The sequence below is a fragment of the Nothobranchius furzeri genome, chromosome 1, assembly GCF_043380555.1.
Source record: "Nothobranchius furzeri strain GRZ-AD chromosome 1, NfurGRZ-RIMD1, whole genome shotgun sequence".
Classification (NCBI taxonomy): domain Eukaryota; kingdom Metazoa; phylum Chordata; class Actinopteri; order Cyprinodontiformes; family Nothobranchiidae; genus Nothobranchius; species Nothobranchius furzeri.
The window spans coordinates 63,974,756-64,035,703 of NC_091741.1; the positions used below are offsets into that span (position 1 = coordinate 63,974,756).

Here is a 60,948-nt window from a genome sequence, read left to right on the forward strand (position 1 = left end):
ACACTAACAATTATGTTGATGAGCTAATTAACCATCCTCCTCCAAAGTCGGTGTAGTCGGTGACTGAGCTGCAGGAAACTGATCTGATTGGAGGAAAATGAACGACTCCAAACACACAACAAGACAAAATCAGAGCCGTACCTTTGAACTTGTGGAAGACAGCCCAAAGTTCAGCGATGTCAGTGGCAAAAGTGATGTCCGTGTCCAGAACGATGACTCTCTGCAGGTCTGAAGGCAGCGTCTTGGTGAGCACCAGCTTCATCAGACCGTAGATCCCAGAGTAATGCTTGTTAGGGATCCAGGACACCTCTGACTGGAAGTCCACAGCAAGGAAGTAAAGCCAGTAAGAGTTTGTTTTATTTAGAGAGATATACTAAAACTCATGAAAGCCTGTCTGACTAAAGGCTTTTTGGTGTGTGTGTGTGTGTGTGTGTGTGTGTGTGTGTTGAGGAGGTTGTCTCTGACCTTTAGCTCATCGGCATCGTAGAAGTTCACCTTGACAGCAGGAACCATCCAGGTATGAAACAGAGACGACAGGATGTGCTGAGCGATGGAGTCAGTGATGACATGGAAATGAAGAGGGTTCCGTCTGCAGAGACACGCAAACACACACACACACACACGCCAGCGTGAACAAGACTTGTCCTCCTAAAGCACCACAAAGGTCTCCTAAAGTTGAACGTGAACACAGATCAGCCTCCCCTAAACAACCTGGGTGTAGGTGGATCTGATGGGTTTTGAAAGAACAAGAACCCACAAACGACAGATTTTTAGGAAATCTGAAGTCAAATCAAAGTCTAAAAATACTGAACTCTTGTGAAACATTTGATCTGTGACTATTAGAGAACACCAGAGCAGTTTTCCTCTTTTGTTTTCTATGATCCTTTGTTTACAATGTCAGAGCGAATCTATGGATGAACACTGGAACACCGCAGCAGTAGGGAACAGGAATCTCCAGGACTTCAAGGTCCGGTCCAGAGGACGTGACTCCAACCAGAGGATGTAGCTTGTGTCACCGGTTGAAACGTGTCACTCCTCTGAAACAGTTGCAGCAGTCTCTCCTCCAGACATCCAGATGGGATAAAAGTCTGCAAGACCATCCTGTCTGCATTTTCTACATGACCAATCTCATAGGAACAAATGAATGAACACACACACACACACACACACACACACACACCCCTAAGGCTTTTCTGATCTCTTCTAGGACTGTCAGTTAGGAGTCTGTTCTCTGGTGGCCCTGCTGTCCCTTTTTGGGTGACGCCAGTTTCTGATGAATCCAGCAGGGCTCATCATCCTGCTGCTGGTGGACAGGCTGGAGTGATGGCAGGCCAGAATCAGTCACGTGGTGAGAGCCTCACCGCAGCACTGTCCACCACCGCAGCAACGAGTAAAGGGGTGGCTTGGATTTGATTTACAGCGTTCCCTAAACATAATTCCATCCCCAGAAATAAACAACTGAACAGAAACTACCATATACAGAATAAAGGAGTAGTGTGTTTGTCTCCACAGAGAATTTAGAACATGTTGAATATTTCATAACAGATCAGCTGACAACACAGGGAGGACAGATATAGGAGATCCCAGGTTGGGTCCCAGCATCAGTCCAATATTCAGAAAGTGTTTAGTGTTGATAACAAGGTTGTACATAAAGGTAAAGTCACCTTTACTCTGAGATAAAACTAAATAATTCAGCTCAGATGGGAGATCTTTACAGGTTTTACCTCCATCCCATTCGCTCTGAAGGATAACGAACGTTCTAGCAGGGATGGAGGGGCTGTTCTGTACCTGTGAAACAGGACTGACTTGACCAGCGTCACTACGTCTCGACTCGCGTTGTAACCTGCACATACGATGGCCACGTGGATGGTCTGGGGACAAGAAGAAAAAAACATTTTTGACATGTTGGGTGATCTTGCTGAACCTTCTAGAAGAAGGCTCGAACAACATCCCTAATTAAAACGCCTCCTGAGTCTACGTCCACACGTTGTGTCTTACTTCACACTTGTCCACGACCGGCTGCTGCGCACAGTCAGAACCATTTCCTGCTGCAGCGTTCCTCTGGCCCTCGTTGTCCCCCGTGCCCTCTTCCGAGTGAGGCCGGCTCTGGTTTCCCCGTCGCGCGTCACTCGGGAGGCGTGCAGACAGGTTCCTGGGCGGCCGGCTGAGCTCGCGCCGTAGCGCCTTGTTCTCCTCCTCCACCGCTCGGACCCTCAGCTCTAAGGCCTGCCGTTCGCCAGCTCCGCCCACTGGAGCGGACGACTGGGCTTCCAGTGGAGACAGAGGGAGAGGCTTTACTGTGGAGACAGGAAGGGAAACATTCATCATAGGGACCAAACAAAACCTTAAAAAGCCTGCGAAACATCATAAATGAAGCCAGCAGCAGGTGGCTCTGATCACTGATGAGCTGGATGGTGACTCCTCTGTTCAATGTGACACTAAAACACAGAACGAACCAACCATCCACCATGTTTCTGTACAGCCCTCTGCCTAGGAGCACCCGACTGACCCATATCATAACAGAGTGGAATATCTTTACCTGCTGACCCAGAATCAATCATCAGGGTGTCATGGGCCCGGTTCTTCTTCCTGCCAGGTCAAATCATCTGTCTATCATCTAACCACAAACATCCCATAGCAAGGGAAGACTGTGGTGGACTGTAGATGTCCCCTCAGAACAAAGACAAACACTAACATCAACTCTTTAAACATCAGCAGAAACCATCTTAGTGTTTGACACGAGTCCTGTCTGCAGCATAATCTCACTAATCCAGTCTCAAAACAAACCTTCCCTTCACATGCTGTCCACAAAACTGCAAACCTACAAATCTACTTCAGGTACGCTGACCTGGTTACCATAGTGATCCTAATAAACCACTGGGAGCAGTGTCCGGGCTCTCGGTGATGTCTTTTTCTGCGTACATCATTAGATCTCACCAGTTTGTTTGCTGGGGCAGGTGAACACCCCAGGCCTGCACGCTGTCAGGCTGATTTAAACTAATCCTAATCATCTTACTGCTGTCCTGCTGGGAGAAGCAGCAGTTGGAGCTCAGCTGCCATATGTGCAACATTAGCTCTAACAGGACGAGAACCTAACAGACTACAGTCTCCCAGAGCTCACTACAAAATACAATCCAACATAGATTTATACAAGCAGCAAAACAACACCAGTAAACTAGTCACGTCTTGACACGGCTAACTACAAAGAGAGAATCTGAAGGTCAAATTTAATCATTTTTATTACATTTACAGTAGGCCTGGGCGATAAATCGATTTAATTAATTAATTTGAATTTTTTGTTGCGGGTGATTAAAAAAAGTAAATCGATTTTTTAATGTAATAGCGCCTTTTATGGCCACCCAGAGCTTCCGTAACGTTAGTTTCAAATTACCGTGACAACAACGAAACAGCAACAGCAAGCAACTCCATGGCCACAGGTGAGAGTGGGAAGTTTGTTCCTAAGAAAGGAATTAAACCATCCGTTGTTTGGAACTGGTTTGGGTTTGCTGTGACGGACATGGAGCAAGAGACGCCATGCTGCAACTTTTGCTTAAAGACCACTGCAGTCAAAGGAGATGGCACCACAAACCTGTCCCAACACCTGAAACAGAGGCATCCAGCCGAATATGAAAAAAGCCAATATCTCTGGGACAAACAAAACCGCGGTCACCAACAACAAACAATAGCTAAAAAAACAGCTAACTGTAGCCGCACGTGACTTAAAACATAGCTGGCCTTTTATTCCAAGAGGGTGTTCATTTATTCATTATTCATCTCAGAAATGAGGGTTACATTTGTCTCGCTTGTGATTAAATAAAAAACAAAATTGGCTTTAAGGTGCCTTCCATTTGTACTTATTGCTATTCTTAATAATTGAGAGGGAGAAAGAATCTGAAAAAATTTGTAAATCAAATAAAAAATAAAGAAAATTGGGGATTTTAATTTTAGGCTGTATCGCCCAGCCCTAATTTACAGTGGTCTCTAGTGGAAATCAATGCCTTGAAAGTTGTACTAGAGGGAAAAATGCTCCTGTTTGAGGATGTAGAATTCAGCCGGAGGAAAAAGTAGCTTCAGACGACAGGATTGGAGTCTTACTTCCTGATATTTGGACATCTGACCTCTGATTGGCTAAAAGCAACACAACTCCACTGACTCTGTTTTCTTTGCAATGTCGATGTTTTATCTCCACAAATATCACAAGCCTGGAGGAGTTCTGCTGTGTGGTGGAGTCGCTAATGCTAACAGTTAGCTTTTACTATTTGATACGTTCTCTGCTATTTCCTGGACGTTAAACCAACCACAGCTTTCCCCATCGAGAGTCAAGATGGGTGAGTCCGTGAATGTTAAGTGACAGTGTGACGTAGATCTGTCAGGATTTTCTCAGCTTCTGTCAGAAGCGAAGGCAGAAAATAGGCGTAGAAGACTATTTTCATGTCCAGCCTGCATGTTAAACTCAGAGTGACTGATCATTTTCAAAAATAATAATTCAGTGAACCTGCTCTTTAATGCTATCACACTTGACTTCTTCTGTCTCAGTGGTGCAGAGCTGATGGGGGTGGGGGATGGTAATAAGCTAAGTGTGTGCGAGTTAGCTGAGGACCAGTAGACTATATGGTTCAGACTGTTGCATTATGGGAGTGTTCATTCAACCCCAAAGTCAAAACTGTCATTTCCTCCTAATTAATAATGACATTACAGCAGGATTTTAATCCTAATAGTTTGGGGCATTAAGTGGCTTCAGGACTGTAATCAGCTTTGGATCGGCCTCAGTGACTCATTAATTCGCCCCTGCAATAGAAAGACAGCAGGAAAGGGTGACTTTGTCTGCAGGAAGGTTTTAGAAGGACTTCAGGTTTGACTCACACATGGTGGAGACTAAAAACCTGTCTCACACTCCATCAGCTGGACATCCAAGTCCTCCAGCATTACAGAAAATATAGAACTATCCTAGAAATGGTCTCACCAGACTACAGTTAGAACATGAATGCAGAAAACAACACTGGAGAGCTGCTAAGCTACACCTATTTGTGTTTGTGTTTCTTACCTTGAAAACTTCCAACCGACAGGTAAAGCCAGGTGAGTGCTGGGATAAAGAGTAAGGCGAGGGAGACCGCCAAGAACTTCCTGCGCCCACGACACATTCCCAGCATCCTCTGAAGTAAATGGGAAGAGAGGCGAGGCGACCTCTATGTGGGGAGCAGCTGTTGTCCGGGCCGATTCATGTTTCTGCAGTTTAGAAACAGACGGAGACTTTTAGTCTAGAAGAAGTAGATGTTTCACATCCTAGCAACAGAAGACGTTCCTGCTCACTTCTAACTTTAATCTTTTTGACTGTTTTGTCACAAATTTCCTACTTTTTTAGAGAATTACCAACATTATTCAAATTATGGAGATTTTACCCAACATTCAGCTCTTTAAAAAAAAATCTGGAATGCAGCATCTCACCTGGAATAAAGTAGGACATGGAACTAAAAACAGAAATGGGGTCATCATCATCTCCCCCGTGACAGGTGAGGACAGCCAGGATGGAAATTTAAGGTACCACACACCTGTTCCCATCTGTAAAGCTAAACATCTCTACCACCTCTGTAAAAGCAGCAGGACGTAGACTCATCCAAACATAAATACAGTCTCATCTGTTCATCTGATGTTGGTTGGTTTCCAGAGAACCAGTCCGGGTTTCTATATGGACCTAGTCAAAATCCTAACTTTACCTGTGACCCACAGCAGAGGAGGGGCCACGGTCATACTATCGTTACACATCCTTTCTACTCAAAGAGACAGGATTCGGGTCTGGTCGGGACCGAACAGCGGTCCATATATTGGATTAGGAAGGTTCAGGTATGATGAGAGGAGGTTTATGTGGTACTTCATCAAAATATGTAAAGGAAAGTGAGGTGGAGCATCATGTACGGTGTCCCTGTCCAGCTGGACACAACCAATATCAAAGACTGAAAGCTTCAGTCCTTCTGAACCAGATCTAGTTCCTCCATGTGAGGACCGGACCTCCTGAACCAAGGTTTAGGCAGCTCACTGAAGGCAGGGTAGGTTTCTGCACTGAAACTCAGGAATTAATTTTCTTTCATTTGTTTATTGTGTGAAAAAAGCACTTTGATGAGGTATGGACAGCTCTTAAAAGGGACATGAGACGGAATTATAGTTCTTTGGTCTAAAACATGTTCATGCAACTCTTTACACTAAACCCCTCTCACATGAAGCAATTTCAGCGGCTTTATTTTTGAGTTTCAGTACCTTCCAGAATGAGCCATTTCAGGGCTCTGTCACTAATACAAGCTGGAGGTGGCCACGCCCACCCGTCACCTTATTGGCTGCTATCACAGCTGATGTTAAAGTTCCCTTTGTATACGATGTTGAGCTTTGTAAGCCTGAAAGCTCGGGGTTAGTTCAAACCCAACCCTGAACCACTCCAAGGATGGACCTGAATGGTTCTGGTGTGGAGCACAGTGGATTAAGGTGGCACTAAGCCATTTCTCACCTGCTTAAGTTTGAGATCTTTTATCTCACCAGGTGTACTGGTAGATGTTAACATAGCCATGGTGGATGCCAGCAGCACCGCCTTTAACCACAGTTACTAAGAATGTAAATACACAATTTAACAATTATGCTGGGAACAGGTTTGTTTCTTTTTCTTTAATAATTTTTTAAAGCTTTGTGAAAACATCAAGAGTTTAAAAGGTCAAGCTCTTTTTGAAAAACAGACTGTTTACCCCTTCAGCACCCAACTCTTCTTCAGCTGCCATTCCTGCTTTTTATTTCCTGTTAGGGCAGCAGTAGATCAGGAGGTAGAGCGGGTTGTCCAGTAATCAGAAGGTTGCAGGTTCAATCTGCTGTTGTGTCCTTGGGCAAGACACACAACCCACCTTGCCTGCTGGTGGTGGTCGGAGAGGCCGGTGGCACCTGTGCTTGGAATGCCTCACCTCTGTCAGTGTGCCCCAGAGCAGCTGTGAGCGTCATTGTAGCTCATCACCAGCAGGGTGTAAATGTGTGTGTGAATGGATGAATGATAGTGTAAACAGCTTTGGAGTCCTCTGACTCAGAAAGGCACTGGAGACCCCTACTGTTTAAAATAGGAATGACAGTAGTATTGGTTAAATGTGGTAAACTGAAGTAATTCTTTGACCCTGATCATGTGGATCAGCAGATATTACAGACTAAATGAAGTTTATAGTGTTTAGAATAAAGAAAGAGTATTTGACAGGTTAAACATCTGCCTCCCGGAAGGTTTTTAAATTTTGAGCTAAACTTCATTTTTTTGTATTTGAATCAAATTAGAGTCTGGATTTAGTACCGTAGTTTTTTGTAATTTGTAGTTGTAATATATTATAATATCTTAGCTTATAATGCATTACATTATGTTGATGTGTGGTGTTGTTCAAGCAGTAGTAGTTGCAGTCATTATTCTGAATAAGATGATTGTAAGAATAATAATTACTACTGTTCTAACTCATCTTTTTGTCTGTATCCGTTTTCCTTTTTGCTGCCATCTTTGTGTCTTAATTGCTATAAAGTAATTTGTGTTGCATAAAGTTTGATTCATGCCAAACTGACCCCAGCATGACAAATGAGAAAAAGATTGAAGGTTTCGTTCCTAATACAAACATTCTACATATTCCTGAAGCTAACCACAAGCTAACTCCACAGAGGTCATAGGGGGTCATTGTTGTGTGTGTAAATCTGTTAGGGGTCACAGGTATGCACTCAGTACTACAAAATACTAAACAAAATTTTTCATCTCCAGTTTTTTAAACTATCTACCTCACAACCTCAGCACAAACTAAATTGAAGGGACCCCCTAAAATCTCAAAAAAAAAAAAAAAAAAACCTTGAGTGGTTACAGACCCCAGATTGGGAACCACTGATATATATATTCAATCTAAGGCTGTGTCCAAATTCAGTGGTTGCATGCTCATGTGTACCCGACCCGTCCTCATTGGTCTCAGGAGAACATGTTCTTCCGTGACCGGTTAGACCGGATGTCAACAGGTGCGAATTTGGACAGTCTAGCCTTAAATAATAGTCCCGCCCCTACTTCGGCGGATGTCCTCCTGTCACCTAGCAACTGCTACCACACTAAAGCTGCAGAAATGGAGCTTGCACATTTTAAACCTTCTTGTTTTGTTACTGTTTGAAGCTACAGCAGATGTAGCGCAGGCATATTTTGAATGTCAGGTCGAGACACAATGGCACGCTGGTTTAGTATTATTTACCTTTTTTTTTAAGTCTAACAGCTCTTACCAATTTCATGTCAACCTAAGATAGCTTCATGACACGAGTAAACTGGGGTACTGAAAAACATGAAAAGGTTATATCCATCTGTGTGATATCCCACAGTGCATCTCGGGATTTAGAGAGATGAGACTACACCGCGCCTGTTCTCAAAATCTGGGAAAAGAAGAACGGATTTCAAGACCGCATTCTCAGCACTCTTTGAATTTAGACAGTCTTCGCTGCGGTGCTGTGACGTCACTGGTCATAAAATCCCACCTCATGAGCATGCAACCCCTGAATTTGGACACGGCCCATGTCTTTCTTTAAGTGTTGATGTGGATGCCCTCTGCTGGATCCACTGGACCAAGTTACCTGATCTGGGTCCTGATGTTTGTACTGGACCCTGACGTCTGACTCTGGCCCTTACACCTGATCTGGACCATGACTTCTGTTAATGACGATGGTGGACGATGATGACAGAGGAGTACATGTCTGCCCTGTAACTGGAGGGTGTCTCAGTCACTCTACTTGGAGGAAGTGGTGGCGACGATTGTTTAGCAGCCTCACATCTGCCCGTTAGCCCCAAGGTAGTCATGGCTCATCACCACCGATGTGTGAATGGGTGAATGACTGTTTTGTTGTAAAGCACCTTGGAGGTGGGGTTCATCTTGAAGGTGCTTTTACGAACACGGTACACCCATGCTGTAAAGCTGTCCTCACCACAGACTGACTCTGTAGAGCATCCTGGGGAGCTGCCTGTATGCCGGTCTGGTATGTAAACAGAATCATATCGGATCACAAGGCCCACAGCAGATGGTGAGAACAGCTGAACAGATCACTGGAGTCCAAGTCTCACACAGGCCATACCACAGAGGCTCCAGGGCTTGGGTCCAGCAGGAAGGTCCTCATATTTCTGCTGAAGTAATGTGTCATGTGAAACTGACAGCAGTGTAAAGGTTTTTAAAAACATGTCATGTGAACTGCTGGGAAAATTAGGAGAACACCAGTGGAGCTGGTCAAACCGAAAGGAACATCAGAGGGACCAGAGAAATCAGACAAGACCCAGAGGAACATAAAAGAACCTGAAAGGAACATCAGTCACCAGTGAAACTTTCAGAAGGATAAAACCTGTGTGTACCTGCAGCAGCTTCTGCTGCTCCAAACTGGAGTTCTGCTTTCTGTCTGCTGCAGGTCAGACACTGACATGGCATCAGGAGGTCCAACCTCCTTAAGTCACCTCAGACGTCACGTGAACAAGACTCGTACTAGTGGGTCAAATCAGGTAACTGCTCCAACAGGTTTCTGTCATCTGGGAGCAGAACCGCTGCAGCCAACAGGCGGAACTTCTACCTATAGGTACCACACATCGACATTAGTGACGTCAGTAGGACGCGTCAGAGCATTTTTTGACGATGGGAGACTGGTCCAGTTCTGGTTCCGATAAAACCAGGCTCCCTTTGACCGGCGTGATACTAGGCTGCTTTATAAAAGTTTGGACCGGATGGTTCTTGTCTGCCCCGAATCTCTCTCTCTCTCTCTCTCTCTCTCTCTCTCTCTCTCTCTCTCTCTCTCTCTCTCTCTCTCTCTCTCTCTCTCTCTCTCTCTCTCACACACACACACACACACACACACACACACACACACACACACACACACACACACACACACACACACACACACACACACACACACACACACACACACACACCTCATAAATGTAAACACGATACTCAGACCAAACACAGTTAACTCCTCTGATCCAGGTTCTGGACGGGTCCATTGTCAGTTCTACTCACCTGATGCAGAGCGGTTCCGAACTGCAGGTCATAAAAAACAGTAGGTCCAAACAGCCGGTGACAAGCCCGTTCCGTTCGGTCCGCTGAGTGAGAGCATGTACCGGGATGCTAATCCGATCCGGTTACTCAGCTGTTGGCCCGGTTCACCAGAACCACCAGCGGACCTGTTGGGGGTTCTCCAGGCTGCAGAAAGACTTAACCCCGAACGTCTCACGTCGGCTCCGGGCTCAGGTACTGTAACCAGCAGCCAGCGCTCAGACGAAGCAGAACCAGAACAGAACCGGAGCAGAGCCTTACGAGCCGCCGACACGGTCCGTCAGCCTGTCCACCGAGACGTTCCGGTGTCGTCCAGGTCCTGGATGGGTCGCAGTTCTGGGCCTCAACACCCCCTCCTCTTCCTCTTGACGAAGACCCAACGTCCAATCACGGCTCCGGAACCGGGAGGGACGGGCTGGAAACAGGACTGGATCCTACTGGAGCGGAGTCGGTGCTGAGTTCGGACCCGAGGCGGGCTTAAGCCTTTGTTGGAGAATCACCTGAATATGACCAGAGTCATTAATGAGCTGCTGGTACAAGTGTGACCCATTCTTCTATTATAGTTCTCCAGCACAAGCCTGCAGATTCATCAGTGCTAACGTCATTAAGACGCCTTCATGCTGGTTTTAGTAGATCACAGTGTAGGGAGACAGTTTCTGTTTGTGAACAGCAGTGTGACTTTATTTATTTGTTTGTTTATTTATTGTGGTGGGGCACATTTTTGCAAGTTAGTTTTCAGATACGCTCTTATCTAGGGTACGCCAAATCTTATGCATTACACAACTTGAACCCAATAGACCAAAAACATGCTTAATATTCACCAATTCATGCAAAAGTGCACATTACTTAACAGGAAGAGGCTCGTCTAAATGATAGGGTCCATGTTTTCTACCTCAACAACACCCAGTGACAATAAGCCACTAAATGAAAAGGCCCTAAAAAGACGCTAAATACACATACAGAGAAAAATACAGAGTAGCAACAATGTTATATGATCCTATCTGCAGAAGCAGCTATTTAAATTAAAGCCCGGACTCTCGTCTTGCAAACAATATAAGTACCACTCTATCTGCAAAAGTCACGGAGCAAGTCACAAACGCAGTAGCACAACAGCTCATTTCATGAAGTCAAAAGTGTAAATTTAGTCTTACCTTTACTGTTTATGGTCATAACAATCCGTGTTATAGTAAAAAACATCCACCCAGTTTGTGTAATCAAATTTCCCAACGTCACACTGAGCTGGTTCCTGACTGCTTTGGGCTTTTTTTTACCTGCTGGTAACAAATCTCCAACGTGACGCCACATTCAATAATTTTCTTGTTTACAGTGTTCCTCTTCCTGTGATTGGTTAATACGAAAGCCAGTCAAAAAGACTCAACAAGCAATTCTATTGGCTCTGTGTGAGCATCCTGAACTGAGATTCCGTTCTTCTGCGCATGACTGGATCGCACACCTCTGCTACCAAAGGCTCTCTAATTATTTGCATTGGAGAGGGATCGAGCAAGCCCGAAAAGGAACAGGAAATACGTCACAAGATATTTTGGTTGTGGTAAAAATGTGAGAGGACATTTTAAACAACACTTAATGTAGATTATACAGAGAACTTACAGTATGTATGTTGTATAGATTGTTAATATTTCATGTTCTTCTTCTTCCTCTTCACGTGAGACTGCCCCAGCGCCCCCTACGGATGAGCCGCCGTCAGTGAACAGTCTCTTGATCCCTGACCGTCTGTCCAATTTAACCCGCTTTTTGGGTCAGGGGCCTCAGGTCTCCCCCTGTGGGATCCCAAGACGTTCCGTGGCCAATGTGGAGATACTGACCTGGTGCCTCCTGCCAACAGGACTATGACTGTTTGACTTTACAAATGACACCCCATACAGGACAAGCCCAAAACACCTCTCCTGTGAGGTGTTCAAGAGGAATTCTGACCAAATGCCCGGACCTCCACAGCTGGCTCGTTTCAACGTGGAGGAACAGTGGCTACACTCTAAGGCTGTGTCTCAATTCAGGGTCTGCATCCTTCGTCGGCCAGTTACGTCACAGCGCCGCGACCAGGCCTATCAATTCGAAGACTCCTTCAAATGCGGTCTACGAATTCGGCCTTCTTTTCGCCTGAATGAAGGATGGGTACGGTGTATCCTTCAATGGTTTACATTTCCCAAGATGCCTTGCGGGCCGGACGGTAGAACTTTTAAAAACAATGGCGGACAGTGAAGCGGGAGCTGTCGGAGAGGATTGCGCATATAAATGTCAGTATAAACTTGAAAACTGTTAGGTTAAGGACTTTTTGTGATACGTTAACGTTATTTTAGTTAGAAATGTTACAGTAAAAGTGCTTGTATTGCAGTCTCGGCTCGTATGTTCGGCCGCTCGGTGTCGTACATCTCCCGATACGTTTTCCCCCTGATTTTAATAGAAGTTTGTATTTTAGGGACAAAAGAGAAAACCAGGGAATGTATTAAGCTTAGGGCAAAGATGGACCACATGATCACTGGAGAAAAGTATTCGGCAGCTGTGGAATGGAGGTACAATAACATCTCATATTTTAAAAACTGTCGTTTGAGTTTAGTTTTTTCTGCGAAAACATGAAAGGAATAACCCATTGTCCTCTTTTCTCTTCCTGTTTTTTTTTCTTACATGTTTGTTCAGACTATTCTGGAGAAAATGGGCATCCAGGGGAAGGTGCCAGCGATGACCAGCTTCTGGAGCTGATCAGGGAGGACATGAGGCTGCAGAGGGAGGCAGAGCTGCAGAGGGCACAGAGAGAAGGGAGAACTTTGACAGCTTTTTACTTTGCTAGAAAAAAAATGGTTAAGAAAGATTAAACATGTACATATAAAAGAAATATCTAAATAAAATCAATTCTGTATTAAACACTTGAATTTTATTTTTGTTTACAAATGTGAATTGTTTAATATTACAGGGTATCTGCTGGGTCTTGAAAAGTCTTAAAAGGTGATAACTCGGTTTTGGTCAAATTAAGACCCTTAGAAAGTATTAAAGGCTATTATCACATCTTTGCTCAGGCTCAGCTTGTCGAAAGTATTTTCTCTGAATTAGCTCTCCAACAGTCAAGTAAATTATTAAAAAGCTAAATAAAACTTCCAGCTCCATCACAATCAATTTCCCTCTGGGATTAATAAAGTATTTTTGAATTTGAATTTGAATTTGAAGTTCCTCCTCCCTTCTGCTCAGCGGTTCCACGGTTGCTAGGCGATGGAACGTTCGCCGAGGGAGTGACGGGAATTCATGAAGGCTAGGCCTGTCCAAATTCACAGCCGTTAACATCCGGTCTACCCGGCCGACGGAGGACCCAGCCCACGTCGGCCGAGTAGTCTGGGTCCTTCGAAGGATGCAGACCCTGAATTGAGACACAGCATAAGTCTCTCCCTGGAGTCCAAGTTTCTAACTCTCCAGAGGAAATTCATTTTAAATGCTTGAGTTCATGATCTTGTTCTCTCTGTCATACCACCTTACAGTGGTGAAGGAGTTTCGGTGCCCTAATGACATCAGCAGCTATGTTGTCTGGAGGTATTTTGGCCCCTGGTTGGGTCTCCCAGGGCAAATTGGTCCAAAGTGAAGGGCGAGACAAAGGCGCAGCTCAAAAGACCTTTTATGAGTTTAACACAATTTAACCAAAGTGCCCAGCCTGGAGGGTTGCCAGACCCAACCCTGGAGCCAGACCTGGTATTGAGGCTCATGTGCCTGGTGTTTGGGCATTCACCCAAGGAGTCTGATTGGACTCAGCTCATACCAGTTACAGGGACTCATCCACGTGCAGGAGGAACATGAAAAGTTTGGTGCAATGTGGATCAAGTGGCAGAGGCTTTGGCGGGCCGATCCCCAGATTCATATTGGATATTTGATTGGTGTTTGCGAACACAGCTGGAGTCACACACAATCAAGAGCTTTGACTACATGACTAAAACACATAAACACCAGGAAGAGGAGAGCCAATCAGCAACAACAGATGGAACTGTGTGATGGGACCCTGATCTGCAACTTGAGATCAGGTGGAGACGTCTCTGGCTTTCAATAACATAAACAGCTTAAAATGTAAGTTACTGTGGAGGTTGGGGTTAATTATGGTCTCTGGAGTACCTTGTGCGTTGTCTTCATTGCAGATAAAGGCCTTTTTTAAGAAACGCTGATGATTAATTCACCAGACTGTTCTTCAGGTAGAACTGTAACCTTTAGTGTTCATCTGAGCGAGGGATGGGTCTGAAAGCAGCAGCTCGTCCAGCCTGAAGTGAAGCTCCGACACCCACAGATTGATGAGTAGGTGTGTGTGATGGATGAGGAGTCAGCTTTGTCCTTTCTGTTGGTGCCTGGGCAGCATCACGCTGCAGAGCCACTCAGCTCTCTGCTCATAGAACACTGCCACACAAGTCAGACACCAGGAAACACATCTCACAACGTGAAGTTTCATCAGGTCCAAGACAACTGAAGGTGAAATCCAAAATCTAAGGCAGATGTTATGCATTCTTCACACAAACCCATTTGTGGTGCATCAGTGTCCACACATGAGGAACAAAGATATAAACAGTGGCATGACAAAAACACTGAGACAACCAGTGCTGCTGTTATTCAGATGATTTTAAGGCAGTGATTCATGCGTGTTGATGACAAATGGAGACTGAGACGCTGATCAAGGTGGTCTGTTTCAAACTGATTCAGTGTAAACACTTTGATAGACTACAGACATTCTCAGTTCTCTGTCTCTTTGGTACGAAACAAAGCAAGAACCATCCTGGGTCAATTGTTTCAGGAACAATGCTTTTTATCATCCAAGATATGCTTTTAAAGTTTAAGATTTAGTTTCAAAATCCTATTCTGAGACAATATGTTATTACATATATGCTGTAGCGACTCCTGCAAGGACCTTTTTACAGGCCAGCTTAAATCAGCTGCAAAAGGACTACAGCTGAACACATCAGGTTTCAGCACCAGCACAGTCAGCAGACATGTTTGTCACGCTGAGGGAAGGAGGCTTGGATCCAAAATGCAGTAACACAGGCAGGAGTGGTTGCAAAATAAGAATTCTTTATTTAGGAGGAGTTGCTAAAATCCAAAGGGCTGGAGTCTAAGCCATGAATACAAAACACAGAAAGCCAAAACAAAAGCTCAAACTTATGAGCAAAAACTTAAAGAGCACAGGAAGAAAACCAGAAGAGCGCTGACAAAACAATAGACCAACAAACACTGACAGACAATACAGGGTTTTATACACATGGACTGGGTGATTAGGGAATTGTGCACAGGTGAGACTAATAAACAGAGAGGCGGAGCAGAACAGGGAAGGGGAGGAAACCAGACCTAAATGGTGAAGGAAACGAAATGAACTAAAGGGAGATAGAACCTAGATAATCTAAACATACAGAAAACTGATAAACCTGAAACCAGAAACACTCGGGGTTAGATATAGGAACTTGAGACCAGAACCAAAGGAAGAGGAGATATAATACAGGGGATCTTAATACTGAAAATGGGTAAACTAATAAGAAGTAAGTGCCTAGGGGGAACATGGAGGGAAACCTGGAGGGGGCTGGGGACCAAAAGGACACAGAACATGACAATGTTAAGTCATTCTACACCGGTCTTGATTCAGGTCTGCAGTCTCTGGAAACACCTCATACCTGCTCCAGATCACCTAAGCAGAGCTGAGGAGCCCCACCCTAATATTTCAAATAAAAATAATTAAAGTTTGCAGAAACATGTGATAAAGTATTTGGATTTATTGGTTAATGGATCTAAGCAACTGAAACCGCCTTCCTCCATGATCGGGTTCAGCCTTAGGCTTAAGGTGAGGAGCTGGGACCAAGTGCAATGCTCCTCCTCATCAAAAGTATTCTGATTTAGTTCTGATTAAGCTGTCACCTGGCCTTCCCCCTCTGGTGGTTTTCCCATCAGGAAACGCTGACTGGTCTGGAAATCTCTGGAGCGATTATACATCTTCTGTAGCTTTGAAACATTGTGGGATTCTGCATGGAGGAGCTGGAGAGTGTCTCTGGGGAAAGAGAGAGACCATGCATGTGCATGCATATACACACAGTCCTGCAGAATATTTCATTTTACATGCGAAATTCCCTGTGTATCAAAAGTGAACCGAGTGGTAAAAGGTTTGCAGCCTCATTAGCTTCATGTTTGGCATACAAAGTTCCTACAGATGGGCAAAGTGGGAAAATACCAGGGATGCTGCATTTGCAGTGATGTGTGCATTGTACTGGTCTGTCGTGGTGAAGAAAGACCTGAGTTGGAAGGTGAGGCTCTTGATTTACCGGTTGATTTACGTTCCTACCTTCACCTGTGGTCACGAGCTTTGGTTGTGACCGAAAGAATGAGATCTCCGATACAAGCTGATGAAATAAGTTTCCCCTGCAGGGTGGCTGGGCTCTCCCTTGGAGGCAGGGTGGGAAGCTCGGTCTTCTGGGAGGGGCTCGGAGTAGACCCGCTGCTCCTCCACACATCCTCCATGTGATGAACATTTAGTACGTCCATGTATTAAAGCAGGAGCAAAATGAAGAAGATCATCCCCTCAACAACAATTTTAGTATTTTTAAAGGATATTATAAATGAAGCAGAGAAAAAAGCCTAGATTTGGACACCCAGAGTGTTTTCTGAACATGATGCTGACTCTTCATTTCTACTGTAGAAATGACTCCAAAAAACAGATAAACCCCCCTGGTGGGCAGATAAGAAGATGGCTCAGGGTTAACAGGGCAGATTCCACAAATGTGTCTGTAATTGGAAAGAAATTTTAATATTAACCTAAGATGTGTTGTTGGCTCTGACCACAAACTACAGCTACCATGGTGGGGGGTTGTGTGTGTGTGTGTGTCTCCACTAGAATAATGTTAGATGAGAGGATCTGTAAATGTAAATGTGATGAGTGTGTTTATGTTGGAAAAAGTCTGATGTAATGGGCAGGAGCCTTAGGGAATCCTCCTCCTCCTTAATAAACCCAGAGAGAAGTGAGACTATCATGATGTCCTTCATGATGTCCAACAGCACAATCAGGACTTTGACTCATTAGCACAGAGTGCTCAGAATGGAACTGAAGCTGCTGATGAGGTGATAGAAAGTTAAAGTTAAAGTCCCATTAGTTGTCCCACACACACAGGTGTGTGTGCGAAATTTATTCTCTGCATTTGACCCATCCCCTGGGGGAGCGGTGAGCTGCAGACAAGCCATGCTCAGGAACCATTTGGTGGTTTAACCCCCCAATCCAACCCCTTAATACTTTGTGTCAAGCAGGGAGGCATTGAGTCCCATTTTTTCAAAGTGTTTGGTATGACCCGACCAGGAATCGAACCCCTGATCTCCCAGTCTCAGGGCGGACACTCTACCACTAGGCCACTGAGAAAGGTAGAAGCAGAGTGTGGGAGGTTTGAGTGGATATTGGGTCTGTGGGAGTGGGGTAAGGGGTCTCACATGTCTTGTCATGGTTTGGGGCAGGAGTCTAACCCAAAACATGCAGAATCAGTACAGGACAACGGTCGAAGGAAAAATAACAATCTTTTACTAAAGGAGAACGTTAACTAAGGGCAAACTGGAAGTCCAGCGGGTGAAGGAACGGAAAGGCAGCGTCTAGAGGGGAGAACAGAGGTGAGTCCTGGGAGATGTAGTCCAGAAGGGGAGTAATGAGTGGGGACTTACAGAGGCCGAGGAGACTAGGTGAGTAAAGGGAGGTAGTGAGCCAGGGGGTTGTCCAAGAGGGAGGTTCGGAGCTGGAGAGGGAGCGGAGGGTTGATGGAGAGCGAGCCGGTCCGGACGGGTGGATGGCTGAATGAAGAAGAGGAGCCGGTGTGGAGCCCTATGGATTCAGCGTGGGGTTTCCTGATGCGAAGCAAGACCTGAGGTAGGTTGTTCAAAAACATCCAAGAGTTACGAGAATTCCAAAAAGTCACAGAATACACTGGGAGACCTAGAGACGAGGACAAGTGGCTAGAAACTACCAGTCAGTAGCAATCATTCGGCGTCGAGCAGTGTTCACCATCCTCCTTAAGTATTGAACTCGCTGATTAGCTGACGAGATGCAGCTGCCGCTCCCTCTCCTGCAAACAGAACACTCAGAGATGATGAGGATGGGAAGAGGACTCACCCCGGCTCATGACACCTTTAGCTCCAATTAGCTCTTCTGGACTTTGTGTGATATTGTCTGTTAGCTTTGGTAATTCATGATGGCTGTGCGTGTATATTGTCTCTGTATATATGAAGGTGTCTGACATGCAGCTGAGGGTTACAGCATCAAGACAAGACCTTTTACTGTGTAAATTTCACAGTAATGCAGCAGCCAGAGTTCACCAGGAGATGACTCTTCTTGCAGAGGGGCATCCTCCCATCAATGCAGAGCAGAAACATCCCAAACACTCAGCTCTAGCAGCACTACACAAATCAAACATCAAACTTACTCAAAAGCAAAGATAAAAACACACATTCTTGTATATTTGTGTGTAATTCTAATAAACAGACACAAGCTAAATAATTGATGAGAAAAACTCACAATGGTCACTTAAATAACGTGAAACTGTCTAAAATTATTGCTTTATTAAAACTAGCTCAAGTCCACTAATGAAAAAACTTTTTTGAATTGTGGTTGTATTGAATACTTTTAGAGATAAAAGAAACTGGTCTGATTCTGGACTAACATGATGATTCTGCTTGTCTAAAGGATCTGTTTGGTATTCGGGTGTGTTCCAATGAACACACTGCTATTATGACTGAGTCGTCTCAGGAGATTAGAAAGGCCAGCTTGTTAAAGCTGAAGGTTAGGAGAGCATGTACCACTGAGAAGCTTAAAGCTGCAATAAAAAACATGGAAAACAAATAAGCTTAAAATATTTCTTTCATGACTCTTAACAACACTAACATAGTACAGCTAAAAATGGATTATGGAGGTGATAATAAAAGAAAAAACTAATAAAGTTGTTCTCTTGCGTTTGTCTCGGCCTCGGCCAATTACACGTTTTGGACCGAAAGCAACCATTGGATCGTCCGGTTGTCGGTCTGGCCGAACCACTGCATTTCTGCACTTCCCTGGGTCCTCCGTTCATTACTCATTTGTCTATTTAGCAACAGAACACCATGGTAAAGAAAGAAAGAAAGAAAGAAAGAAAGAAAGAAAGAAAGAAAGAAAACTATTTTTTCTATAGCGCCTCTCAAGATAAAAATCACAAGGTGCTTCACAAAAACTAAAAATTTAAAATATAAATAAGATTTTAAAAAATAATCAAAAACATGTTTGTGGATAAAGAAAGAAAGAAAGAAAGAAAGAAAGAAAGAGAGAGAGAGAATAGAAGAGAGGAAAAATTTGTTAATCCCGAGGAAGGCAGAATAGGTGTGGAGAACAGAATAAAGAGAGAGTGGTGATGAAGGTCATACAACAGCCAGCCTGAACAGCTGAGTTTTCAGCTGCTTTTTAATAGAGATCACTGAGTCCACTGATCTCAGGCTCAGGGGGAGAGAGCTCCAGAGTCTGGGGTACACAGCAGCAGATGATCTGTCATCTTTGGTCTTTATCCTGGTGCGCTGCACAACCAGTAGGCTTTGATCACTGGACAGGTGTGAGAGGTTCTCCGCTCAATATTATCAGAGAAGGAGAAACAGCCAACTGCCACCACTTCAACTTTAGGACAAACTACCAGAGTCCCAAAAAGAAAAACGCCATTTGAAGTCACGGACAACAAAAGACGTTTGGACCTAGGAAACAGCGACTAGTGTTTAGCACTATCTTGTTTTCTCTAGCAATGCAGTTTTCAGGTTTCTTGGGATGCAGTCCTGAGAAAATACCCGAGAGGAGGGGTGAGTGTTCCATGACCGTGTTTATGTTCAAAACCTAGCTTAATCTGTAGATTCATTAGCGGGTCCGCGTGGCCAGAGGCAACCTACCTGGGCATGGACACAACAGGTCAATGAGTAATAAATTGGAAAGAGAGGTGCTATGAATGGGAACCAAAAAGCACAGAATAACGTTAACATAGATTTTAATCCTCCATCAAAAATCCTTTTGATTCTGCTCATGTGCACATGCTCAAGGTTATGCAGTTCTAAATGTTACTCCAAAGCAAAGTGACTTGAGGTCTTCATCCAACCTGCAGATGGTGATCATGTCCTCATTAGTCAACTGATCACAATAACAATTGCTGTATAGTCACTGACACTAGTCACTGCCTCGATGCAATTTGCTGGGTTCCTTATATAGGAAACTTTTTTCTGATTGGCTTAATGAACTGACCTGTATTGGAATGTTTATTATGTGAAGTGCCTTGAGACGACGCGTGACGTGATTTGGCGCTATATAAATAAACTTGAATTGAACTGAATAAAAGAAGAAAAATAGAAAGTTCTCCTGCTCCAAATCACCTATTTATTTTGTCCCTGCTCTGTCTTCTTAAACCAGTGAGTTGTGATGAATGGCTGCTCATACTGACCGAGAATCGGTTGGAGGGTTCTTCCTGTTAAAGGGGAGTTTTCCTCACCACTGTCGCTACATGCTTGCTTAGTATGAGGATCACTGTAGAGTCAGTAACTCAGTGCAATCTGCTGGGTTTCCTCACATAGCATTTAGCTAATTGGCATAATGAAATGAACTCAATGCACTGGTTCAGTTAGAATGTCTGCTTTATAAAGTGCTTTGAGATGTCTCCTGAATTTAACTGAAAAATCTCTGTATTTACCAAGAAGTTCCTGTCTTTGTGGTTCCTGATTAATTATCCAAACGTGGGAATGAAAACTCATTAAAAGCTGTCCTTCTAACCTTTGCTAATTGTTTTTGTTATTGTCTGACAGGTGGCGATGATGGGATTGTTTCATGTTTGAACTGAAATGGCTGGTCTCCTCTTTGTCCTCTGTGGTGCTGATGAATGAAGGTGATCAGAGAGCTGAAAGCAAGTGATGCAAAGCGTCTGATATTTCAGCCTAAATGTGACGATAGAATAATGTGAAAGCCGAGAGAGTAACGAGGTGATGCCCAGGCTCCGGGCATCTTCATCTGTCTTTATTTGGAGCTTTCAAACAGGTAGCATCCTTCTCTTCTCGTGTCAGTTTGTTGCTTCCACTCGGGTGTCTGGTTCCAACCAGCCAGAAAAATAACTCAGATCAGATTCAGGCTTTGAGACCAGGCAGGGTTCATCTGGAGAAATAAATATGGAATCACAAGTAGAACCTTTAGAAAACCACAATGTTCAATATTTTTTACAAGTTCTCATATCTAATGATGTGAAAACAAATCCATGACTAATATACTGAAATAAAACAGGAAGGAGACATGAAATCTGACAACAGATCAAAACACTGATCTGGGACAGAAGTGAGCATCTCCCCTTGTCATTTAACCCAGGAGCTCGAGGGTCAGAGTTTAAGTGCAACCTGCCAAAATGATTTTTTCTCATTCCCAATGCTGTCAAAAAGCTGAATTTTTGAGGATGTTCATTGTTGAATTAAATAGATTGTGCATCACTGAGTTCTCCAGGAATGATCACACATTTAGAAACATTACAATGCATCCCTGATGAAATATCACATTCCTGATGATTCTCAAACCCCCGTTCCTCCTTTTTTTTTTTGTTTTTCTCTCGGTGTGAGAGACTCTGCAGAAACTCAGGCGTTGCTCTGGCTATTGACCTCGGAGCTCATCATTCACTAATATCAGCAAAGATCTGCAGAGAAAGTCCACGGCTGACAGAGACTTTCGTCCTGGCTGACTGCCTTTAATTAAATTAAGATTCACAGTGCCCCCCTTTCACCTCCTTTCACCAGCTGTCTGCAGAAGACAGAGCACAAACAGCCAGAGGCAGAAGAAGAAGCCGTTTAGCTCTGAAGAAGAAGCACAATGTGCTTGTCAGTCGGTTTAATCTATGGGAGTCTCTGCCCTCGCTCTCCCCACCAGAATGGCGATCTGCTGATTACCAGCCATTGGGAGGATCAATACATTCTTCAATGGGGAACAGGGGGTGTTCATTATGCATGCAAAGACGTCACAAAGAAGACATCTGAGAACAAATGCATGTATTGATCTCCGAGCCAAGTCTGTGCTTGGGAGGTTTTATCTGTTTGTGACATTTGAGCTGGACAAAATCACTCCACACACTCCCATCTAAAGCTAGCCTAACCATGTGCCACTCATTTGATTTTCACTGGCAACATAAACAGTCACAGGTATTGATTTCAAATCAGCTTTGAAGTCTAAAACAAATGCCTCTCTAAGCCACGGCCTCCCAGCTTCAGATCTTTGTCACGCGTGCTGATGCAGGTTTCTGGTCTCTAATGACCGATAAACATTTTACAGGTCCATCACAATAAATTATAATAATATTGACAGTTTATTGATGCCAGTATTTGAGTTTAAATTAATGAAACTCATATTTTATATAAATTTATTACACAGAATTATATACTTCAGTTTTAATTTGGATGAACTAACTTTTCAGCAGATAATTAAACTATTACAATAAATCAATAAAGCCGGACTTCTAACACATAAAGTATGTCCATATATATGCACTCAGTCCTTGGTTACTGTCTCCATGCATGGTGGGAAGATGACAACAGCTGTGGTTCTTGAGGTGTTTGTGGAGGCCAGTTGGCTTTAGCCTTCAGGTTTTCCTCTTGACCCAAACACACGGATGCTCGACTACGGAGGCGTAGGTTGGAAGAGTTGAAGTATCACCTCCAGTCTGGTCTAACTGAATGCCTCTTAAATTCTTCCTTCTGATTTTGATCCTTTTTCTACAAAACATTTATTTGGGACTTAAGATTTTTCATCAGTTGTCGGCCGTGTGTTGACTCAATCATGCAGAAACAAGCTGGCATTTCTTTCAATTCAGTTTTATTTTTTTCAGGCTCCTTGTTTACTTTTATGATTTTTAATCTTTATTTTTCTTCTTTTCCTCCAATTTTTATATAACCTTTATCTTTATCTTCATTTTTGTTGTTCTTGTGAAGTGCCTTGTGATATATCAGAATGCTTTCTTCTTCTTACTTCCTGAGTCATACCAGCAAAAATGAGCATTTACTTATGGCTGTTATTATTTCATACCTCCTCCAGTCACACACACGTTGTCACATTAGGAGTTGTTTTTTTTTATCTGTGGTGGAGAACCCACACATGCATGCAAAGAACATGCAACCATTGCACAGAAACACCACAACCAGGCGTTGAACCTGCAACCTTCATGCTCAAAAGCAACAGTGCGGCCAATTGCATCATCATGCAACCCTACCTGGAAAAGCATTTTTGAATTCCTTCCAGTAGCGCCCACGTCTGGCCTGCAACTCTTCCGCACTCACGAGAAATTGTAATAAGCATTTAATGATAATAATTAAAAAAAAAACTTTTCCGCATCACGAATGATCGCTCTGTCAGTTTTTACACCAGAGCAAAATGATGTTATTTACTCTACTTGCATTTATGCACGTTTGCATGAGCATGAAGTGATCCAGATCTCCTGTTTATTATATATTTATGATTATAAACTTTAAAATGTTGACAGGTGTTCAGACATCACAGGGCTGGATGCTGCCACCTTGTGGAGCATCACACAAACGACACGCTGCACACACTGACACTTTTCATGCACTTCTTTAATATATCAGTTTCTCATATTCACAACAAATACATTAAGCTTTCTCCTTATGATACAGCCATAAATATTTTTACACTAAACCAGTTCTGTCATCAAAACGCCTTTATTTTAAGCATCGTGGAATTTGTTACATTTGTAGTCTCCATGCCTCCGAGCAAGCTGACAAGATTTTATTTGTACAACTATTTACAGGTGAACAAAGAAAAATTAAGTCAAAAGGAACCATCGGGTTTAAGGTGCAGGCAAGGACGGGGGTTTGATCCTTGAAAACAAACACAAGGATGGACAGGATGGGATCGGAGGAGCGTGAAGCCTAAACGGTTACTCTCAGAAAATCAAAAGTTTTTAGAGAAATTATATCCAACACTCTGAAAGTCATTACCAGCTTCCTCTGTGAGCCGAAAACTGAGCCCAGTTCTGAAGACAACGGTCAACATCTGCATTTAAAGTGAGTCTGTCTGGATCCTGACCCAGCAAGCAGGAAATCAGAATTTTAGGGTCTTCATCATCAGACGCTGTTAAATAATGAAGACTGGAGCCTCTTTGGGACTCTGGACCAGAACAAATGGTACTGTTTATTCTTTGTATCAGACAGAGCACAGCAACGCCACATCCAGTGTGGGGAAAAGAATCAACGAGGATAAATATTGGTCAGATTTGAGGTCACAGCAGATGGATTTCTGTAATACTTAGTATCAGTTCAGCACCTTCTGCTCTCCTCAAAGCAGCTTAGTTCCTCACAGAGTCTAAATCTTCATCTAAAGTTTCCCTGATTCAGATGTGGCATGACAGAGTCACAGAGAAAGAAGCGTTTTTAATTAAGGCTGGTTCTGGATCAGCACAGGGCAGGAATCCGGGTTAGAGCCCAACCTGCACGTGGAACCTTCAGGAGTTCCACTGAGATCCTCGGGTCCCTTCGCGCCGAGTCTACCTCAGAGCAGACCGGTCCGAGTGTGAAACGACACCTTTCCTGATTTTAGTTCACTGGCCTAAGACTCGCATCGCTAGATGCAATCATCCACGAGACTCGCCAAAGGGAACAACCATGTTCAACAAGTTTGTCTGGTTTCTTAGACACCAAGTAATTGAATAGTTAATTAAAGACAGGCCAGACCTTCATTATTGTCTTCATTCTCAGAATGAAGCAGCTGATCTGAAACATTTCCTACACACCTGTGTGTGTTTTCCATTTTAATTTAAAACTCTTGCACATTAAAAGTTAAAGGGTTGTTGTTGCAGCTATGAGTGAAGCCTCCATCATGACGAGGCTCTATTTGGGTCTGGAAGGTGACAGAAATCTAACAGTTTAGACCGAAGCTGATGCTAGAAGCAAGTCCTAATGAATGAATGAATGAATGGACAAGTGATTTCCAGGTCTATGCTGTTAGCCATTTGTTAGGGCTGAATCCAGGTCCTTTACCCTATCTGCACCAGTTGGTTTGTGTTCATATGGGTTAGTAGTTAGAACCCCTCTATGAAATAGACCACCCCTTCATGAACACACCAACAACTGTCTCATGGTCTTTGAATTAGAACAGAGACAACATCTGCCAAGGGACTACTGACATAGTTAGCAACAGTCACATCAGCAGGCGGGAACCCGGGCCCTCGCTGGCATGTTGGTGACACAAAATTAGAAGAAAAGTTTGTTTCTCACTGAATCGGGTTTACAGCTGATCAGGTCAAAAGGAGTAATGATGCAACGTAGCGCTTTAACTTTGTCTCGATGTGTCATTCTCAGTTCGACTCCTCCGAAAGTCATCTCACGTTCCTCCACTTTCGGACTCCTAGAACCAAGACGGCCCACAAAGACACGGAGTCAGTTTTGCAGCTCTCATTTTAGAATATTTTTAAAACTTTTAGGGACATTAGCCAGGGATCCTAAACTCACCCAGTCTGTATTTTGATGCAAGATGTTTGGTGTAAATCTTTGAAAAGAATGCATAAAATTAACTAAAGGTGAAAAACTAATTATTTCACATCATTTATTAGACATGAAAAGAAACAAACGGATGGTTTATCAGCTTCTTGAAGAAGCAGGTGTGGGAGCAGAGGTAACACTGGTCAGCATCCAGAGACCATCGCCCATCTCAGTGTTAATATTGTGAGTGTTATATCTAACTTTAGGTCCTTAATTGTTTTTATAGTTCCCGCCTGGCTTCGCAGTAAAAAATAAATAAAATAAAAACTAAAAAAATTTCTATGATGAAAAAAAAAAACCTTCAAATTGAACTTGGAATTTGACTTGATTCTGACTAAACCTAAAAGTCCATTATTTGGTTCTGTAACAGCTGCTGTGATGCATTTCTCCTACAGAGATTTAAAACATTAAAATAAAACCAAACAGAACATTTGAAAGAAACAGTTAAGGTCCTTTGTTGGAGCTAGCCGATAAAGCCACAACATCCAATCAGATCGCTCCATCTGGGTCACTTCATCACTAAGCTCTGATCTCAGCTGGTCTTCATCACTTTACACCCATGACCAGTGGGGTCCTTTGGTCAGTAACAGCAGAAGTTCTGGTAACAAACCCAGCCCGTGTAGCTTGTGTAAAAGTCACGTTTGTTTAGGAGATCCGTCTGATGTGGTGAACCTCCTCGGTAACCAGGAGGCTGTTAGTGTAGAAGAACATGATGGGTGGTTAGAGGTATCCACCGGTCCACTATCGTCCAGAGCCATCACAGCAGGATGGGTACAGACGCAACCGGATCACCAACCAAACAAATAAAAATCACTTTGATCCTTCTCAACAAAGTGCAAGTACATGAGTCACTAAAACGAGTGTCAACAGAAAGAGTTTCCAATAAAGTACAAAATAAAACCAAATTATCACATAAATACAGATCTGCAGGCCTGCCTGTAGAAAAGAAGGCAAACAGTATGAAGACTAGCTGGTCCATTCAGCAGGTAACAGAGTGGTCCAGTAGGGTTCTGAACTAAACGGGCCCAACATCCACAGAAACAAACGGGAAGCTAAGGAAAAACTGTGGAACAACAGGGAAGCTCAGAATCTCCCACAGACACACTGCACACAAACTGTAGCTTAATGTGTCCAAAACGAAGAAATAAACTGCTCTCCGCTATCAAAACCAAAATAACCTGTCCTCTAAACTCTCCAAAACAACAGCAGAATGAGAGCTTTTAATGCATTTAGATAAAACTACCTGAATCCTCTCAGAAAACACAACTCCAAACACAAATCTCCAACAGCAAACCTACCAAAAGATCAACTTCTGGAATAGTCTGGGATCCATTAATCAGGCCTGAGTCTGGGATCCTTTCATCAGGCTTGAGTAGGAACACCACTGTGATTCTTTTAATGCTGGAGACAAAACAAACCAACAGACCTTCATAGAACCGAGTTCAAAGAGCCCAAACGAAGGTGTGAGCAGAAAGAAAACCTTCCTCAAAACGGGTCGTCAGAACACACTCGGGACAAAAAGATGACAAAAGTCTGAAAGGTGAGAAACAAAAACTAAACAAAATAATCCTTCAAGTCTTTGTCCTTCAGGAGGAAGTCCTGCTGAGTGACCTTCAGCTCATCTCAGGAGACCTCTTCCACAGGCCCGGTTCTGGCATTGCTCAAAGTGCAGTTCAGTGGCCCGGTTCAGAACCCAGCCTCTGGTTTTCCCTTCAGTGGATGGTCCAGTCCTTGAGATTCCCTCTCCACGCCGTTTTCATGCACATCCTTTTGTGTATTTTGTGTTTTTTGGTCCCGTTTCTGGTTCTGTTTTGGGTGTTGTGGTCATCGTTCTAGAGGACCGGACCTGATGAGGTGATGTTTTCTTCAGGGTGGCGAGGGAAGAAAACGACACACTCTTTCCCACCTTGTGGGAGTTCTTACCAGTAAAAATGTATTCCATGTTTGGGAAGTGAAGGGTCAGACGGGTTTGAGTTACTTAAACGCAGAAAATTCTCCTGGAAAAAGACAAAGAGGCAGAATGAGTGTCGGTTCTGAACAGCAGCATCAGCCTGTTCAGGTCGTGTTAGAAACATTCAGAGGAACCATCTAACACCTGAGCTTGAGCTTTATCAGGAGGTCCGAGGATTTGATTATTTTATAAATAAGGACTGGAGGAACTGGAGGGTAATACCGTTTTCCTAAACCACACAGTAAAAGTGGGTGATTACAACAGCAAAGGTGGCTTCTCTGGAGATATGAGAGGATCGCTATAGCAACCAGAGTCATGGTCACTCAGGCAGTTCACACACATCCTGTCAGACCCAGTCTCTGATTAGATCTTACCGTAGCCTCCAGCCTGGATGGGGGTTTTAGGTGAGGCGCAGGCATACAAACTGAAGTCCTCTGTCTGGAACCCGGCACGATTTAATGAAGGCTCCGAGGCGCTGCGGTGGATTTTAGGTAAAGAGCGAGCCAGCAGCTCAATGGAGGCCAAGATCTATGGAGATGATTGGACCAGACAAGAGTTAGACCTCAACTCCAACACCAAAACCAGACGAGAGTCACAGCTCCAGTTAGACTACTGGTATCAGACCTCTGTCGCCACCTGGTGGTAAAGCACCAGGAACTCTTACCTTGACCTCACTATACTCTCACGTGATTCTGGAGGAGTTCTGGTCCACTTTTCTTTCCAACATTGCTTCATTTCACTGAGGTTTGCAGACATTCAGCTCTCCGAAGGTCCAAATTATCTGGAGTTTGACTGGACCTTCGCAGCACATTGTTTCTGGTGTAGATCTGCTGCTGTGTTTGTATGATGGCTATGCTTTGTGACCTGGTTAAGTCCAAGTTCCAGCTGTCGGACAGACGTTCTCTCGTTAGACTCTGGAACACTGTGGGAGCTCATAGTGGACTCAGTGAAACCTGTGGCTGCAGAACCGGCCCAAACCATCAACCCTCCACCACTGTGCTGACAGCTGGGATCAGCTGTTTGGGCTGCTGTGCATTATGGGTAAACATCTCTATTTTGATCCAATTGTTCCAGAAGGACCAACCTAAGCTGAGGTGTCATGACCTTTAACCTGCTGACTGAGGCCTGTAGGGTCCGACGTTCAGCTCTTGCCATTTTGCCCAATGTTAATGAACAGTTTCAGCCTTGATGTCTCACCTGGGGGAAGAGAGGTCGCTCTTCTCGTTTCTTCTTCAGACAATCAGCCATCAGTCTCTTCATGGCCTTTGGACAGTTGCTGCGCACCTTGCTGAGGTCAGGAGATAGGTAACCTCGCCCCACCATAAATATAATCTGACAGAAAGGAAGGTTTGTGTCTCGGGTTAATGACGTCTGACAGGTGGCTTTGCACTGCGAATCACTCTGAGCCTAATAGGTCACCATTACATCACGTGATGTCAGATGGACCACAAAAGGTAAAGGCTTACCTGATCTCTGTTATTGATGTTAGAGTAGGGCAGAGCTCCTGACATCAGCTCGTAAAGAACAATCCCAAAAGCGTAGACATCTGACTGGAAGCTGTAGGGATTCTTGTCTTGCAACCGGATCACCTCTGGAGCCTGATGGACGCATGCGCGCACACACAAACACAAACGCACGCACACGATTAAGACTTCTCTAAACAGAGCCCTCTGACCTGCTGAACTGTAAGAGCTTAACGGGCCCCAGAAGAGTCGGCTCTACAGCATAATCAGGTCAGTTTTTGCCAAATCAAAGATATGAGATCACACGGGTTGTTTTTCAACAGTACTTACGTAATCGTCTAAATTTGTTACGATACCTTTTCAAGGATGGGCCAAGTACTGTTCCGATGCAAAGTACGCATCATGGCAAGTACTCTCAATAGCCCTTTATACAGGACAAGCCATGTCCGCCACGGTGCGTCTTATGAACGCGCCCTGGCTGCATGGTGATGCGGGAATTTTGCGGCATTCAAGCCACCACGCTTGGTAGTAACATTAACGCGACGCTGGACTTGTGAATGCATTTTGCGCCTTGGCGCAACAGAGGGAGGTGTCATGACCAAGTGGGGAGTTACTGCCGAGCTCCGGAAGGGAAATGTATTAAAAATAAAAGTAAACACGAGCCATAAGTTTTGCTTTTGTAATCCGAATCAGCTGAGATGGCAAACTGTAACAATACAGCCCTCCTAGAGCTCCTCTCCGTTATAGCTAGAGCTCAGATCACCAGAGACTGCACGGGGATCGTGGAGGATACACACTTTTAGGAGCGGCTTGTTAAAAAAACTTAACGGCGTGGCTTCAATCGCAATAAAAGGCAAGTTATGTCTAATATACACAGAAGTCTGCAGCAGCACATAGACCACCCCATACCCCCTTTATACCGCCATCCCCTAATCTTTTGTAAAAAGGACACGATTGAGCAACATGACCATCACAGCCTGGGCACTTATGAACGACCTAAGGCTCTCTGATGCCACCACGCTGTTGCAGCATTGTTTTCTAAAACAGGCTATAGTTCCCAGATGTGTTCTTGCCCTGTCCACTGCACTGAGGGTGCATCAATGCTTTCTTCTGTGGACTTGGGCCAGAAAGGTATCCCATAATGCACTGCATTGCAAACTGTTATACCCCGAATGGATAAAGGCAGAAGAGAAAGCTCATAAGTCTATTGTTTTTACACCAAAAACACAAAAGATTTAGTCTAAATAAATGAAAAAGAAATTGTCTGTTACTGTAGATAATGGTGTGTAACCTGTAAAAGTTGCTGTTTTATTTTTCACACTCTTCACAATCCCTCAAAACGTTAATTAGCTACACCACTATCAAAATAAAAGCAGTGTTGCCTTAAATAGCTGTTTTGATCAAAAAGAAGTTTTTCTTTAACATCGGAAAATGATTGTATTTTATCAATTTAGATTAAAAAAAAATGAACCAAATCTATGACAAATGAAGTGTATTCATTGTTGTTTTGGTATTTAAGGGATAAACTAGACTTTTATTTTGTATTTCAGATCCTTTTTTTTAATAGCATGAAGCAATGCTTGTTGCCTTGATGTAATGGAGTACGATTCTGTTCCAAATGCAATACTTGTTCTCTTGTACGGACTTTCTGCTGTACTTGCCAAGAATATACTTGAAAAGAATACAAGAATGCACTAACATAATTGGGTATTGAGAAACGGCCATAGTTTCTTTTAGAACAAGTATGAGGTACTCGAAGCTACAAGAGTGTGTCTCAGCAGAAGTACAAATGGACCTGGAGCCAAATAAACACTGACCATCCAAAGTATTGATCCAGACAGTTGTTCAAACTGGTGGGAGCCACTCCAGCGAGACTTGACTGTTGCCAGTCCAAAGTCACCAATCTTTACCGTCAGATCCTCATGGAGGAAAATATCTGGGAGAGGAGGTGAAGGAAAATCTCTCCTGCTGCTGAAGCAGTTAATGCACAACTCATGCACACTGGAATACGTTTGTTTTCACCACTGCTGTGTCAGCCCAGCTGTGAACAGCAGCTGATGGTTGGCCTGAGGCACGTTCCATAAGGATACTGTTGCTCTTCAGGTCTCTATGGATGATTGATTTGGCATGCAGGTAACTGAGGACAAACAAGAGAAAGGAAGTTAGACAAGAACAGCTGGTGTGTGTGTGTGTGTGTGTGTGTGGGAACTCACTCCATGCCCTGAGCGGTCTGCCGTGCGATGTCAATCAGCTTGATCATCTCAAACTTGGTCTCAATGATGTGCAGGTGGTGGTAAAGACTGGAGCCTTCACACCACTGGGTCACAATGGCCAGCTGGGGCTTGGTGGTGTAGCCCATAAACAGCAGGATATTGACGTGACGTGTTTTCCTGGTGAAAACACACATCCCTTAGTTCGACTGCAGCTGATTCAATATAACAGAGTAAACACTAGTAAAAATAAAATAAAAGTTAGGGCTTATAGTGAATACAAATGAAAAATTAACTACAGGGACTTGTTTTATCTCAGAAGATCGAGGTTTTTATTTTCCCACTTTGAGTCGCCAAAAGGTCTAACCCAGAGTAGCAGGCACTGAGAACCCCAGTGATGCGACCAAAATCAACATGAAGGGTAACTACAGACTGGAATTCACTCTGTGCCACATGGAGATGACATCATTCCTGCACTGAGTGTGTGTGTGTGTGTGACTGACTAAACTGTGTGGACAACACCATCTCCTCCAGAACAGTGAGGTGCTACCCCTCATAAAAAACACACCAAGAAAACCAGCTTGGAATCAAGATCCAGTAGAACAAAGTAAGAGGTGTGTGTTAAAGGATAAAGCATACTGGCTTCAAGCAGAAAAAGTTCATGAAAGTTCTCTAGAGATCATTAACTCCAGGAGCATATGCATCTAGCTCATTGTGGAGTTGAAGACATCCTCACACACCTGCTTCACCAAACCCTCAGTGAAACGGGACAAACCAGGCAGGTTCTCTCTAAAATGTAAGATACTCCAGAAGACACAGGTGGACGCCTCCACAAGCTCCTGGACTAACAACTACATGTGAAACAGGCTGAAAGGTTTTGTGCCTCACGTTAGAGACCAAGTCCAGAAAACCTGTGGACCAGTTTGTGGCATGAAGGAAAAATCTCTCCTCTTGAATGTGAACAAGCACAAACGAAGTGACTGTGGCTATTAGAAGAACCAGGAACGTGTCAAACTCTTGTTCCACCACAGGAGAAGAAACGGAGGTGGTGGAGAAATAAACACTTCAGCGTTGACCTGGACAGCAGACTGGACCAGAGACACAACAGTGAGGTTGTAGACAAGAAAGGACAGAGTACACTGGACTCTTAGAGGAAACTCTAATCTGCCATGTGCAAGATGTTACACATGCTCTGTTCTGTGATGGAGCGTGAAATCTGAGCTGCAGTCATCTGTTGGGGGCGCAGCATCAAGCCAGTGTGGTTTTAAAAAGCTGGTTCTGGTCTGAAGACGGATCTGGAGCCTCTAGGGCTGGTTGGACAAATTAGGACGATTCAGGAAATAAAGAAACGCAATGGAGAACCCTGATCATCATCTTCATAAGACTCAACAACACTATTCAGTCATGGGTTCCGTCGGATTTACAACACAACCTGCTACACAGAAGATCCTCCCTGCTCACAGCTAGAACCAGACCTGTCCTAGGCCCAGCCCCCTAACCAATGAATTCTGGGATAGATGCTGGTCCAGCTCTACTAACTTTGTGCTGTATTCATGTTAAATCTGTGATCTCAGGCTTGTGACGGAGGACGAGGGTGAAACGGATACCTGAGGACTCCCACTTCATTCTTGAAAGCCTGAAGCTGTTGTGGCGTGGGAGCAGTGACGTTCAGCATCTTCACGGCCACATCACCTGGGAGCAGAAAGGACACATCAGTCAGCTGTTTGGTGTTGGCGTCTTTAGAGTCCAGCTCAGACTCAAATAAGCTCTCAGAGTCTGAAAAGAAAGCGATCGTACCGTGCCACTTCCCTTTGAACACAGTTCCAAAGGACCCCGAGCCTATCCTCTGACCCAGGGTGATTTGGCCCTCAGGGATTTCCCAGTCATCACTGGAGTCTCTTCTCCCCAGTGTTTTCTGTTTCACAGGACAGGAAGTCAGCACCAGCACACCAGATGCTGCAGCACAGCTCAGAGTCTCCGATGGTCTCACCATTTTATTGCGGTCTTCGGACGATGAGGATGACTTGCGCTCCCTCTGCTGACACGGAGACTTCTGCGGGACTTTGACGTTGGTCAGGGAGCCGGGTAGAGAGGCGGGGGGTGTGGCCGACAGCCCTGTGGTGGATCCTGGAAAGGAGGACCAACAGTAAGAGGAAAGCTGGACACACAGATCAAATTAAATCAAGAGAGGACAGGAAAAATGGAGGATTGGGTGAAGACAGGAAGTGAAGCACTTGCATCACATGCAAAAGGGAGAGGGTGGGAAGCCTGGAGGCAGGTAATGGTTTCACAGAATGACCTATTCTGATCCTAGAGACAGTGGACCAACGAGACAAACTGAGTCCTAGCACAGGTTTTATTTTCAGCTTATTAATTACATCTCAGCATGAATCCATCCAATCAGGATACAACTAGTCAACATAATAATCCAATTTTAAAACGACTTCAATCAATTTACGATTTTACCGAATCCAATTAAAAACTTCTCACATCAGTCGGAGATGAGCTGCTTAGGTTTATTACATGAGATCTCCTCATTCAGTCACCTTCCTGAGGACTCACCGGCTGACTGGATCACAAGAACACAGTTAAGTTCTACTGATCAGGACTAAATAAACAGATCTGATCCTCACCAGGCTCTGAAGGGTTCTAATCTAATCCAACAGACAACATGGAAGAACTGAGGCCACCTGATGGTCCGGCAGAACTGCCTTCAGCACCAGGAACTAAGTGAATAATCTCTCTCTGCAGAATAACGGACTCGGAGTAGTTTGGAAATGACCTTCGACTCTCCTACATGGGTGGGCAGTAACCGTGGCTTCTAGATGTCTTTCCTTCTTGTGTTAACACACACACACATCTGTATGCTCCGGAGGAGCAAACTGACTAAACATCTGCTGATTATCAGTTAATGATTATTATCAGTTCATCAATAATCTGATCAGATGGGCTCAGTTTTACATGTTGTCTTTGTTTATATTTAATTAATAACGACTTGGTGGAAACTGTTGGGTGGTTTTCTACACTTCAGGTTAGATTAGAACCCAGCGCTTTAAATATATGTAGTGTCTATTCTGATGAAGAGAGGGAGGAAACACAGCGGAATAGACATGGTTGGTGGGTGTGTGTGTGTGTGTGTGTGTGTGTGTGTGTGGAGTCACTACTCCCTATGTGGTTCAGCTGGTTTCACATTTAAGACATAGCTGACTTTTTGATGAGAACAATTTAAGCGTTTCTAATAAACAAAAGCTTTTGTGTCCAAACTGATATCAAAGGTAAAAGCTGAACGATCACCTTCATAGAGCACTGACTCCACCAGAGGTCATGTGAGGTCATGGGTGAAGGACACAGGAACACAAAGAGGCCTAACTACCTCGGAAAAGGGGCTCAGGTTCAAAGTCAAACACTATTTCATTGGGGTATAGGAGGGGGCTTGAGGTCCGTGTTCGGTTCTTCCTCAAGCAGCAGGCAGGATGGGTCAGGGGGGCTGCAAGGGTAAAGACAGACAGACAGACCATCACTGCTACTCCCCCTGTCCCCCAGAATCCTCAGCTACAGCTCTGCTACCTGCAGACTTCTAAATGTTCAGTTTAATGTTTACACAGATCAGTGATAATGTCTCCTAGTACTGAGTTACTCCAGCTTTAGACACAAAACCGACTCACAGAGGCAGGAGCCTTATGGTACCAAACAGTCGCCTGCTGATCTTTGTAAACCAGAAGGCGGTGAGGAGCTCTAGTCCCACAGGTGCTCATTTGGGATTTATCACTAAACCAAGGTGGAACGTTCCCTCTAGATTGGGAAAGTCTCTGAATCCTGCAGGAGTTCTAGAATCTTGATGCCTTGTGACTGAGTGGTGGTAGGATGGAGGATAGATGCACTGATGGATCGAGACTTTACTTGCAGCAGAGGGCGTGGATCCGGATGATCAGAGTGAAGAAGAAGCAGAGCTGAAAGGTGTAGCTCTTGATTTAGTGATCTACCCAAACCCTCGTCTGTGGTCGTGAGATCTGGATCAGGAATTAAGGAATGAGATCCTGGATCCAAGGGCTGAAATGGTGTTTGTAGCATGGCCAGGCTTCGAGATAAAGAGAGGAGCCCGATCTGATAAAAATGAGGATGTGGTTCTGACCAAGATGACTGGGTCGACCATCTGGGGGGAGGGGTTATGTCTTCTCTCTGGTCGAGGAACATTGAGGGGTGGTCTAGGAGCTGGAGAATGCGAGTTTCCCTCCTGTACTTGGCATCTCCATGGCTTGAACTTGGATAAGTGGTAACGAGTGAGAGGACACAAATTGAAGGACATGTCAACACTTTAGACTGGGACTGTTTAGCAAAAGAAGCCCTTGGTCAGCAACAACCTTCAGGTAGGAGCTACGTCTCAAAGTAATGTCCAAACTAGTGAAAGAAGGACGTCTAGTCCAGCCTTCCTTCCTCCTATTAGGCATCTTAGCCCTTGCTGAAATGTGACTGACATCCTAAAAGGCCCTCTGTCCTTTGTGGGCTGATCAGATTTTGGGTGGAGGCAAATCCAAGTCCAAACACTAGTAGAGCTAGTGAGCCAAATTAGAATTTCCAGTGTGAAATCGTGTCTAAGGATGTTGGACTAATACTTGGCCCCTCTATAAATACTGTGGCCCCATCATGGCCTCAAACTCAGAAGAAAATCCTACATTTGCAACTGACTTTGAAGTCAGATAAGCTCCACCCACAATCAGGACCAGGTTTTACCATCAAGTTATAACTGATCTGTGTACAGTTTTGTTGTGGTTTAGAAACCCTGACATCATCAGTGGTCTTAGACACCAGTCGGTGCAAGAGAAAGCACAAGTGACTTCACTTCTCAGGCCTGAGCTGCTTACACAGATATGTCTAAAAGACCAGGAGGACACAGATGGAGGATGGAGGGGGGATGGGGGTGCACAGATGAATCAAAAATGGTTTGTTCTTTTAAGTCCTTACCTCCATCAGACCTCTGCAAGCCCTGATCTCGAATAAGGTCCTTAAAAGGAAGAAAGAAAGAAAATGTTAACGAGTGTCAGAAATGTGAGTTGTGCTGATGGTCCACTGAGTCAAACAGGAAGCCTGAATCAGGGTGATTTTCCGACCTGTGGTCTGTACGACATATCTACATGTCACCATGTGTTTTATGACCAGTTAGGTTTTAACCAAAGAGGAGCTGCTCAGAATGAATTTGTTGTACAAACTGAGCCCCTTCAGAGGACCTGACTTATTAGTTACCAGGGGTCTCATTTATCAAACATTGTGTAGAATCCTTACTAAAACCGTACTTAAGCTCAGCAAAAAAAAAGTACTTACGCCAAGTAGGTTTGTGATCTATCAAACATGGAGTACGCACAGCTGCACGCAATCTCCACTTCATAAATCAGAAACTATCTAGAAAGTTTCTCAGCTGCCTTTTAGTCACATCCCGCCCTCACCACGCCCACTTACTGCCATAAATAGTCAATGCAAAGTGCCTTGTGGACCTCATTTATATACATAAGCCGGCTGTTGCAGCGCTCCGCCAATGACATGGCGACCGTAGATCAAGGCAGATCAAGGAAGCACTATTTCACAAGCAGAAGTTGAGGTACCTGTGGGTGACGTGGAGACATGAAAGGAAGAGCTTTTGCAAAATAAATAAGAGAAAATCCACATAGTGGCACAGCGTTGCTGAAGCCGTCAATGCTGAGTTCTTCAGAGAGATCTGTGGCAGATATATAAACAATGGTCCAATCGGGATTCGATCCCCAGACCCCTGAGTGAAAGTCACGCGCGCTAACCAGTCAGCCAAACAGAGATCTCCCTTGTCTAAGTAGCCAGGGCACATGATCAATCGGGTCACAGTGACAGGACACTCACTGTCACATACGCATGACATTCTGTCTCAATCTGTCCCCCTGCTGATATTCTGCATTCAGTATTCTGCACTTCAGGCTGTATGTGTGTGTGTGTGTTGTGTGTGTGCATGTGGGGGGTCTTGTTCTGTGTGAACACGAAGCAGTACAAGTGATAATGCTGCTGAAATTCATAATTTTATCCTTCTCAGCAGCAGCACTGCAGGTGCTCTCCATGTCCAAAATGTGTGTAAGCCAGGTCCTTAGTCAACTTAAAGTTGCGCACATTTTCCCGCTAAGTTTTCTTTCATAAATCCCAAAGTTTGCGTGGAAAGTTGCGTACGCGGTTTTCCAACCCCGTTTTGTGTGCAAGCAAGCTTGATAAATGAGGCCTCTGCTTGTTTTTTGGTTTGGATCTACAGATAAAGGTTTATTGAGTCCACCAGGACTCCATAATCTGGATACGTTCACAAACAAGATAACTGGATTTTTTTTCTTCATGAAGATGTTTGCTTCTCATTCAAGGTATCAAGCTTTGAAACTGTAGATCATAAATGAGAGCTAGTCTGACGCCAACAATACTGGAAAGAGGAGTAACTTATAAACCAGCTAAAATCAACTAGAGCTAGACACTCCGCACTTTTCTGTTTAAACGCTCTTTGGATGAGAAGTGAAATGTCTTCAAGGAGATTAAGTGCAGTTGGTTTGTTTCTGACCCCACGGAAGTTCTGGACAGCAGAGATGCCTCTGCAGTGTTACTAAAATCTGTTTAATAATGATTTGGGGTGTGTTGAGATCCCATTGGAACAGAACCTGAACACACACTGATGTCCCGCCAGGACGAGCAGACTCACATCAATGTTGACAGGCTCAATTGTGTTGATATGGACGTTGGGGGCAGAGGACGAACGGTCCCGCTGGCCAAACTGGTTGCGGTGGTCCTCCTCGTTGGGCCTGAAACTAGCTGGAATGGGGATGGACTTGGACGGGGACACAGTGGTATGGCACATAGACCTGAAGAGATCAAATAAGAGAGATATCGTCTGGAATAGCAAATTAAAGCTGATCATTTTTAACACATTTATGTAAAAATAAACATCAGCTACTGGCTGCTAATGCTTTATGAACATTAGGAGGAGGAGGAGGATTCCTCATGGAGAAATATGAAGAAGACAACTCACCCAATAGAGTCAGATGGAGGGAGGGACGGACAGACCTCAGACACGGGGGTGGTTCCTTCTGAGGACACCTCCTCCTGGCTGAACGGGTGATGCTCAAAGAACTTTGAGACAAGCAACAAGCTACAGAACAGAAAACATTAAAAGGTACTATTCAAGAATGATAAAAACCCAAGTCAGAGCTGGAGGCATGACCCTACTGCAGGGGTAACACAGCATGTGTTCAATTCTGCACTCAGAAGCTCCAGTTGCCCTGAAACAGTACACTCTTAAATACAGGTGATCTCTGCACACACATCTGGTTTGGTGCATGATTAAAAATGGAATGAACGCATCAAAACCTGCACTCGCTGTAGGTAAATATTCTTATAATTTAGATGGACAAAAATATAAACGTGTTTCAGCAACACTTTACTCATACTGCACACGCTGACCTTACATAAACAACAGGCACCAAGGAGGGCAGCTATGTTCTACTGACACTACTGGATGAAGGTCACCCATTACTACAGTCACACATACAAACTAAACACCTTTTATCTCACATCTGCTTCAGTCTCAATGTTTACAATTCCAGGATAGTAATTCACTGGCTATCTCCACCAGAGGGAGCTCACACACCACACTTGAAAATTAATGCTTTAAGTAATAAAAGCATCAGAGTGGTCTGTTTTGTAGCTGGTTTTGTTAAATAATGTTGGTTGTAGTCATCAAACAACACCTTCAGTTCCCATCAGAACAATTAGAAGTGAGCCGGGGTGTCATGGGGTCACTTTTTCCTCACTGCAGAAGAAGCTTTAACAGCAACTCTAGCTGTGTTTACATGAGCCAAATTTCCTCAATCCGATTGAAATCTTGGTTGATCGGAATTTCCGAAGCTCTGTTCACATGGACACGAACTGAAATGATCCGATCATGCTGTGCGTACATATGCACCAAGCATTTCATCCGATTAAAGAGGTTGAGCATGCGCAGAGTTGCCTTTCCCGAAAGAAAAATTGTAAACAAACGCCATGAAACGAAATGGAAAATGTAAAAACAGAAATAACTATTATTCCTGCTTTCCTGATCCATTTATTCAATTTAAGATTTTTATTTAGCTCATAGAAGTTACGTTTTCTTCAGTGAATAACTGCAGATATATGCTTTGCTGCATTTTATTGTTGATTAAAATAAGGGAGGGTTATGTCTCCGCCTCTTGATCAGCTGGTCCGCGGGTCTGAAGTGACAGCTGCGGCACAGAGCGGGGTGGGGGTGGGGTTAGACTCATGTTTTATTACTGAGCTCTGTTGTGGCTTATTATTAATAACATGTGACAATCAGCTGAAACTGTTGAGAACAATCTGTTCAAACAAAATAACAGAAGATGTTCAGGAAGTTTAGAAGCCTGTGTTCATCATTAACGAACCACATCTCAGGTCATCTGCGTTTACGAGCTTTTAACACGGACTTTACTGTCGTCCAGAGTATTTAACCGAGGACGTTTTCCTACCCAACATCAGCCTCCAGTCAGGTCTGTAAAACCCAGATTATCCTGTGTTCTTTACAAGCTCGTCTCCACCACCTGCTGCAGAAGCTGCTGCGTTCAAGGCTGACAGAAACGGGGATCCGTGCGCTGCAGCCCCCGCGATAAACCTGCATATTTCCAGTACAGATTTGAACATGTTTGTCGAATGATTTGTGCAATAATCAGATTTTTATTTTACTTCCACAAAATGCAAGTTCTGAATTAAATATTACTGAAACGGGGACGGTTTGTCGTCGGATTTAAAAGCCGTCGCTCGTTAATTACGCCGTCATTTTTGAAGTCAGGCAGTCCAAATGACAGCGGAGAGGCCCGCTCGCTGTTGCACACATGCGCAGAGGGCATTATTTTACCCCAACAATCCAAATGGCTGTGTACATGCACGTCAATTGGAATGAAGAACGGAATAAACCACCTCTCTCAATCGGATTGAAATTTCAATCCGATCGGGCCGAATCGGATCAGAATATTCCGACTGACATGTTTACATTCAGAATTTTCTATCTGAATGGGCATTCAATCCAATTAAATATGCGCATGTAAACGTGGCTAATGACGGACAAACCTCGGACCACCGATGACAACATGAGGAAATCAGACAGAGATTAAAAAAATAAATAAATACATAAATAAATAAAAGAGTAAGTTGTCCCCCAACCAGTCTTACCCAACCCACACCTATTTAAAAAATGTGCCACACGGAGTTGTGCCTGGCGGACTAAGAGGCCCTGCGGGTCTGCAGCAGTGGGTGACAGACTGCGAAACCCCCCAAATACCTAAATGACTACACGTCTACAGCACTATTTCACTCAATTGTGCAGTTTATCAGCAAAAAAACCCTGTAGACTTAGGGTTGACTTGCTCTTTAAGTAAACAGGAACATGACTAAAACTGTGAAACACAATGACCATCTTTAGAACCTGAACGGCTAAAAGAAAACCCTCCAACCACTCTAGAGCAATGGAGTGTGCTCAGGGATCGGCTGAGAGACAGGGTGGTTCTGGTAGGTGAACCGAATCTGGGGAACCTATCCACCTTCATCCCTGGACTTACTCTAGCTGGTCGTAGTTGACACACATGAGTGGAACCTCTGTGCTGCAGCGCTGGTGAAACTTGTAGCCACAGGTCTGACAGCGGAAACCCTGGAACAGCAGCTTTCTGCAGAAATCACAGAAGGCCAGCGTGAAGAAGGTCTTCCTTACCTGTCAAACACACAAACACACATTTTGAATCAGAGCAAAGCATAACGCCACCTATGGTAATTTCTGCTGCATGAAGATCACTTCAAGGCTGTGACTGAAATTCCTACATTTACTTGCTAAACAAGAGCAGAAAGGATGCAGAACTCTCGAATCCGGCAGCAGAAGCTGGCTCACAGATCCAACTCTGAAGGGACGCCAGAAAACCCATACTTACAAAGTTATGCGTGGTGAGGGGCACGTTCTCGAGCACCTCCACGTGGAGCTCCTCTCCCGTCAGCCAGGAGATGTCTGTGTCCCAGTCAATCGGCTTCTTCTCTCTAAAGCAGAAACCAGATAGAGCTGCTCAGGAGAACGTGTAGAGCTGCTGTTGGTTAAACCACCACCATGGTTTCCTGCTGAAAACAGGAACTCCCTGGTTCTTCACACCAGCAGAAAGTCTCGGATCATTGCCATTCCTCCCTATGACTCATTAATGCTCTCGTGTCTGAAGGGACTGAGCCATGTTCACGTCTGATTCCTAAAGACACATGGGTGCTGCTGATGTTGGGCGGGAAGTGTTTATTTATGTAACAGAATGGAATGACTCTTATTTTTCCCTTCTTTGCTCAAGACTGGTCTGCATGAGATATGGTCTCAAGGTCTCATGCATTCCTTCTAACCTGCTTATTTTCAGCTCAACAGAAGAATGAAGAATGAACTCTTTTCTTTTAATTAATCAAAGAACTCTATTTTAATAAAGCTAATCCATCAAAGTGTTAGTCAATGAATAAGATGTGACCGATCTATGAAATCAAAATATTAATTACTTTATTATGATCCTACAGAATATAATAAGTAATATGACTTTAAATGTTCCAACAGGACTCATTTCACGTAGCGTTAAAAAGACATGACACATTACTTTCACTGATCCAATCAGAATCTTACAGATCTGACGGAGGCGTGGTTCTGATGGTGTTTGGTCATTTTTCATTCGACAATAAACCATAACATCCGAAGTATACAACTATGCCATGTCAGCTCTAACGCCAGTTCAAAGCGTTCCAGAGAAAGTGACGGAGTGGCCAATCCTGATCTAAACTCTTTAACTGAAAAAACAACGACAAGCTGAAAAATCCAGTCGCTCTTCCAACAGCGGCAGCAGTTCCTTTCAGAACAAAAGCTCAACCTTCCGGACCCAAGCTTGGGTCTGACCAGACGTCAATAACGTGTCGTATGCACGGAAGTAACTCAAGACGGGTTTGATCCGAACCGCGGCTTTTCCTACCGGCTCAGTTCCAGAGAGGGTCCACTGGACCTAGGGCTGCACCGATGGATTGGCATTTGATCCCAATCGGCCGATAGCGCCCCTATCGGTTTTGATCGGAGTTTTCAAAATAGATCATAGCAGACCGATCAGGTAGGGTTGTCACGGTAACCAGTGTAGCGGTAAACCCCGGTAAAAAAGTTGACAATAATAATAACTGCCTTGTTTTTAAAAAAACTATATTATCTCGGTGGATTACCGTGGCTGCGGTGTAGGTACGGTGACCCTTACCAGCCACCGTATCATCTGCTGAAATTGCCGGCAGCACATGCGCGCTTTGTTGTTTACAACCAAAACTTTCTTGAAGCTAAAGCTGAAATAATGGTCAAAGGAGGAGACGGCAGCGCTCAGGAGGACATTTATTATCCCTCAAAGAAGACAAAGTCGGAAGTATGGGCATCTTTTGGATATTTGAAGAACGCCGAGGGACAGGTGATAGAAGACGGCTATCCTGTTTGCAGCACGTGCAGAAAAAGTGTCTGTGAAAGGCAGCAACGCTTCAAATCTCATGACACATCTGCGTGACCATCACCCACAACTCTACAGTCAACGCAAGGCAAGCTAACGTTAGCGCTTTAGCTAAAATGCGTGATCCGAGGATTTGGGTTGAGGGAGAATGCAACGAGTCGCTATATAAAGCAGCCGCAGCGCCGCTACCTGCATATAAACCGTGTCGCGGACACCCCCATGTTGAAATGACGCTATGCATTACGGGGCTCCCAGGGGCAGATTAGAGTTGGTCTCTCTCCGAGAATAATTATGAATTTAACAAGGATTACTGCCTGATGACATTTTCCCACATCTGCAAAGCTCACTGGAAGGACACAAACTGAGGACAATATTTTCCTGATATAGGGTTTATTACTCAAGTAAGGGTAAAAAAGTATCTGATTAGAAGGCTACTTGAGTACTGAGTATCATCTGATCTAATATTTTTAAATGATGACATCAAACAGACATAAAATAAGAAGTTATGGGCAAATATTGGTATTTTAAAGACTAAAGGGAAAAAATGTAAACAAATAAACAACATAATTACAAAATAACACATTTTAGGAAACATTTAGACACAAACTGAGGACAATATTTCCTGACATACAGGGTTTATTTAATTGTGTGAAAATGTAGCACGTTTAAAAAAAATACCGCGATAATACCGAAAACCGTGGTAATTTTGGTCACAATAACCGTGAGGTTAAATTTTCACACCATGACAACCTTAATACAGACCATTTTAGATTAGGTTACATTTCCTTTATTCCCAGATTATGTAGTTTGTAGCACTCATTATAATGTTGTAGAAAATTTCTGGCCAATCCACGTGATCGGTATCGGTGATCAGCATTCTTTGATATCTGTATCGGTGATCGGCAGCAAAAAAACCTGATCGGTGCATCCCTAACTGGACCTAGATATTCCTGATCTACAGAGGACTTCCACCAAGGGTAGGTAGACCAGCATGATGGTGTCTCATGTGTTTCTGAACTTCCGAACCAAAGCTTAATGCAAAACAACACCTTCAGTTCCCGTCAGAACAATCGCTTCTTTAGATTTGTTGGTTCTGATTTAACATCACACGTCATCCATTCACCGTCTCATCCATTTTTAGTTACACTATACATTTAGTTTTAAAGTCAGCCTAGTTTAATTTGTTAGTAATAAAATTCTTAACTTTTAAACTTGACTCTCTCTATTCTGTTGTCTCTGAGTGAATACGTAACGGTCATCTAATCTCTGCAATAAAAAGATCCCATCTTCTGGTTTAAATAACCCTCGATCCGTCAGGTGGATTCTATATTTCCTATGGAATCTCACGCCTTATGGCTCATTAAATAACTGTAATCTATTTCATTACATTTACATGTAGATCAGGTGATTGATACCTGACTGCTCCAGTGATGCGGGTCTGAACTAGACTGTGTGATGCAACCAACATCCTGATAGAAGTAATTCCCATCATGGTAACATGTTTATAGTCACTACAGGGAAAGGCCCACATTTAAAGGAAATTATCGGGAATGAAGTGCTCTCATTAAGATTATTTTGTCCATCTTTGTCTATACAGAAATCTGTTTATTTGTAATATTTCTATACATTCATATTGCACTGATGTGTTCATTTGTGTTCAACACCCGGACCTCCTCTGACTGGCCCAGTGGGTTAATACCGATGGTTAATACTGACCCATCCTGTATTCTGTAGACAGCACAGCACTCTGGGATCAGTCCTCTCATCATCAGAGCCTTCTTCAGGGAGTCCCTCACAGTCATCCCACAGCGGGCTGGGACCTGAACACACCACAACACCAGTTAGTGACCAGAAAGAACCAACAGCCGACAGGAAACAGCCCCAATGTGAGTCTGTAGATGGAAAAACTACCATCTGAGGTTCTGACAGCTCAGCAGGGCAGACACGTTGCCCTGTCGGTCTTTATTTGATAGAAAATAGTACCTGAAATCTATTACTGATTAATTTAGCTACTTTTGTTGTTGTTTAGTGTAAGCTAGATGTCTCCTGAAGTCCTAACTCTCCACGTTTTGTTCTGCTACAGAAAGTCATTTAAAGGTGTTGTCTGTTAGCATTTGTCTGGAATAAAGAAACAAATGAAATACAGAGCCAACAGTGAAGAGGGAAGAAACTATGAACTTAGGGTTTAAACTAAAAAATTAAGAAAGAAAATAGATATTTAAATGATCAACAATCGTCGTGTTGGATTAGACAAAAACCTAAATCACATTGAGAGTTAGGAGTTATAGTTTCCTCCTGAGACCAATAGTCTAGTCGAGCTCTCAGGCAGCCCATCAGACGTACCACAGTTCTCTGCTTATTGGGTAAGAAGACCCTGACGATGGGCTTCTGAGGGGAGCGGGGGTTGGCTCGACCAGCATCTGTGGGGGTCTGGAGGACGGCTAACGTGCTAGGGGCAGAGGGAAAGGCTTGAGCTCCTCCAGCTCCACAACCTCCCATCTTGACCTCCAGCAGGCCTGGTGTTGGAGAGGAGGTGCAGAAGTCTGTAGTGTTTCCCATGGCCTCCAGCAGCTGTTGCTCCCTCTGCTGCAAGGCATCCAGTTTACTGGTGTACTCCTCATAGGCCTGTCGTAAACAAACCACCACATTAAACCACCGAATGGCTTCCACACGGCCAGAGATACCCACCCAGCCCGTCCCTACCTCCAAATATATGGAGGGAGGATTGTGTTCTCCTCCAAACTTCTCCAGTAGAGCCTCTAAGTGTTCCTGTGTCAGCTTGATCATCTGTTTGATGTTCCAGATCTGCAAAGAAAAGCAACAGTTAGTGTGAAAATAGCTGAATTCAAAAGTCTGAAAAAGGACTGGTATCACATAATCTTGACCAAACTGACCCATTTTTCCCTAAACAGCAGGAAACTGCACCAAAGCTTTGATCTTTGGACTGACTTCCTGTTGCACCCTTGCAGAACAGCTTCCGACCTTTGTTTATTAATGTTTTGAAACTAAAGATGGATGACAAAAAGCCAATGAATGATGGTAGGGTAGTATTCTCAGGATCACCACCTTAATATGGTAGAGGGGTTGTGATAGGCTGTCTGGAATATCAGCCCACTCGGCGCTGGACGGGTTGCCAACAGAAGATTCAGTATCTGTTTCACTCATTTGTAAGAGAATATGAATCATTTCTAGTTTCTAATAAAAACAAAACAAAATAATCAATAAAAAGCTCATTATTAGAATTCTTGTGTCACGTTGTTCTGCTTTACAAGCACACCGATTTTACTTCTGGGTGAGGACACAACCACAGAGAAAGACTCGTGTCATACAATACAGCAGTTTGTCCGGGGTGTGGCCACCAGCCCGCTCTACCATCTGCAGATGCACATCAATACGTTTGTTCTGCTCAAAAGCGGCCTATGGATATTTCAAGTTTCACAGAATCAGAAAACGTCATAAACTTGGTATAAAGACAAAACCTGCCAGGAATCAATTATTGTTTTTTCTGAAGGCTTTCACTTAAAATCCAGAACTAAAACAGGAAGAAAACTAAGATAATAAACCATCTTGTGCTCTGGACATCACATTAAGCTCTTACTTTTATGAGTCACCGTGTTTGTGTGTGTGTTCTGAAGATTTACATGGAGTGTGTGTTTTAAAGATCTATATCACATTTACATTAACTCATTCACTGGCATTGACGACAAAAGTCGTCATTTTAAATCCAACAGTTCACTGCCAATTTTTTTTACCGTGTGGGCGTCGAACGAGCCCCCGCACCGTGAGAACAAACATCCCAGCTCTAAAGCAGATCTTCATTCGCGTACGTCACAAGTCACGTGATCAGGAAGCAGAAAATCCATGTGTTAGGAGATCATTTTGGGCCGCTGCTGTAAAAAAAGTAAGGTGCGAACCGGAAAAGCTTCTGCCGATCACAATTCGACAACGGATTGTGAAAGAACAAATAACGCTTGAAACGTGTGGATTCTTCCTGATGCAAAAGGTGAGTCTCCTCTTTGTTTTGTTAGTTTTGGCGTTGACATCATCTTAGAGTGCAACGTTCTGTGACTCTTAAAAAAACAGTGAAAACGCTGAAAAACGCGGGCAGCGAAGGGCTTTTCTGATCAGGAAATGGCTGGCAGTGCCAGTGAATGAGTTAAGCTGTTCTTTTAGCTGGAATATTAGGAAGTTACAGTGGAAAAATTTACAATTTACTGACTTTCCCTCCATGTGACAAACCACATAATTTATTGTAAATTACCAAATAATTTCATGTGATTAACCACATGATTTATTGTAAATATAACCACATAATTCCATGTAAATAATCATAAAATTTCATTGGAACAACCATGCAATTCCATAGAAATAACCACACAAATTTATAGAAATAATATAATTTCATGGGACTACCCATATGATTCCATTGGAATAATAATAATACAATCCCATGTAAATAACCACACAAATCCATGTGAATAACCATACAATTTCATAGAAATAACCACACAATTTCATTTGAATAGCCATTAAATGTCATGGGAACAACCACATAATTTCATTTAAATAGCCATATAATTTCATTGGAAAAACCATACAATTTTATGGGAATAACCATACAATTCCATGGAAATAACCACACAATTTCATATGAATAACAATATAATTTCATGGGACTATAATTCCAATGGGAATAATCATACAATTCCATGGGAATAACCACACAATTCAATGTGAATAACAACACAATTTCATGTGAATAACTACACAATTCCATAGAAATAACCATACAGTTTTCTTGGAATTACCATATAATGTCATGGGAATAACCATATATTCTCATGTAAAAAAACATACAATTTCATAGGAATAAACATATAATTCCATGGAAACAATTCCATGTGAATAATAATATAATTTCATGTAAATAACCATACAATTCCATATAAATAACCATATAATGTCATGGTAATAACCATATAATTCCAAGTACTTCCATTTAAATAACCATAGACTTCCTTGTAGATGAATACATAATTAATTTTGAACAATATTTCATGTAAATTAATGTAGAATTTCATATGGGGATAAACTGCTTAATTTTATGCAAATAACTTCAGAAATCAATGCTAATTAAACTGAAATCCATGAAAATAAGAACACAGTTTTGTGAAAACATCTACGAATATAAAACTAGTTTATAAAAGTTGATGAAAATATTTCTGTGTTAATAACAAAAATTCCATGTATATAACCCAGTAGTGCGAAACTGATGATGGTGTAAAGGTCTATGAAATAACATCACACGAACCAGCAGGAGGCTGAAGAGATGGGAGCTGTTTTAAGACATTTCAGTCCCAAACGTGAGTGAGGCTGTCAGATAAAAAGTACCATCATATGTTTTTCAACAGAAGCAGGACTCAAGCTCCGACTCTAAACAAAACTATTAACCACTGAACATCACAACATCACAGAGCTCTTCCGAGGAAAACCAGTTACCAGCTGAAACCTGTCAAGCCACAAGAGAAGTCACTATGAGAAAAATGATTAAATAAACCTTATGAAGTCCTATATCTTTTAATCCAACAGAAAATGATTGCCTACTCACTGCCTGACTCTTGAACAGACGTCCACTAAAACCTTTCAGACTGGTAACAAAGTGAAACCCATAAATCTTCATATCAGAGTCAAAAACTAAGAATGACCCAGTTTAAACAAAGCTACTGGACCCATTCGAGGGTGGTTCTTGTTTTTGGACAATAATCTGTCCCTTCCAGTCACAATCTAATCCCACCTGCTGCTAGAACCATCAGCCACATGATAGTAATGTATTTCTATCATAATTCAGATCAACCACTTCTAGCAAAGAACCCAACAATGATGCACACAGGATCTGCTACTCCAGCTCAGTAAACTCAAGTAAAAAAGCCCACAGATAGCCGATGACCAGGATGTTGAGACCAGTTGACCAGACTGAGCTGAACTATTCTCAGTTGGGCGACTTGAACTGTATGCAAATACTTTGGTTACTCATGCTGGTTTCACTAACATGATAAAGTCATGCACATGAATATTAAAGTTAAAGTCCCATTAGTTGTCACACACACAGGTGTGTGAACTTTTGTTTTCCGCATCTGACCCATCCCCTGGGAGAGCAGTGAGCAGCAGACACAGCCGTGCTCAGGAACCATTTGGTGGTTTAACCCCCCCTCCAACCCCTAATGCTGAGTGTCAAGCAGGGAGGCATCGGGTCCCATTTTTTCAAGATCTTTGGTATGACCTGACTGAGTCACCCTCGCAATTCAAACGCCGACCGCTAGTTGACAGGCATGTGCAATGGGCTTTGTTTCTACCATTGAAATGTAAATTCCTCTATTATGGTTCAGACACTTCATGTTAAACATGTTAAGTATCAGTTTGGACTGTTCATTGAATTTTCCTATAATAAATTCAGTCTAAAAAAAATCAATATCATCTGACTGAATGTATCGCAATATATTGTCTCCTCTATCGTGATACGTATCGTATCACCATAAATTCACCAATACGCATCCCTAATATATATATAGTACAGTGATCCCTCGTTTATCGCGGTAGATGCGTTCCAGACCTGGCCGCGATAGGTGAAAATCCGCGAAGTAGGGACACCATATTTACAGTACAGTGTCAGAACCCAAGTTCCCAGGCCAGCCTCTTCCAGCTAGCCGGCCTCCACTATGGACCACAACTCCCAGCATGCTCCTCGCGGGGATTCCCTCCACGTCGCACCTACGTCACAAACCGCGGCTATAAACGGAAGTCGCCTTTCCAGCTCACCACTCAGTCATTGTTTCTTCAGATTCATGATCAGAGTTTCCAACCTACCGATCCATCCCACGAACTATCAGCTCATAGTAAGTTATCTTACTTACTTCTGGAAAGCCCAGCATTTCCGTGTCACTTCGTTGACGCTCGAACGCTCGGGGGTTTCCTTGATTAAATCGTGAGCCGGCGTTTCACCGACGCTCTCACTTCCGCGTCTGTGAAACCACGCTCCCTACAAGCTCAACTCCCGAATCCAGCCGACCAGTCTGACATACAGTACTATATTGAATTATCGTATGATCACATTCTCTTTTTGTGGGTAAAACTCAAGAAAAAAAATTTTTTACTTGTTTTTTTTATAGTTTTATTACAAAAAGTGCATTTTATGATGAAATTGATGAAAAACAAACAAGAATTTCTTGATATTTCGCATAGAAAAATACCACGAATCGGTGAAAAATACCGCGAATCGGCAAATTTCCCTTGAATAAGGCTCCAAAGAAAAAATCTGCAAAGTCCTGAATCCGCGATAAACGAACCGCGAAGTAGCGAGGGATCACTGTACATGTATTTAGTGCTTTCTAACTCAGGAACTCCAACTTATTGTAAACATCATTCACACACATTCTAATGCCAATGATGGCAATTGGGGCTGCAACTAACGACTATTTTAATAGTCAACTAGTCACCGACTATTGAAACAATTAGTCGGCGAATCGTTGCAGCCCTAATGGCAATGAGCTACACTGTAGCTGCAGCTGCCCTGGGGCACGCCAACAGAACTGGCGCCACCAGGCCCTCCGACTGCCACCAGCAGGCCAGGTGGAGTTAAAGTTAAAATCAGAATCCCAATAGTCATCATACACGGGTGAAATCAATCTTCACATTTTACCCATCTTCGTGGGGAGCAGTGAGCTGCAGCTGTGGCTGCGCTCAGGAACATTTTGTGGTTTAACCCTGAATACAACCCCTTAAAGCTGAGTGTCAAGCGGGAAGGCATTGGGTCACATTTTTTAAAGTCTTTGGTATGACCCAACGAGGATTTGAACCCTGATCTCCCAGTCCCAGAGTGGGAACTCTACCACTGGTCCACTGAGAAGGTAAGAAGAAGGCAAGGAGTAAAGTGTCTCGCCCAAGGACACAAATGAAACGACCTAAGCCTGAGTTAGAACCGGAAACCAATTAGAGTAAATCTCCTAACACGGGGGCATCATAAAAACTTTTGGTCAATTGTAAAGATCAGGGGTGGGGGATGTAATCTATTTCTCACTGCAGACAAATCATTCTGAATTTATTTAAAACATTTCAAAATCAATTTTATTTATGGGAATTAATCCTGCTATGTCAAGAACTGTAGAAGGTGGACCACAAAAGGCAAAACTATGAAGTGTGGCAGTGCAGTACGTACAGTATGTACAAAGTCATGACTGAAGAAATAGTGAAACTATAGGGAATTAGTGCACATTTTGAACACAACAGAGGTGGCTGAGAACAGTGTTGTGAGTTCTTACAGTCTGTGTTAGTCTCTCACTCGATGCAACTCCCTCTCTGCTGCTTTGGTTTGTTGAGTCGAGTCAAATACACAAATCATTCTGTCCAGGATTATGGCAACAGTTGGTCTCTGAGTAGCTCTGATGTTTCTGAAAACTCAGCGTTTTCTCTGGGAGAATCAGTTCCATTATTGGTAAAATTATAGGTAAAAGTGGGACATTGTGGCCTCTTATTTACCATTTCTGAATAAGGAATAGCTACTCGCTTAAATCAAAATATGATGTCCATAAAATTCTGATCAGACTTCACAAGTGGAGATCATTTATCTCCAGGGTGACTGCCTGTGCTAGAAGGACATTGAACCCAGAGTGGGACAGATGGATGTGCACATACAAAGCTACAGTCTTATGGAAAAAGCAGGCAAATGTCCTGGAATTGGACATTAAAATTGAATTTCCTGTAAAGCACAGAAAGTTGCACAATTTGTTCTAAGGTTGATGATCTAACAAATTTAAGTTCCCCATAATCTACATTTTCCCACACTTATAGTACTGAAGGAGGACAGCTGCAGCATCTCCTGTCAGTGGGAGTGATGGGGGGACAGGGGAGACGGGGGGACAAAGGAGGACAGATGGACAAAGAGGAGATCTTACAGTGAGCTGAGGAGAAGAGGTCTGCTGCAGGTAAATGACACAATTAGCTCTAAACACAAAAGATCCAGTCAGAAAAACACACATACAATGTTTTAGACGTCAGAGAACAACTTCTCAGAAAGTTCTGTCAGACCAAAACCAACAAGAAACACAAGATAACTTGTCTGGACCCAAACGATCACCAAGTCAAACAATCAGAGAGAAGGTGAGCTAGCATTAGCCTCACCTTTAGCTTCCACATGAAAACACCTCAGCAGGTGAAAGCATGAGTTTATCAAAGTCGAATAAGACGTTCTGGTTTAAGAATTACAACAACATGTTTGTTTAGGAAAAACCTCACCACTAAATAACATCCTCACTCCCATGGAAACCAGTAAACTCCTGCTGGGGCAGCAGGAAAGCAACAAAACAACAGAACAGAAACTCCACTGTCATCATCAGTCAGTAAAATCAGGACACAGAATGGGAAATTTTAGTAAATAAATGTGAACTCTAGAGTGAAGAATATCTCACATTTTACGATGAAAAATGGTGATTATGAGTTTTAAGTGTGAAGTGGAGGGTCCACAGGTTTAGAGCTGAACATCATCATCAGTAAATGCTGGGGCTGCACAATACATCTTAAATATATCGTTATCGCGATATCAACATGCGCAATATGCATATAGCAAAGACAGATAAATATCACAATGAATGGTCAGCTCAAATATTTTTATAGGGATGGGTACTGAATTCGGTACTTTTTAAGGTACCGACCGAATTCCATAGTACCGACCGAGCACCGATTCACGTCATTTCAAACGGTGCCTCGTTTCGGTACCCGTCCTTCATAACGAGAACTTGCCAGTTGCCACGACAGCTGCGCATGCGCAAGAGCGTTATGTCGTCGCTCACTGCGAACCAGTTGTAAACAGAGCAGCATGGTAGAAAGAACGCAGGCTAAAGCTTGGGTCCACTTCACTAAATGTGATGGGTAACTGGGTGATGATGAAACCAGCGACAACGATCTAAGTGAGACATCCTCATCTTAATCTGCTCCGGTAGGTAAATATAATTAGCTTGATATGTTAGCTTCCGTTTCGCTAATGGTGCGTTCGCTTTCTCCTCGGAACTCCGAATTCCCGACTAGAAGAACATGAACATGCTCTAAAGTTTGGCTTCACTTTACTAAATGCGACGGGTGATTGGGTCAAGATGAAACCAGTGACAACGATCTGTGAGGCATCATCATTTTAATCTGCTCCAGCAGCTAAATAAACTGTTTAAGATAACGTTAGCTTGGTATGTTAGCTTCCATTGCTACCATTGTTATCAGCTAATGGTGCGTTTGCTTTCTCTTCGGAAATTCTAACTTCCCAGTAGGAAAAATCTAATGAAAAAAGACAGCAAAAGGAATGAAGATACACAGTAAATTTAGTTCACAGTAAAGATGTTTGCTTCAGTTTAATTATCAGCTTATAAAACTACAAGGACGATGTTAAAATACAAACAGTTGAATGTTATTTATCGTGATATTTATCAAATATGGTTATATATTGAGAAAAGTATATTTAATTATAAAAGAGAATTAAAATAATAAACACTCAAAAGTATCGAAAATTGGTACCGTTAAGTACCGGTATCGATTCGTAGGTACCGGGAATTAGTACCGGATCGATTCAAATGTCAAAGGTACCCATCCCTAGCTACACATATGCATTCTGTCAAACGGCAGCAGGATGTTTTTTTTTAACAAATCAAATTGAGCTCTTCACCCATTTAGCCAATTGGGAAGGTTCTCATAGGTTAGATCCCTGGGCACTTAATTTTGATGGTTAGCTTTGTTATGCTAATTCTGCTGATTCTGCTTTTCCTGGGATCCACTGATTGCCTTTTCTTATTTCTTTTCTTTTCCTTTCCTCACATCTTTTGCTTTTCTCATTCTTATGATTTTTTTTGTAATTTTTTATTTCTATGTTTTAGATTATTGTTGTTCCCGAGTTAAGTTTTTATTCATCGCAAGTATTATCGTCAATGCAATATTAATCACTGTTATCGCATATCGCAGGTTTACCTAATATCGTGCAGCCCTAGTAAATGCAGACCAAAAAAAAAACAAGAAACAGCCTTCTGATGTCAATGAGAACACACGTCTGACACAATTCCTGACAAATAAAAACAAGCAGAACTCTGAAGATTTAAATGAGTTCTGCTGGAACCTGATTTTGGTGGATTTAGGAGCTGGAAACCCCTCTCCACCACAATGACTTTAGTATTACACCAACAGGCACATCCAGATGTTTTATTACTGATGTGAAACCTGAAAGTTCCAGCTGGTTAACATTCATCCCATATAAACTAATCAGTAACACCATCCAGAGTAGATAACTATAACCTGGTGATGAAATCAGATGAATTAGTCCTCTGGTTAGAACTAAATCTGTGTTTATGTTGTCGGGCTCTGTGTCAAGTTGAAACTGAACTGTCAAACATCCACCTTCAGTTCAGCCGGCCACTAGTTGCAGCTAATTAACTAGTGACCTGTCTGTCACCTGGTCGGAGCAGAATAAGGTCAGTTCCTCCTCCTGACACCAGTTTTAGGCTGGTGTTGTACTTGGGCTGAATTTCGGTAATGTGCTTTTTCTCAGTTCAGTAACCGGATCAGAACTACATCTGAAGGCAAGGTACCCTAACCCTCTGGACATCCATCCCACTCTTGGGCACATCTAAATATTCCAACAACCCATTGAGATGGTTTTACTGGGGGGGAGGTTCAGGGCTGGACTCTAAAGCGGGACCACCGGACATTCTGTGTGGGAGTAGTTTTCATTTCTGATCCTGAAGTGATCATTAGGCTCCTGCCCAGGTCCACTGAGACCTCTGAGGTTAGGCTCCATCTGGGATCTATTCAGAGACAACCAGAGTGTGTGGCTGATATTATGGTTATAGCTGCTAATGACAACACTGTTGTCATTAATACCAATAATAATCAGATCAGCTCGTGAAGCTGAGTTGCACCAATCATGACTGGCGCCATCATCACCACCTGAGAGGATGAGACCCTAATTTAACTTGCACCGCACCACAGTCCCGCATAGTACGCTGCACACCACTGTAATTGCGTGTCTTTGTTGTGTCAACAGCGGCGTGTGCGCGTGCAGCCCCTGGAAAGCGGAGCCCGGACCCAGAGGGAAGCAGGCCCGAAATGATCAGACTCCGGCTGGCAGATGGAGCTCTGCCGCACCTCTCTGCTCACGTAATTACGCCGAGGGCTGACGCGGCCTGTGCCGAACAAAAACTAGCTCGGTGCATGATGCCGCACCGAGCGCTGCAGTCCAACAATCCGCGTTAGGTTACAACCGGTGTTTCCTGTACGTTTCCAGCCAATTAGCTCCGCACGGAGCCAGCATTCCCCCAGCAAGCTAAGCCCCGCTTCCCCCGCCGCTGCAGCGAGTACCTCCTCATCCTGGGGACCTCCGGGAATCCCCGACGAGCACGAAGAGTCCAAGCCCGTGCCCAGCTCCTCCAGGCCGCGGTCCCTGCCCGGCTCCAGCTCTGTGGCGTCTCCATTAAAGACGGGCGGTGGGGACTCGGCGCTGCTCAACGCCGCCATTTTAAACTGCGAGAAGCGGAGTGAAAAATAAAAGAAAGACGCAGATTGGTGCTGCGGCCGGCAGGGGGCGACAGATACTCCGTACAGAACCGAGACGAGAATCCGACTGACTCTCGAATTCGTTATTATAGTTTTAAAAATCAGTCATTTAACATTTTCTTGTCTCTAGTGTCAGAAGCTGGGCGACTAACAGGTAGGCTAATGCACATTTACATTTATTAAATGAGATTCATAACCAGTTTTCTTTTGGTGACTGGGCCATAACACTGACTGGATGCTGACTTTGTTAGTGCATCTCATTACTAATAATAAATCAGGCTATTTGAGATTGCACCAGAACTTATTCTGTTTACTTTTATAGACATGATTTCAGTGTGAAGCCAAGGATGAGGGTCTTCGGACTGCCTTCTGTGGATGATGTGATCCCCCCGTATGCCTCATCAGGACAGGACCCCCTAAAGGAACTGGGATCTTTTGCAGCTGAGTGAGAAGCAAATGGGATGATAAGATCAGGACCTCTTAGTCTGGTTCAGTGGTCCTCAACCAAAAGACAGATTCCCAACTCTGAGGCAGGAATGATTTTCTGTTCTTGGTGTCTTCTTCACCATGGAGGCAAAACAGAATGGGCTCCATGTGCAGTTGGTGTGAACTTAAGACTGATCTGTCATGGTGAGGAGTCAAAAGGAGAAATTTACCAACTGATCAACATTCAAACCTCACCTCTGGTGTCACCCTTAGGGAACGGATGAGAGGATCAAAGTCACTCCTAGTCCTTATTAAGGAGTTAGTTGAGTTGGACATGATGACAACAAGGTTTCAGACATGACACCAGGGAGACACTTCAAACTCGCCAGAGAGAATAGATCTCTCAGCCAGTCCAGGAACAGAACACCTTGAAGTCTTTCTGGATGAGCTGGAGGAGGAAGCTGCAGAGTATCCCTTTGATCCGCTTCTGGATTTGCAGCAGAAAACGGATCCAGCATAGCAGATCTAGAATTTTCTACTGCTCATGGATTGAAGGTTTATTTGTCAAGTCTAAACCCCTTCCTCCTCAATGGAGTTGTGGGGAGCTGGCGTCGGTCTCCAGCATTATTCAGGCAAGAGGCAGAGGACACCCTGGACAGGTCAGCAGGCCATCACAGGGACAATATCATTCACACACCTCACACCTTGAGACCACTTAGTCTCCAATCAGCCTGACATGCATGTGTTTGGTCTAAAAGCCACACATAGAAGGAAGGCTCCATCTGCAACCTTCTGTCTGCAAGGCAATAACAGCTCCACCATGTAACCAAGCTTTCCAACGCAGCACTCAGACTTTATTATGAAATGCTTGTCCAAGTACATCATTTTCAACCATCCCATCTGCAGTGGTGCCAACTCCAGCTGATACAGGTTCATTAACATCTGGACATGAATACAGCACAGTGTTTAGTAGAACATGATGATTCCGTAGAGCTAATGTAAATTGTTTATTCTAGCTGCTAGAAGGCATCTGAAACCTGAAGGCTTCGCCAGGCCTACAGAGACACCATGTGGACCAGCCCCTGCAACAGATGCACCAGTCCAGAGGAGCGTGGAGGAGAAAAAAACTTCACTTCTTCTTGCCCGCTCTTTTCCCTTCTCCCTTTTTTGGTGTCCCCTTTCCTCTCAGTTTCTTCAGACGACGCATCTCCTCCTTGAAGTCCTCGTGTTCGTCTCTAGAAAAGAAGAAAAAATGTCATCAAGGCATCAAATTTTAAGAGTTTTCTGGAACACAATAAGAAAGTTCAGCTGAAAGAAATGGAACACCAGTTTCAAAGGATTTTATTAAATTCATCATCATCCCAGCCTAAGAGGAGGTTCTGTGATACCTGAACAGGCCCATGAAACGGAGCTTCTGGGTCATGGCGTAGTAAATCTTGTGCTGAGGGTACCAGTCGAACACTTCCTTCCTCCTGGCCATGGGGAGCTGTTGGAACAGCTGGACCACCTTCATGGATTTGGAATCTGTCGGACGTACAACTTCTCCAAAGATCCTGGAGCTGAGCCGGGCCATGCGCATGGCATAGCTAGACAACCCAGCCATGCCTGGACAGGAGAGGTGGTGGACATTTTCATCAACACTAGAGATGGACTAGAACATCAGCTGGTGACCAACATTTACAAACTACTATCCTGATCACCAAAGCGGCTGATCTCAAATTCTAATTTTACTTTCCCGGTCAGTGAATGCAGCATCACCAACTATTGGTAACCACTGCTAAGAGTTACTAACAATCACCAACTGTGTTGTTAACCATCACTAAACATTTCCAACTGTCTTTCTCCTTCTCTTTTGGCTTTTCCCTTTAGGGGTCGCCACAGTCCACTAAGCTGTAGCTCAACGGCAGAAAGGGTGGTTGTTGTTAACCTGGACCTCAATCAATCCGGTATTTACACCGGCTGCCCTTCCTGACACAGCCCTTTGCAGTTATCCAGAATTGGGACCAGCACACAGAATCGCTGGCTTGTGACCCCTTATGGCTGCTATGTTGCACAAAATTGCCAAGAATCTCTAACCATTGGTAAACATTAGTAAGCATCACCAACTGTTGCTAAGAGTTGCTAACCATTGCTTAAAGACCAAGTTCACAGAGAAACCATTTTTTATTTGTTATTTTTTAAATGTTATCGGTCATTCTGAGTTCCACATGCAGCCTAACGTGAAATTAGTCTTCTACCCCATCTCCTGCATTAGCCCCTGATAGAAACCAGATGGTGAAACGATCAGATTAGAAAAGACAGGATCTACTTCACACTGAAAATTAGCATTCATGGACTCCTGCATCTTGGCTTGCAACGGGGAAGGCTGTTGATGGTTTAGCACTCAGGAGAGAACTCTGCTAGAAGATGCTAACTGTTAGCAATATGGCAACCTGGCAGAAGTCCTCCAGGCTTGTGTTATTTGATAAATAATAAAACATCAATGTTGCAGAGAAAATGGTGTCAGTGGTAGAGTCGTGTTGCTGTTAGTCAATCAGAGGTGAAATGTCGAAATATCAGGAAGTAAGACTCTGGCTAACCTCTTCCTGAAGCAGGAGCACCAGACCCCCCCGAAATCGACTGAAGATATTCACTTATACAAGAGACCACTGCAGATGTGTTTGGAAAAAAAACTGTTAACTTGGTCTTTTATTTAGCTAAGCATTGCTAGCTATTGCTAAGCGTTTCTAACTATCTCTAAGCAGTGCTAACCATCAACACCCATTACTAACTTTGCTTCATGCTGTTGACACTAATATTTTTACATGCAAAATCAGAATTTAAGTGAATCAGATTTTCATTATTTTATTCACCATGTTCTGGTCATTTTAGTTCTTGGGAGTTAAATGAAAATTGGGAGCAGTTCAGAATCAGAATCAGCCCTCAGAACCAGACTGGATCCATCTGTAGTCCAGAGTTGATTCAGTCCAGTTAGTTTGAAACAGACTGGTCTCGGGGCCAACTCAGAACCTGCAACCACCTCTCCTTCTGACTTTGCTGGCTCACTGAAAAGATTCAGTACTGCCACCTGCACTTCTGACCCCTTAAAATAAAAACGAGCTGCCACACAACAGTTTTTGGCCCTGCACGATAATAAAAATCAAACCACGTTGTAATAAACATTTTTCTGTGTTGTTTAACGACTCTTCAGAGTTACAGTATTAGGCTGTTTTAAAATAATGGCGTTGGCTATAACATTTAAATCTTAGTGCAAACATGATGTAGTTTTAATGTACTGAAAGAAGACTTGAGCCAGTGTGCTGATATTGAGCTCATTCCGTCTGCAGCAGCTGTCCATGGTGCTGTTTGTATTAAAAAATCACTAATGTTTAAAAAAGCCTCAACCCCAAAACAGTATTTACAAGTTAAAGATGACTGTGAGTGAAATTAGTTCGGTTGTGGCAAGGTGGAGAGGCGAGGGCCCGGGCGGGATTCGATCCCCAGACTCCCGGGTGAGACGCGCGCTTACCAGTCAGCCAAAGGGACATCCCCTTGGCTAAGTAGCCAGGGCGCATGATCAATCGGGACACTGTGACAGGATGCTCACACTGTCATACGGTGATTTGGACTTTTACAGCATTTTAATAGTTACACAAAGAGAACAGAATAATTCTAATCAGTTCCAAACAAAACCGTATTTAAACAAATTACCGTCCTGAAAGGAACGCCAGATGTTTTTAACATCCGTCAAACAGGTCTGTGGAAATTGTAAATAACAGTTTGAGAATAGTTTGAATAACAACGGTTTCATTTTAGAGCATTTCCCAAGACCTCTGAGTCTGGACTGGTGTTGATTGTTAATATAGTTGTAGCGTTTCATCATAAATGACTGATCAACATCATCAATGACTTCATCAACATTCTGATTTAAATCACTAATAATCCCTTTAATCTGCGGTCTGAATCTAGCCTAGTTGGTGTGAATCCTAGAGTTTACAAGATGTACTTGAATGCACCATATTAAACACGTTAGGGCCATAAAACGCCGTTTAGAATCGCGAGTGGTCAGAGGTTCTGCATATTTAGGATAGCCATTCGAAATCAGGTGTTACGTCGATATGTGTCCCCCCTCGAGATCTGTTTCTTTTGCACCCATCTGCGAGTTTGAACCATCCACTTGCAAAAAATGTGTCCTAACCCTTACCCTAACCATAACCTTGAAACAAACATAAAAATTGTGCTACATATAATATTTTCTAAATTTATATTTATGCAAAACAAACATTTTTGGTGACTGGGTAGTTATGGTTAGGGTAAGGGTTAGGGTTATTTTTTGTGACTGGGTCGTTTCGACTCGCAGCTGGGTACAAAAGAAACAGATCTCGAGGGGGAACACATATCGACGTAACACCGGTACGAGAAGCTCGAGTCGGCCGCTCTGGTAGCTCACATGTCCCGTTTCCAGGACTCTGACGGTGCCTACCTGGTCCCGCAGGTCGGTGAGGAGAAAGATGAAGCACTTCTGAGGCCACTGGTTGAACCTCCAGAACAGGGAAATCTCTCAGATGCTTCCAGTTTAGAGAAATTCACTTCTGCTCCCCATGTGTCTGTAAAATTCTGTTAACCTTCACAATTTTTACTAAATACTCTAGTGCGCATGCGCCGGTCGCAACTCTGCTTCTTTGGTTGAATGACATCCCGGTGATGTGCACTTCCACCCCCTGCCGGACATCTAAAGCTTTACTTTTGGTCTGCACAGATGGGCAGCAAGACCACGTTTCTCAATCAGCAAGAGAACAGAAGAAATCAATCACAGAAGGAACTTTTACCAGTCGTATGATAAACAAATTAATGGATCAGTAGGTCGTTTAATAACTTAGTCTGTTGGGACAATGGGAGAATATTCTAGCCACACAGGACATTGAAAAAAAGGTAATCAAGCACAGGAGATCATCTAGAAGCCACCAGCTTTAACACATCTTTTACTTCCTTCTCCAGGTGCCATCCTGGTTGTCTAGGTGGTGTCCTGAAAACAACGTGGGCTACATTGATAATTGGAAAACTTTGTGGGGAAAACCTGGTCTGATGCGGAGAGACGGCATCCATCCCTCTTTGGATGGAGCAGCTCTTCTTTCTAGGAATATGGCCAGTTTTATTAGACCTCCATGACAACCCAGGGTCCAGACCAGGAAGCAGAGTTGTAGTTTAACCCACCCCTCTGCAGCTTCTGTACTGTTACCCACCCACTACCCC

The 60,948-nt window shown here is 43.5% G+C and overlaps 3 protein-coding genes across 5 annotated transcripts in view; all 3 read right to left on the bottom strand.

Annotated features, from left to right (window-relative positions):
* large1 (LARGE xylosyl- and glucuronyltransferase 1) overlaps nucleotides 1-10,164 on the bottom strand; it is a 26,945-nt gene extending 16,781 nt beyond the window's left edge. Inside the window, exons 1-7 of one of the 2 annotated variants that reach the window (XM_054739452.2) lie at nucleotides 10,026-10,117; nucleotides 9,368-9,579; nucleotides 5,045-5,226; nucleotides 1,999-2,297; nucleotides 1,789-1,871; nucleotides 466-589; nucleotides 142-313 (exon numbers count right to left, since the gene is read on the bottom strand). In XM_054739452.2, coding sequence (XP_054595427.2) covers nucleotides 142-313; nucleotides 466-589; nucleotides 1,789-1,871; nucleotides 1,999-2,297; nucleotides 5,045-5,150 — 784 coding nt within the window. In that variant the 5' untranslated portion in view covers nucleotides 5,151-5,226; nucleotides 9,368-9,579; nucleotides 10,026-10,117. Of the gene's footprint in view, nucleotides 1-141; nucleotides 314-465; nucleotides 590-1,788; nucleotides 1,872-1,998; nucleotides 2,298-5,044; nucleotides 5,227-9,367; nucleotides 9,580-10,025 lie in introns of both variants that reach the window. The other variant, XM_015953004.3, reaches the window with a different exon arrangement.
* Nucleotides 10,165-27,348: 17,184 nt separating this feature from the next.
* Nucleotides 27,349-55,296, bottom strand: braf (B-Raf proto-oncogene, serine/threonine kinase). 2 transcript variants are annotated; one of them, XM_015952973.3, is made up of 20 exons: nucleotides 55,096-55,296; nucleotides 45,415-45,516; nucleotides 45,055-45,336; nucleotides 44,428-44,531; nucleotides 41,152-41,254; nucleotides 40,789-40,937; nucleotides 38,214-38,333; nucleotides 37,887-38,046; nucleotides 36,155-36,194; nucleotides 34,566-34,679; nucleotides 33,183-33,319; nucleotides 32,990-33,107; nucleotides 32,800-32,884; nucleotides 31,196-31,372; nucleotides 31,073-31,119; nucleotides 30,800-30,918; nucleotides 28,986-29,117; nucleotides 28,717-28,851; nucleotides 27,894-28,047; nucleotides 27,349-27,565 (listed from the first exon to the last, which is right to left on the bottom strand). In XM_015952973.3, the coding sequence occupies exons 1-20, from the start codon at nucleotides 55,249-55,251 to the stop codon at nucleotides 27,543-27,545; spliced, it is 2,457 nt and encodes an 818-aa protein (XP_015808459.1). In that variant the 5' UTR covers nucleotides 55,252-55,296; the 3' UTR covers nucleotides 27,349-27,542. The 2 variants fall into 2 exon arrangements, with proteins under 2 accessions (XP_015808459.1, XP_015808466.1); XM_015952980.3 differs by lacking the exon at nucleotides 34,566-34,679.
* Nucleotides 55,297-56,548: 1,252 nt separating this feature from the next.
* On the bottom strand, nucleotides 56,549-60,362 carry mrps33 (mitochondrial ribosomal protein S33). Its single transcript, XM_015952993.3, has 3 exons — nucleotides 60,179-60,362; nucleotides 57,105-57,321; nucleotides 56,549-56,951 (listed from the first exon to the last, which is right to left on the bottom strand). Exons 2-3 carry the CDS (start codon nucleotides 57,317-57,319, stop codon nucleotides 56,846-56,848), a joined length of 321 nt encoding a protein of 106 aa, XP_015808479.1. The 5' UTR covers nucleotides 57,320-57,321; nucleotides 60,179-60,362; the 3' UTR covers nucleotides 56,549-56,845.
* Nucleotides 60,363-60,948: the final 586 nt, after the last annotated feature.

Excerpts from the sequence above, each read along its gene's own strand:
- braf (XM_015952973.3), bottom strand. The coding sequence starts at position 55,251 with ATGGCGGCGTTGAGCAGCGCCGAGTCCCCACCGCCCGTCTTTAATGGA. Across the intron at positions 36,195-37,886 it reads TTGAGCCTGTCAACATTGAT|GACCTTATTCGAGATCAGGG; the intron begins GTGAGTCTGCTC and ends CTTCCTTTTAAG. Across the intron at positions 28,852-28,985 it reads ACATCAATAACAGAGATCAG|ATTATATTTATGGTGGGGCG; the intron begins GTAAGCCTTTAC and ends CCTTTCTGTCAG.
- mrps33 (XM_015952993.3), bottom strand. The coding sequence starts at position 57,319 with ATGGCTGGGTTGTCTAGCTATGCCATGCGCATGGCCCGGCTCAGCTCC. Across the intron at positions 56,952-57,104 it reads CGTTTCATGGGCCTGTTCAG|AGACGAACACGAGGACTTCA; the intron begins GTATCACAGAAC and ends CTTCTTTTCTAG.